A 72089-nucleotide genomic window follows, 5' to 3' on the forward strand; every position below is an offset into this window, starting at 1 on the left:
GGTAGCATGCCGCGACAGCGTGGACGTGAACCGTATGTGCAGTTGACGGACTTTGAGCGAGGGCGTATAGTGGGCATGCGGGAGGCAGGGCGGACGTACCGCCGAATTGCTCAACACGTGGGGCGTGAGGTCTCCACAGTACATCGATGTTGTCACCAGTGGTCGGCGGAAGGTGCACGTGCCCGTCGACCTGGGACCGGACCGCAGCGACGCACGGATGCACGCCAAGACCGTAGGATCCTACGCAGTGCCGTAGGGGACCGCACCGCCACTTCCCAGCAAATTAGGGACACTGTTGCTCCTGGGGTATCGGCGAGGACCATTCGCAACCGTCTCCATGAAGCTGGGCTACGGTCCCGCACACCGTTAGGCCGTCTTCCGCTCACGCCCCAACATCGTGCAGCCCGCCTCCAGGGGTGTCGCGACAGGCGTGAATGGAGGGACGAATGGAGACGTGTCGTCTTCAGCGATGAGAGTCGCTTCTGCCTTGGTGCCAATGATGGTCGTATGCGTGTTTGGCGCCGTGCAGGTGAGCGCCACAATCAGGACTGCATACGACCGAGGCACACAGGGCCAACACCCAGCATCATGGTGTGGGGAGCGATCTCCTACACTGGCCGTACACCACTGGTGATCGTCGAGGGGACACTGAATAGTGCACGGTACATCCAAACCGTCATCGAACCCATCGTTCTACCATTCCTAGACCGGCAAGGGAACTTGCTGTTCCAACAGGACAATGCACATCCGCATGTATCCCGTGCCACCCAACGTGCTCTAGAAGGTGTAAGTCAACTACCCTGGCCAGCAAGATCTCCAGATCTGTACCCCATTGAGCATGTTTGGGACTGGATGAAGCGTCGTCTCACGCGGTCTGCACGTCCAGCACGAACGCTGGTCCAACTGAGGCGCCAGGTGGAAATGGCATGGCAAGCCGTTCCACAGGACTACATCCAGCATCTCTACGATCGTCTCCATGGGAGAATAGCAGCCTGCATTGCTGCGAAAGTTGGATATACACTGTACTAGTGCCGACATTGTGCATGCTCTGTTGCCTGTGTCTATGTGCCTGTGGTTCTGTCAGTGTGATCATGTGATGTATCTGACCCCAGGAATGTGTCAATAAAATTTCCTCTTCCTGGGACAATGAATTCACGGTGTTCTTATTTCAATTTCCAGGAGTGTACAAGAAGATAGAATCTTCTACGAGTTTGTGCTTTGAGCAGCTGCTGGGAGACCAGTATTAGATTCCGATGCACCAGTACAGGTTTATTGAATTCCTTGGACCTCCAAATTGAACATGAAACACAGAAATTGCGTCGGGATTGAAAACAAAAGGCACAATGCCGACTTAAGTACAAGGAGAGTGAATCTTCTAAGAGTTTGTGCTTTGAGCATCTCCTTTGGTCCAGTATTAGATTCCGATGCACCAGTGCAGGTTTAGTGAATCCCTTGGACCCTAACATTGACCATGAAACACTGCAAATGCATCGGGCTTGAATACAAATGTCACAATGACGACTTAAATACAAGTATAGTGAATCTTCTAAGAGTTTGTGCTTTGAGCGGCTCCTTGGTGACCAGTATTAGATTCCTATGCACCAGTGCTGGTTTACTGTATCCCTTCGACTCTCGCGTTTACCATGAAACACAGAAATTGCATCGGGATTGAATACATAAGGCACAATGCCGACTTAAGTACAAGAAGTGTGAATCTTCCAAGTGTATGTGCTTTGAGTGGCTCCTGGGAGACCAGTTTTAGATTCCCACGCACCGTTGCAGGGTTACTGAATCCCTTGGACCTTCACATTGACCATGATGCACAGAAGATGCATCGGGATTGAATACAAAACGCTCAATGATTTAAGTAGGAGAAGAGTGAATCTTCTAAGAGTCTCTGCCATGTACGGCTGCTGGGAGACCAGTATTAGATTCCGATGCACCAATGCAGGCTTACTGTCTCCCCTGGACCTTCACATTGACCATGAAACACAGAAATTGCACCGCGATTGAATACAAAAGACACAATGCCGCATTAATTACAATAACAGTTAATCTTCTAAGAGTATGTGATTTGAGCGGCTCCTGGGAGACCAGTATTAGATTCCGATGCACCAGTGCAGGTTTACTGAATCCGTTGGACCCTCACATTGACGTTGAGACACATAAATTACATCAGGATTGAACACAAAACGCACAATGCCGACTTAAGTACAAGAAGAGTGAATCTTCTAAGAGTTTGTGCTTTGAGCTTCTCCTGGGAGACCAGTATTAAATTCCAGTGCACCAATCGAGGTTTACTGTATCCCTTGGAACTTCACATTAATCATGAAACACAGAAATTGCATCGAGATTGAATTCCAAAGGCAAAATGCCGACTTAAGTGCAAGAAGAGTGAATGTTTCAAGAGTTTGTGCTTTGTGCGGCTCCTGGGAGACCAGTATTAGTTTCCGATGCATCAGTGCTGGTTTACTTTATCCCTTGGACTTTCACATTGACCATGAAACATAGAATTTGCTTCGGGATTGAATACAAATGGCACAATGCCGACTTAAGTACAAGAAGAGTGAATCTTCTAAGAGTTTGTGCTTTGAGCCGCTCCTTGGTGACCAGTGTTAGATGCCGATGCACCAGTGCTGGTTTACTGTATCCCTTCGACTTTCGCGTTTACCATGAAACACAGAAATTGCATCGGGATTGAATACATAAGGCACAATGCCGACTTAAGTACAAGAAGTGTGAATCTTCCAAGTGTATGTGCTTTGAGTGGCTCCTGGGAGACCAGTTTTAGATTCCCATGCACCGTTGCAGAATTACTGAATCCCTTGGACCTTCACATTGACCATGATGCACAGAAGATGCATCGGGATTGAATACAGAAGGCTCAATGCCGACTTAAGTACAAGAATAGTGAATCTTCTAAGAGTTTCTGCCATGTTCAGCTACTGGGAGACCAGTATTAGATTCCGATGCACCAATGCAGGCTTACTGTATCCCTTGGACTTTCACATTGACCATGAAACACAGAAATTGCACCACGATTGAATACAAAAGACACAATGCCACATTAATTACAATAAGAGTGAATCTTCTAAGAGTTAGTGATTTGAGCGGCTCCTGGGAGACCAGTATTAGATTCCGATGCACCAGTGCAGGTTTACTGAATCCCTGGGACCTTGACATTGACCTTGAGAGACATAAATTACATCGGGATTGAAAACAAATGGCACAATGCCGACTCAAGTACAAGAGGTGTGAAGCTTCTAAGAGTTTCTGCTTTGTGCGGCTCCTGGGAGACCAATATTACATTCCGATGCACAGTGTAGGTTTACTGTATCCTTTGGACCTTCACAATGACCATGAAACACAGAAAATGAATCGGGATTGCATACAAAGGCACAATGCCGACTTAAGTACAAGAAGAGTGAATCTGCTATGAGTTTGTGCTTTGAGCATCTCCTGGGAGACCAGGATTAGATTCCGATGCACCAGTGCAGGTTTACTGAATCCCTTGGACCTTCACATTGACCATGAAACACAGAAAATGCATCCGGATTGAATACAAAAGGCACAATGCCGACTTAAGTACAAGAGGAATGAATCTTCTAAGAGTTTGTGGTTTGAGCGGCTCCTGGGGCACCAGTATTAGATTCTGATGCACCAGTGCAGGTTTACAGTAACCCTTGGACATTCACATTGACCATGAAGCACAGAAATTGCATCGGGATTGAATACAAAAGGCACAATGCCAACATAACTACAAGAAGAGTGAATCTTCTAAGATTTTGCGCTTTTAGCAACTCCTGGGAGACCAGTATTAGATTCCGATGCACCAGTTCAGGTTTACGGTATACTTTGGACCTACCTATTGACCATGAAACACAGAGATTGCATCGCAATTAAATTGAAAAGGCACAATGCCGACGTAAGTACATGAAGATTGAATCTTCTAAGAGTTTGTGGTTTGAGCGGCTCCTGGGAGACCAGTTTTTGATTCCGATGCACCAATGCAGGTTTACTGTATCCCTCGGACCTTCACATTGTGCATGAAACACAGAAATTGCATCGCGATTGAATACCAAAGGCACAATGCCGACTTTAGTACAATTAGAGATAATCTTCTAAGAGTTTGTGCTTTGAGCGGACCCTGGGGGTCAGGTATAAGATTCCGATGCACTAGTGCAGGTTACTGTAACTCTTTGACCTTCACATTGACCATGAGACACAGAAACTACATCGGGATTGAATACAAAATGCACAATGCCGACTTATGTACAAGAAGAGTGAATCTTGAAAGAGTTTCTACTTTAAGCGACTCCTGGGAGACCAGTATTAAATTCCGATGCACCAGTGCAGGTTTACTGTATCCCTTTGACTTTCACATTGACCATGAAACACAGAAATTTCATCGGGATTAAATACAATAGGCTCTATGCCGCCTTATGTACAAGATGAGTGAATCTTCTAAGAATTTGTGCTTTGAGCGATTCCTGATGGGTAAAGTATTAGATTCCGATGCACCTGTGCAGCTGTACAGTACACCTTTGACCTTCACATTGACCATGAAACACAGAAAATGCATCAGGATTGAATACAAAAGGCACCATGCCGCCTTAAATACATGAAGAGTGAATTGTCTAAGAGTTTGTGTTTTGAGTTTGTCCTGGTAGACCAGTATTAGATTCCGATGCACCAGTGCAGGATTACTGAATGTCTTGGACCTTCACATTGGGCATGAAACACAGAAATTGCATCGCGATTGAATACCAATGGCACAATGTCGACTTATCTACAATTGTAGTTAATGTTCTAAGTGTTTGTGCTTTGAGCGGCCCCTGGGGGGCAAGTATTAGATTCCAATTCACCAGTGCATGTTACTGTATACCTTGGAACTTCACATTAACCATGAAGCACTGAAAATGCATTGGGATTGAATACAAAAGGCACAATGCCAACTTAAGTACAAGAAGAGTGAATCTTCTCAGAGTTTGTGGTTTGAGCTGCTACTGGGAGACCCGATCTAAATTCCGAAGCACAAGTGCTGCTTTAAAGCATTCGTTGGACATTCACATTGACCATTAAACACAGAAATTGAATCGGGATTGAATACAATATGCACAATGCCGACTTAAGTACAAGAAGTGTGAATCTTCTAAGAGTTTGTGCTTTGAGCGGCTCCTTGGAGACCATTATTAGATTCCAATGCACCAGTGCAGATTTACTGTATCCCTTGGACCTTCACAGTGCCCATGAAACACAGAAAATGCATTGGGATTGAAAACAAAAGGCACAAAGCCGATTTAAGTACAAGAAGAGTGAAACTTCTAAAAGTTTCTGCTTTGAGCGGCTCCTGGCAGACCAGTATTAGATTTCGATGCACCAGTGCTGGTTTACTGTATCCATTCGACTTTCGCGTTGACCATGAAACACAGAAATTGCATCGGGATTGAATACATAAGGCACAATGCCGACTTAAGTCCAAGTAGTGTGAATCTTCCAAGTGTTTCTTCTTTGAGACACTTCTGGGAGACCTGTATTTGATTCCCATGCACCAGTGCAGGTTTACTGAATCCCTTGGACCTTCACATTGCCCATGATGTACCGAAATTGCATCAGGATTGAATACAAAAGGCTCAATGCCGACTTAAGTACAAGAAGAGTGAATCTTCTAAGAGTTTGCGCTTTGAGCGGCTCGTGGGAGACCAGTATTAGATTCTGATGCACCAGTGTGGGTTAACTGTATCCCTTGGACTTTCACATTGACCACGAAACACAGATAGTGCATCGGGATTGAATACAAAAAGCTGAATGCCGACCTAAATACAAGAAGAGTGAATCTTCTACGAGTTTGTGCTTTGAGCGGCTGCTGGGAGACCAGTATTAGATTCCGATGCACCAGTGCAGGGTTACTGTAACCCTCGGACCTTCACATTGTGCATGAAACACAGAAATTGCATCGCGATTGAATACCAAAGGCACAATGCCTACATAACTGCAATTAGAGTTAATCTTCTAAGAGTTTGTGCTTTGAGCGGCCCCTGTGGGTCAAGTATTAGATTCCGATGCACCAGTGCAGGTTACTGTATACCTTGGACCTTCACATTGACCATGAAGCACTGAAAATGCATCGGGATTGAATACAACATGCACAATGCCGACTTAAGTACAACAAGAGTGAATCTTCTAAGAATTTGTGTTTTGAGCGGCTCCTGGGAGACCAGTATTAGTTTCCAATGCACCAGTGCAGATTTACTGTATCGCTTGGACTTTCATATTGACTATGAAACACAGAAAATGCATCGGGATTGAATGTAAAAGGCACAATGCCGACTTAAGTACAAGAAGAGTGAATTTTATGAGTTTGTAATTTGAGCGGCTCCTGGGACACCAGTATTAGAGTCCGATGCAGCAGTGCAAGTTTACTGTATCCCATGGACCTTCACATTGACCATGAAACACAGAAATTGCATCGGGATTGGATACAAAAGGCACCAACCAATTAGCATACTGCCTGCTGTTTCCAAAGCACTCGAATATATTGTTCATGACCAAATCACTGAACACTTGCACGAATTCAGCCTATATCACAAATTTCAATCCGGTTTCCGTAAACATCACAGCACAAACACTGCTCTAATTAAAGTATTAGATGACCTGAAATGTGCCATTGACAATCTAAAGGCAGCAATATTGACGCTACTGGACTTCAGCAAAGCTTTTGACACTGGTAACTTTGACATATTGCTCAAAAAAATGCAACAGCTTAATTTCTCTGTTAGTGCAGTGAGATGGTTTGAAAGCTACTTAAAAGACAGACAGCAATGTGTTGGCTGCGTAAATGAAAAATCTTCCTGGAAACATCTTTCCTCGGGACTGCCACAAGGATCAGTCTTAGGACCACTTTTGTTTTCTTTATATGTCAACTATATTTCGTCGGTTCTGTCCTGTAAATATCATTTCTATTCCGACGACCTCCAGCTCTACCTAAGCGTCAGACCTGAAAACGTAAACACTGCAAACGCTCAGATGAATGATGATCTGTCTTCGGTAGTGACATGGGCGAAAAGCCTGGGGCTTAAACTAAATGCAAAGAAGACGCAAGTAATCTTAATAGCCCATCAGAAATTAATAAGTTCAGATCTCCGCGAATGGCTACCTTCTATTCTGCTCGATGGTACTCCAATACCATATCAGAAAACAGTGAAAAATTGGGTGTAACTTTGGATGAGCATCTCAACTGGGCGGAGAATACAGTCGCAGTGTGCCGAAAGACGTCTGCTTGTCTCTATGCTCTCAAAAAGTTTCAGAACATATTTCCACTGGACTTGAAACGCCAGCTCGTGCAAGCACTCTTTCTACCGAACCTCCACTATTGTGATGTGATTCAACAAGGCACGGGTAGTGAAAAGAAAATACGGCTAGAGATAACCATGAATGCCTGTGTGCATTACACCTGCAACATTCGCCGATATGATCACGTTAGTGCTTCATACTCCGAGCTAAAGTGGCTGCGGCCGGACAAATTGCGTGACTACCACACTCTATGCCTACTTCACAAACTCTTCGTCGCGCAAGCACCCCAGTACCTTGCTTCAGAGATGAAAAACCTGTCGTGCCATCATAATCGAAACACGAGGTCACTCTTATTTGGTATCCTAACTGTGCCCACTCACAAAACAAAAACTTTTGCAAACTCCTTCTCAGTTGCCGCTGTCGGCATCCGGAACAAACTGCCCCTTACCTTGCGCAAAAATCAATCTCCTGCTGCTTTTAAGAAGAAGTTGAAGCATTTCGTACTATCATCCTCATAAAGTTCTCCACAAAATTAATGTACCAGGCCAATCCTCTCATCTGTCAAATAGCAAAGCTAGCGTCTCCGATCTTGCTCCTGAGATGCCTTCCCATTCATCTATCTCTATTAGCCAGGCAATCTTCTTTTCCTTTATATTTCCTTAATTATGTTTCATCATGTGTATTCTTCTCCTCCGTTCACAATGAGTGTCCCTCATACTCCCTGCTGCCAGCACTCCTATCTAAAATTTGTCTCTTCAATAATGTCTAATTATAACAGTACTTATGATCTTCGAATATAAACTCTATATGTATATATTTTTCCAGGTGTACCTTTCTAATTGTTTATTTCACTTTTTGTAGAAATGTAGTTTAACATGCCTACTTAAACATATGAATGTAAAATAAGTAGGATGCCTGGATAGATGTAAGAGAGGGCCTGATGGCCCTAATCTTGCCAGGTTAAATAAATCAATAAATAAATAAATAAATAAATTAAGTACCAGAAGAACGAATCTTCTAAGAGTTTCTGATTTCAGCGGCACCTGGGAGACCAGTATTAGATATCGATGCACCAGTGCAGGTTTACTGTATCCCATGGACTTTCACATTGACCATGAAACACAGAAAAAGCATTGGGATTGAATACAACAGGCACAATGCCGACTTAAGTACAAGAAGAGTCAATCATCTAAGAGTTTGTGCTTTGAGCGGCTCCTGGGAGACCAGTATTAAATTCCAGTGCACCAATCGCGGTTTACTGTATCCCTTGGAACTTCACATTAATCATGAAACACAGAAATTGCATCGAGATTGAATTCCAAAGGCAAAATGCCGACTTAAGTGCAAGAAGAGTGAATGTTTCAAGAGTTTGTGCTTTGTGCGGCTCCTGGGAGACCAGTATTAGTTTCCGATGCATCAGTGCTGGTTTACTTTATCCCTTGGACTTTCACATTGACCATGAAACATAGAATTTGCTTCGGGATTGAATACAAATGGCACAATGCCGACTTAAGTACAAGAAGAGTGAATCTTCTAAGAGTTTGTGCTTTGAGCCGCTCCTTGGTGACCAGTGTTAGATGCCGATGCACCAGTGCTGGTTTACTGTATCCCTTCGACTTTCGCGTTTACCATGAAACACAGAAATTGCATCGGGATTGAATACATAAGGCACAATGCCGACTTAAGTACAAGAAGTGTGAATCTTCCAAGTGTATGTGCTTTGAGTGGCTCCTGGGAGACCAGTTTTAGATTCCCATGCACCGTTGCAGAATTACTGAATCCCTTGGACCTTCACATTGACCATGATGCACAGAAGATGCATCGGGATTGAATACAGAAGGCTCAATGCCGACTTAAGTACAAGAATAGTGAATCTTCTAAGAGTTTCTGCCATGTTCAGCTACTGGGAGACCAGTATTAGATTCCGATGCACCAATGCAGGCTTACTGTATCCCTTGGACTTTCACATTGACCATGAAACACAGAAATTGCACCACGATTGAATACAAAAGACACAATGCCGCATTAATTACAATAAGAGTGAATCTTCTAAGAGTTTGTGATTTGAGCGGCTCCTGGGAGACCAGTATTACATTCCGATGCACAGTGTAGGTTTACTGTATCCTTTGGACCTTCACAATGACCATGAAACACAGAAAATGAATCGGGATTGCATACAAAGGCACAATGCCGACTTAAGTACAAGAAGAGTGAATCTGCTATGAGTTTGTGCTTTGAGCATCTCCTGGGAGACCAGGATTAGATTCCGATGCACCAGTGCAGGTTTACTGAATCCCTTGGACCTTCACATTGACCATGAAACACAGAAAATGCATCCGGATTGAATACAAAAGGCACAATGCCGACTTAAGTACAAGAGGAATGAATCTTCTAAGAGTTTGTGGTTTGAGCGGCTCCTGGGGCACCAGTATTAGATTCTGATGCACCAGTGCAGGTTTACAGTAACCCTTGGACATTCACATTGACCATGAAGCACAGAAATTGCATCGGGATTGAATACAAAAGGCACAATGCCAACATAACTACAAGAAGAGTGAATCTTCTAAGATTTTGCGCTTTTAGCAACTCCTGGGAGACCAGTATTAGATTCCGATGCACCAGTTCTGGTTTACGGTATACTTTGGACCTACCTATTGACCATGAAACACAGAGATTGCATCGCAATTAAATTGAAAAGGCACAATGCCGACGTAAGTACATGAAGATTGAATCTTCTAAGAGTTTGTGGTTTGAGCGGCTCCTGGGAGACCAGTTTTTGATTCCGATGCACCAATGCAGGTTTACTGTATCCCTCGGACCTTCACATTGTGCATGAAACACAGAAATTGCATCGCGATTGAATACCAAAGGCACAATGCCGACTTTAGTACAATTAGAGATAATCTTCTAAGAGTTTGTGCTTTGAGCGGACCCTGGGGGTCAGGTATAAGATTCCGATGCACTAGTGCAGGTTACTGTAACTCTTTGACCTTCACATTGACCATGAGACACAGAAACTACATCGGGATTGAATACAAAATGCACAATGCCGACTTATGTACAAGAAGAGTGAATCTTGAAAGAGTTTCTACTTTAAGCGACTCCTGGGAGACCAGTATTAAATTCCGATGCACCAGTGCAGGTTTACTGTATCCCTTTGACTTTCACATTGACCATGAAACACAGAAATTTCATCGGGATTAAATACAATAGGCTCTATGCCGCCTTATGTACAAGATGAGTGAATCTTCTAAGAATTTGTGCTTTGAGCGATTCCTGATGGGTAAAGTATTAGATTCCGATGCACCTGTGCAGCTGTACAGTACACCTTTGACCTTCACATTGACCATGAAACACAGAAAATGCATCAGGATTGAATACAAAAGGCACAATGCCGCCTTAAATACATGAAGAGTGAATTGTCTAAGAGTTTGTGTTTTGAGTTTGTCCTGGTAGACCAGTATCAGATTCCGATGCACCAGTGCAGGATTACTGAATGTCTTGGACCTTCACATTGGGCATGAAACACAGAAATTGCATCGCGATTGAATACCAATGGCACAATGCCGACTTATCTACAATTGTAGTTAATGTTCTAAGTGTTTGTGCTTTGAGCGGCCCCTGGGGGGCAAGTATTAGATTCCAATTCACCAGTGCATGTTACTGTATACCTTGGAACTTCACATTAACCATGAAGCACTGAAAATGCATTGGGATTGAATACAAAAGGCACAATGCCAACTTAAGTACAAGAAGAGTGAATCTTCTCAGAGTTTGTGGTTTGAGCTGCTACTGGGAGACCCGATCTAAATTCCGAAGCACAAGTGCTGCTTTAAAGCATTCGTTGGACATTCACATTGACCATTAAACACAGAAATTGAATCGGGATTGAATACAATATGCACAATGCCGACTTAAGTACAAGAAGTGTGAATCTTCTAAGAGTTTGTGCTTTGAGCGGCTCCTTGGAGACCATTATTAGATTCCAATGCACCAGTGCAGATTTACTGTATCCCTTGGACCTTCACAGTGCCCATGAAACACAGAAAATGCATTGGGATTGAAAACAAAAGGCACAAAGCCGATTTAAGTACAAGAAGAGTGAAACTTCTAAAAGTTTCTGCTTTGAGCGGCTCCTGGCAGACCAGTATTAGATTTCGATGCACCAGTGCTGGTTTACTGTATCCATTCGACTTTCGCGTTGACCATGAAACACAGAAATTGCATCGGGATTGAATACATAAGGCACAATGCCGACTTAAGTCCAAGTAGTGTGAATCTTCCAAGTGTTTCTTCTTTGAGACACTTCTGGGAGACCTGTATTTGATTCCCATGCACCAGTGCAGGTTTACTGAATCCCTTGGACCTTCACATTGCCCATGATGTACCGAAATTGCATCAGGATTGAATACAAAAGGCTCAATGCCGACTTAAGTACAAGAAGAGTGAATCTTCTAAGAGTTTGCGCTTTGAGCGGCTCGTGGGAGACCAGTATTAGATTCTGATGCACCAGTGTGGGTTAACTGTATCCCTTGGACTTTCACATTGACCACGAAACACAGATAGTGCATCGGGATTGAATACAAAAAGCTGAATGCCGACCTAAATACAAGAAGAGTGAATCTTCTACGAGTTTGTGCTTTGAGCGGCTGCTGGGAGACCAGTATTAGATTCCGATGCACCAGTGCAGGGTTACTGTAACCCTCGGACCTTCACATTGTGCATGAAACACAGAAATTGCATCGCGATTGAATACCAAAGGCACAATGCCTACATAACTGCAATTAGAGTTAATCTTCTAAGAGTTTGTGCTTTGAGCGGCCCCTGTGGGTCAAGTATTAGATTCCGATGCACCAGTGCAGGTTACTGTATACCTTGGACCTTCACATTGACCATGAAGCACTGAAAATGCATCGGGATTGAATACAACATGCACAATGCCGACTTAAGTACAACAAGAGTGAATCTTCTAAGAATTTGTGTTTTGAGCGGCTCCTGGGAGACCAGTATTAGTTTCCAATGCACCAGTGCAGATTTACTGTATCGCTTGGACTTTCATATTGACTATGAAACACAGAAAATGCATCGGGATTGAATGTAAAAGGCACAATGCCGACTTAAGTACAAGAAGAGTGAATTTTATGAGTTTGTAATTTGAGCGGCTCCTGGGACACCAGTATTAGAGTCCGATGCAGCAGTGCAAGTTTACTGTATCCCATGGACCTTCACATTGACCATGAAACACAGAAATTGCATCGGGATTGGATACAAAAGGCACCAACCAATTAGCATACTGCCTGCTGTTTCCAAAGCACTCGAATATATTGTTCATGACCAAATCACTGAACACTTGCACGAATTCAGCCTATATCACAAATTTCAATCCGGTTTCCGTAAACATCACAGCACAAACACTGCTCTAATTAAAGTATTAGATGACCTGAAATGTGCCATTGACAATCTAAAGGCAGCAATATTGACGCTACTGGACTTCAGCAAAGCTTTTGACACTGGTAACTTTGACATATTGCTCAAAAAAATGCAACAGCTTAATTTCTCTGTTAGTGCAGTGAGATGGTTTGAAAGCTACTTAAAAGACAGACAGCAATGTGTTGGCTGCGTAAATGAAAAATCTTCCTGGAAACATCTTTCCTCGGGACTGCCACAAGGATCAGTCTTAGGACCACTTTTGTTTTCTTTATATGTCAACTATATTTCGTCGGTTCTGTCCTGTAAATATCATTTCTATTCCGACGACCTCCAGCTCTACCTAAGCGTCAGACCTGAAAACGTAAACACTGCAAACGCTCAGATGAATGATGATCTGTCTTCGGTAGTGACATGGGCGAAAAGCCTGGGGCTTAAACTAAATGCAAAGAAGACGCAAGTAATCTTAATAGCCCATCAGAAATTAATAAGTTCAGATCTCCGCGAATGGCTACCTTCTATTCTGCTCGATGGTACTCCAATACCATATCAGAAAACAGTGAAAAATTGGGTGTAACTTTGGATGAGCATCTCAACTGGGCGGAGAATACAGTCGCAGTGTGCCGAAAGACGTCTGCTTGTCTCTATGCTCTCAAAAAGTTTCAGAACATATTTCCACTGGACTTGAAACGCCAGCTCGTGCAAGCACTCTTTCTACCGAACCTCCACTATTGTGATGTGATTCAACAAGGCACGGGTAGTGAAAAGAAAATACGGCTAGAGATAACCATGAATGCCTGTGTGCATTACACCTGCAACATTCGCCGATATGATCATGTTAGTGCTTCATACTCCGAGCTAAAGTGGCTGCGGCCGGACAAATTGCGTGACTACCACACTCTATGTCTACTTCACAAACTCTTCGTCGCGCAAGCACCCCAGTACCTTGCTTCAGAGATGAAAAACCTGTCGTGCCATCATAATCGAAACACGAGGTCACTCTTATTTGGTATCCTAACTGTGCCCACTCACAAAACAAAAACTTTTGCAAACTCCTTCTCAGTTGCCGCTGTCAGCATCCGGAACAAACTGCCCCTTACCTTGCGCAAAAATCAATCTCCTGCTGCTTTTAAGAAGAAGTTGAAGCATTTCGTACTATCATCCTCATAAAGTTCTCCACAAAATTAATGTACCAGGCCAATCCTCTCATCTGTCAAATAGCAAAGCTAGCGTCTCCGATCTTGCTCCTGAGATGCCTTCCCATTCATCTATCTCTATTAGCCAGGCAATCTTCTTTTCCTTTATATTTCCTTAATTATGTTTCATCATGTGTATTCTTCTCCTCCGTTCACAATGAGTGTCCCTCATACTCCCTGCTGCCAGCACTCCTATCTAAAATTTGTCTCTTCAATAATGTCTAATTATAACAGTACTTATGATCTTCGAATATAAACTCTATATGTATATATTTTTCCAGGTGTACCTTTCTAATTGTTTATTTCACTTTTTGTAGAAATGTAGTTTAACATGCCTACTTAAACATATGAATGTAAAATAAGTAGGATGCCTGGATAGATGTAAGAGAGGGCCTGATGGCCCTAATCTTGCCAGGTTAAATAAATCAATAAATAAATAAATAAATAAATTAAGTACAAGAAGAACGAATCTTCTAAGAGTTTCTGATTTCAGCGGCACCTGGGAGACCAGTATTAGATATCGATGCACCAGTGCAGGTTTACTGTATCCCATGGACTTTCACATTGACCATGAAACACAGAAAAAGCATTGGGATTGAATACAACAGGCACAATGCCGACTTAAGTACAAGAAGAGTCAATCATCTAAGAGTTTGTGCTTTGAGCGGCTCCTGGGAGACCAGTATTTATTTCCGATGCACCAGTGCAGGTTTACTGTATACCATGGACCTTCACATTAACCATGAAACACAGAAATTGTATGGCGATTGAATACAAAAGGCACAATGCCGACTTAAGTACAAGAAGAGTGAATCTTCTAAAACTTTGTGATTTGAGCGGCTCCTAAGAGACCAGCATTCGATTCAGATGCACCAGTGCAGGTTCAGTGAATCCCTTGGACCTTCACATTGACCATGAAACACAGAAATTGCATTGTGATTGAATACAAAAGGCACAATGCCGACTTAAGTACAAGAAGAAAGAATCATCTAGGAGTTTCTGCTTTGGGCGGCTCCTGTGAAACCAGTATTAGATTCCGATGCACCAGTACAGGTTTACTGTATCCCTTGGACCTTCACATTGACCATGAAACACAGAAATTCCATCGGGATTGAATACAAAAGGGACAATGCCAACTTAAGTACAAGAAGAGTGAATCTTCTAAGAGCTTGTGCTTTGACCGGCTCCTGGGAGACCAGTATTAGATTCCGATGCACCAGTACAGGTTTAGTAAATCCCTTGGACACTCACATTGACCATGAGACACAGAAATTGCATCGGGATTGAATACAAAAGGCACAATGCCGCCTTAAGTACAAGAAGAGTGAATCTTCGAAGAATTTGTGCTTACAGCGGCTACTGGGAGTCCAGTATTAGATTCCAATACACCAGTGCAGGTTTCCTGTATCTCTTGGACCTTCACAATTACCATTAAATTCAAAAACTGCATCGGGATTGAATACCAAAGGCACAATGCTAACTTTAGTACTAGAAGAAAGAATATGCTAAGAATTTGTGCTTTGTGCGGCTCCTGGGAGACCAATATTAGATTCCGATGCACCAGGCAGGTTTAATGTATCCCTTGGATCTTCGCATTGACCATGAAACACAGAAATCGCATTGGGATTGAATGCAAAAGGCACAATGCCGACTTAAGGACAAGAAGAGTTAAACTTCTAAGAGTTTGTCCATTGAGCTGCTCCTGGTAGACCACTATTAGATTCCGATGCACCAGTGAGGGTTTACTGTATTCCTTCGACCTTCATATTGACCATGAAACACAGAAATTGCATCGGGATTGAATTCAAAAATCACAATGCCGACTTAAGTACAAGAGGACTGACTCTTCTTGCATTCCATGAATTGAACCATTCCTGTGAGATCAGTTTTAGATTCCGATGCTTCAATTCAGGCTCACTGTATCCCTTGGGCCTGCATATTGACAATGATACACAGAAATTGCATCGGAATTAAATACAAGACGCACAATGCCGACATAGGTACAAGAAGACTGCCTCCTCTTACTGTCTATATTTTGAACCTTTCCTGTGAGACCAATTTTTGATTCCTATGCTTCATTTCAGGTTTACTGTATCCCTTGGAACTTCTTATTGACGATGAAACACAGAAATTTTATTGGAAATTAATGTAAAAGTCACAATGCCGACCTAAGTACAAGACGACTGACTCGTCTTACTCTCTATGTTTTGAACCATTCCTGTGGGACCAGTTTTGATTACGATGCTTCACAACAAGTTTACTGTATCTCTTGGACCTTCTTATTGACGATGAGCCACCGATATTACATCGGAATTAAATACAAAAGGCACAATGCCGACTTAAGAACCAGAGGACTGACTCTTCTTACATTCTAAGATTTGAACTTTTCCTGTGAGACCAGTTTTAGATTCCGATACATCACTTCAGGTTTACTGTATCCCTTGGACCTTCTTATTGACGAAGAAACGCAGAAATTGAATTGGAATTAAATACAAAAGGCACAATGCCGATTTAAGTACAAGAAGACTGACTCTTCTTTTTGTCTATGATTTGAACCTTTGCTGTGAGACCAGTTTCGATTCGGATGCTTCACTTCAGGTTTACTGTATCCCTTGGACCTTCTTATTGTCGATGAAACACAGAAATTGCATAGGAACTAAATACAAAAGGTAGAATGCCGACTTAAGTACAAGAAGGCTGTCTCTTCTTACTGACTATGATTTGAACCTTTCCTGTGAGACCAGTTTTGATTCTGATGCTTCACTTCAGGTTTACTGTATCCCTCAGACTTTCTTGTTGACGATGAAACACAGAAATTGCATCGGAAGTAAATACAAAAGGCACAATGCCGACTTAAAAACAAGTAGACCGACTGTTCTTATTGTCTATGTTTTGAAAGTTTCCTGTGAGACCAGTTTTGATTCCGATTCTTCACTTCAGGTTTACTGTATCCCTTGGACCTTCTTATTGACGAAGAAACACAGAAATTGCATCGGCATTAAATACAAAATGAACAATGCCGATTTAAGTCAAGAAGACTGACTCTTCTTACTGTCTATGATTTGAACCTTTCCTGTGAGACCTGTTTAAGATTACGGTGCTTCACTTCAGGTTTACTGTATCCCTTGAACCTTCTTATTGACGATGAAACACAGAAACTGAATTGGTATTAAATACAAGAGGCACAGTGCCGACTTAAGTACAAGAAGACTGACTCTTCATGATGTCTATGATTTTGAACCTTTACTGTGAGACCAGTTTTAGATTCCGATGCTTCACTTCAGTGTTAATGTATCCCTTGGACCTTCTTATTGACTACGAAACACAGAAATTGCATCGGAATTAAATACAAAAGCCAAAATGCCGACCTAACTACAAGAAGACTTACTCTTCTTACAGTCTATGCTTTGAACCTTTCCTGTGAGACCAGTTTTAGATTCCGATGCTTCACTTTGGTTTACTGTATCCATTGCACCTTCATATTGATGATGAAACACAGAAATTGCATCGGAAATAAATACAAAAGGAACATTGCCGACCTAAGTACAAGAAGACTGAGTCTTCTTACTGTCTATGATTTAAACCTTTCCTGTGAAACCAGTTTTAGATTCCTATGCTTCATTTCAGGTTACTGTATCCCTTGGACCTTCTTATTGACGATGGAACACAGAAATTGCATCGGAATTAAATACAAAAGGCACAATGCCGACTTAAGTACAAGAGGTTTGACTCTTCTTACATTCCATGATTTGAACTTTTCCTGTGAGATCAGTTTTAGATTCCGATGCCTCACTTCAGGTTTACTGTATCCCTTGGACCTGCTTATTGACGATGATACACAGAAATTGCATCGGAATTAAATACAAAAGTTACAATGCCGACTTAAGTACAAGAAGACTGACTCTTCTTACTGACTATACTTTGATCCTTTCCTGTGAGACCAATTTTAGATTCCGATGATTCATTTCAGGTTTACTGTATCCCTTGGAACTTCTTATTGACGATGAAACACAGAAATTTTATTGGAATTAAATACAAAAGTCACAATGCCGACCTAAGTACAAGACGACTGACTCTTCTTTCTCTCGATGTTTTGGACCTTTCCTGTGAGCCCAGTTTTGATTCCGATGCTTCACAACAGATTTACTGTATCCCTTGGACCTTCTTATTGACGATGAACCACCGAAATTAGGTCGGAATTAAAAACAAAAGGCAAAATGCCGACTTAAATTCAAGAAGACTGACTCTTCTCACTGCCTATGATTTGAACCTTTTCTGTGAGACCAGTTTTACATTCCGATGCGTTACTTCAGGTTTCCTGCAGCCCTTGGATCTTCGTATCGACGATGAAACACAGAAATTGTTTCGGAATTAATTAAAAAGGCACAATGCCGACTTAAGAACCAGAGGACTGACTCTTCTTACATTCTATGATTTGAAACTTTCCTGTAAGGCCAGTTTTAGATTCCGAAGCTTCACTTCAGGTTTACTGTATCCCTTGGACCTTCTTATTGACGAAGAAACACAGAAATTGCATCGGGAATAAATACATAAGGCACAATGCCAATTTGAGTACAAGAAGACTGACTCTTCTTACTGTCTATGATTTGAACCTTTCCTGTGAGACCTGTTTTAGATTACGGTGCTTCACTTCAGGTTTACTGTATCCCTTGGACCATCTTATTGACGATGAAACACAGAAATTGCATCGGAGTTAAATACAAAAGGCACAATGCCGACTTAAGTACAAGAAGACTGACTCTTCTTACTGTCTATGTTTTGAACCTTTCCTGCGAGACCTGTTTTAGATTACGATGATGCACTCCAGGTTTGCTGTATCCCTTGGACCTTCTGACTGACGATGAACCAGAGAAGTTGCATTGGAATTAAATACAAAGGCACAATGCCGACTTAAGTACAAGAAGACTGACTCTTATTACGTTCTATGTTTTGAATCTTTACTGTGAGACCAGTTTTAGATTCCGATGCTTCACTTCAGGTTTACTGTATCCCTTGGACCTTCTTATTGACGATGAAACACAGATATTGCATCGGAATTAAATAGAAAAGTCAAAATGGCGACTTAAGTACAAGAAGGCTGGCTCATCTTACTGTCTTTATTTTGAACCTTTCCTGTGAGACCCGTTTTATAATCTGATGCTTCACTTTGGTTTACTGTATCCCTTGGACCTTCATATTGACGATGAAACACAGAAATTGCATCGGAATTAAATACAAAAGGCAAAATGCCGACTTAAGTACAAGAAGACATAGTCTCCTTACTGTCTATGATTTGGACTTACCTGTGAGACCAGTTTTAGATTCCTATGCTTCATTTCAGGTTTACTGTATCCCTGGTACCTTCTTATTGACGATGAAACACAGAAATTGCATCGGAGTTAAATACAAAAGGCACAATGCTGACTTAAGTACAAGAGACTCTTCTTACGTTCTACGATTTGAATCTTTCCAGTGAGACCAGTTTTGATTCCGATGTTTCACTTCAGGTTTACTGTATCCCTTGGATCTTCATATTGACGATGAATCACAGAAATTGCATCGGATTTAAATACAAAAGGCCCAACGCCGACTTAAGTACAACAGGACTGACTCTTCTTATATTCTATGATTTGAACCTCTCCTGTGAGACCAGTTTTAGATTCCGATGCTTCACTTCAGGTTTACTGTATCCCTTGGACCATCTTATTGACGATGAAACACAGAAATCGCATCGGAATTAAATACAAAAGGCACAATGCCGACTTAAGTACAAAAAGACTGACTCCTCTTACTGTCTAGGTTTTGAACCTTTCCTGTGTGACCAGTTTTGATTCCGATGCTTCATTTCAGGTTTACTGTATCCCTTGGACCTTGGCCAGCCAAAGTGGCCGTGCGGTTATAGGCGCTGCAGTCTGGACCGCTAGACCGCTACGGTCGCAGGTTCGAATCCTGCCTCAGGCATGGATGTTTGTGATGTCCTTAGGTTAGTTAGGTTTAACTAGTTCTAAGTTCTAGGGGACTAATGACCTCAGCAGTTGAGTCCCATAGTGCTCAGAGCAATTTGAACCATTTGAACCTTGGACCTTCTTAATGACGATCAAACACAGAAATTGCATCGGAATTAAATACAAAAGGCACAATGCCGACTTAAGTACAAGAGACTCTTCTTACGTTCTACGATTTGAACCTTTCCTGTGAGACCAGTTTTGATTCCGATGTTTCACTTCAGGTTTACTGTATCAATTGGATCTTCTTATTGACGATGAATCACAGAAATTGCATCGGAATTAAATTCAATAGGCACAACGCCGACTTAAGTACAAGAGGACTGACTCTTCTGACATTCTATGATTTGAACCTTTCCTGTGAGACCAGTTTTAGATTCCGATGCTTCACTTCAGGTTTACTGTATCAGTTGGTCCTTTTTATTGATGATGAAACACAGAAATTGCATCGGAATTAAACACAAAAGGCACAATTCCGACTTAAGTACAAGAAGACTGACTCTTCTTACTGTCTATGTTTTGAACCATTCCTGTGAGACCAGTTTTAGTTTCCGATGCTTCACTTCAGGTTTACTGTATCCCTTGGACCTTCTTATTGACGATGAAAGACAGAAATTGCATCGGAATTAAATACAAAATGCACAATGCCGACTTAAGTACAAGAAGACTGACTCTTCTTACTGTCTATGTTTTGAACCTTTCCTGCGAGACCTGTTTTAGATTACGATGCTTCACTTCAGGTTTACTGTATCCCTTGGACCTTTTGACTGACGAGGAACCACAGAAGTTGCATTGGAATTAAAAACAAAAGGCACAATGTCGCCTTAAGTACAAGAAGACTGACTCTTCTTACTGTCTATGTTTTGAACCATTCCTGTGAGACCAGTTTTGATTCCGATGCTTCACTTCAGGTTTAGTGTTTCCCTTGGACTTTCTTATTGACGATGAAACACAGAAATCGCATCGGAATTATATACAAAAGGCGCAATGCCGACTTAAGTACAAGAAGACTGACTCCTCTTACTGTCTATGTTTTGAACCTTTCCTGTGAGACCAGTTTTGATTCCGATGCTTCACTTCAGGTTTACTGTATCCCTTGGACCTTCTTATTGACGATGAAACACAGAAATTGCATCGGAATTAAACACAAAAGGCACAATTCCGACTTAAGTACAAGAAGACTGACTCTTCTTACTGTCTATGTTTTGAACCTTTCCTACGAGACCTGTTTTAGATTACGATGCTTCACTTCAGGTTTACAGTATTCCTTGGACCTTCTGACTGACGATGAACCACAGAAGTGGCATTGGAATTAAATACAAAAGGAACAATGCCGACTTAAGAACAAGAAAACTAACACCTCTTACTGTCTATCTTTTGAACCATTCCTGTGAGACCAGTTTTGATTCCGATGCTTCACTTCAGGTTTACTGTTTCCGTTGGACTCTTTTATTGCCGATGAAACACATATATTGCGTCGGAATTAAATACAAAAGCCACAATGCCCCCTTAAAAACAAGAAGACTGACTCTTCTTACTGTCTATGTTTTGAACCTATCCTGTGAGACCAGTTTTAGATGCCAATGCTTTACTTCAGGTTTACTGTATCCCTTGGACCTTCTTATTGACGATGGAACATAGCAATTGCATCGGAACTAAATACAAAAGGCACAATGCCGACTTAAGTACAAGAGGACTGACTCTTCTTACATTCTATGAATTGAACCTCTTCTGTGAGACCAGTTTTAGTTTCCGATGCTTCACTTCAGGGTTAATGTATCCCTTGGACCTTCTTATTGACGATGAAACACAGAAATTGCATCGGAATTAAATACAAAAGGCACAATGCCGACTTAAGTACAAGAAGACTGACTCTTCTTGCTGTCTATGTTTTTGACCTTTACTGTGAGACCAGTTTTAGATTCCGATGCTTCACTTCATGGTTAATGTATCCCTCTGACCTTCTTATTGACGATGAAACAGAGAAATTGCATCGGAATTAAATACAAAAGTCAAAATGCTGACTTACGTACAAGAAGACTGACTCTTCTTACTGTCTATGTTTTGAAAATTTCCTGTGAGACCAATTTTAGGTTCCGATGCTTCACTTTGGTATTGCTGTATCTCAAGGACGTTCATATTGACGATGAACACAGTAATTGCATCGGAAATCAATCCAAAAGCACATTGCCGACCTAAGTACAAGAAGACTGAGTCTTCTAACTGTCTATGATTTAAACCTTTCCTGTGAGACCAGTTTTAGATTCCTATTCTTAATTTCAGGTTACTGTATCCCTTGTACCTTCTTATTGCCGATGAAACACAGAAATTGCATCGGAATTAAATGCAAAAGGCACAATGCCGACTTAACTACAAGAAGACTGAGTCTCCTTACTGTCTATGATTTGAACTTTCCCGTGAGACCAGTTTTAGATTCCTATGCTTCACTTCAGGTTTACTGTATCCCTGGTACCTTCTTATTGACGATGAAACACAGAAATTGCATCGGAAACAAATATAAAAGGCACAATGCCGACTTACGTACAAGAAGACGGACTCCTCTTACTGTCTATGTTTTGAACCATTCCTGTGAGACCAGGTTTAGTTTCCGATGCTTCACTTCAGGTTTACTGTATCCCTTGGACCTTCTTATTGCCGGTGAAAGACAGAAATTGCATCGGAATTAAATACAAAATGCACAGTGCCGACTTAAGTACAAGAAGACTGACTCTTCTTACTGTCTATGTTTTGAACCTTTCCTGCGAGACCTGTTTTAGATTACGATGTTTCACTTCAGGTTTACTGTATCCCTTGGACCTTCTGACTGACGAGGAACCACAGAAGTTGCATTGGAATTAAAAACAAAAGGCACAATGCCGCCTTAAGTACAAGAAGACTGACTCTTCTTACTGTCTATGTTTTGAATCTTTACTGTGCGACCAGTTTTAGATTCCGATGCTTCACTTCAGGTTTACTGTATCCCTTGGACCTTCTTATTGACGATGAAACACAGAAATCGCATCGGAATTAAATACAAAAGGCACAATGCCGACTTAAGTACAAGAAGACTGACTCCTCTTACTGTCTATGTTTTGAACCTTTGCTGTGAGACCAGTTTTGATACCGATGCTTCACTTCAGGTTTACTGTATCCTTTGGACCTTGGCCAGCCGAAGTGGCCGTGCGGTTATAGGCGCTGCAGTCTGGAACCGCTAGACCGCTATGGTCGCAGGTTCGAATCCTGCCTCAGGCATGGATGTTTGTGATGTCCTTAGGTTAGTTAGGTTTAACTAGTTCTAAGTTCTAGGGGACTAATGACCTCAGCAGTTGAGTCCCATAGTGCACAGAGCAATTTGAACCATTTGAACCTTGGACCTTCTTAATGACGATCAAACACAGAAATTGCATCGGAATTAAATACAAAAGGCACAATGCCGACTTAAGTACAAGAGACTCTTCTTACGTTCCACGATTTGAACCTTTCCTGTGAGACCAGTTTTGATTCCGATGTTTCACTTCAGGTTTACTGTATCAATTGGATCTTCATATTGACGATGAATCACAGAAATTGCATCGGAATTAAATACAATAGGGACAACGCCGACTTAAGTACAAGAGGACTGACTCTTCTGACATTCTATGATTTGAACCTTTCCTGTGAGACCAGTTTTAGATTCCGATGCTTCACTTCAGGTTTACTGTATCAGTTGGTCCTTTTTATTGATGATGAAACACAGAAATTGCATCGGAATTAAACACAAAAGGCACAATTCCGACTTAAGTACAAGAAGACTGACTCTTCTTACTGTCTATGTTTTGAACCATTCCTGTGAGACCAGTTTTAGTTTCCGATGCTTCACTTCAGGTTTACTCTATCCCTTGGACCTTCTTATTGACGATGAAAGACAGAAATTGCATCGGAATTAAATACAAAATGCACAATGCCGACTTAAGTTCAAAAAGACTGACTCTTCTTACTGTCTATGTTTTGAACCTTTCCTACGAGACCTGTTTTAGATTACGATGCTTCACTTCAGGTTTACAGTATTCCTTGGACCGTCTGACTGACGATGAACCACAGAAGTGGCATTGGAATTAAATACAAAAGGAACAATGCCGACTTAAGAACAAGAAAACTAACTCCTCTTACTGTCTATGTTTTGAACCATTCCTGTGAGACCAGTTTTGATTCCGATGCTTCACTTCAGGTTTACTGTTTCCCTTGGACTCTTTTATTGCCGATGAAACTCATATATTGCGTCGGAATTAAATACAAAAGCCACAATGCCCCCTTAAAAACAAGAAGACTGACTCTTCTTACTGTCTATGTTTTGAACCTATCCTGTGAGACCAGTTTTAGATGCCGATGCTTTACTTCAGGTTTACTGTATCCCTTGGACCTACTTATTGACGATGGAACATAGCAATTGCATCGGAACTAAATACAAAAAGCGCAATGCCGACTTAAGTACAAGAGGACTGACTTTTCTTACATTCTATGAATTGAACCTCTTCTGTGAGACCAGTTTTAGTTTCCGATGCTTCACTTCAGGGTTAATGTATCCCTTGGACCTTCTTATTGACGATGAAACACAGAAATTGCATCGGAATTAAATACAAAAGGCACAATGCCGACTTAAGTACAAGAAGACTGACTCTTCTTGCTGTCTATGTTTTTGACCGTTACTGTGAGACCAGTTTTAGATTCCGATGCTTCACTTCATGGTTAATGTTTCCCTCCGACCTTCTTATTGACGATGAAACAGAGAAATTGCATCGGAATTAAATACAAAAGTCAAAATGCTGACTTACGTACAAGAAGACTGACTCTTCTTACTGTCTATGTTATGAAAATTTCCTGTGAGACCAATTTTAGGTTCCGATGCTTCACTTTGGTATTGCTGTATCTCAAGGACCTTCATATTGACGATGAACACAGTAATTGCATCGGAAATCAATACAAAAGGCACATTGCCGACCTAAGTACAAGAAGACTGAGTCTTCTTACTGTCTAAGATTTAAACCTTTCCTGTGAGACCAGTTTTAGATTCCTATGCTTCATTTCAGGGTACTGTGTCCCTTGTACCTTCTTATTGCCGATGAAACACAGAAATTGCATCGGAATTAAATGCAAAAGGCACAATGCCAACATAAGTACAAGAAGAGTGAGTCTCCTTACTGTCTATGATTTGAACTTTCCTGTGAGACCAGTTTTAGATTCCTATGCTTCACTTCAGGTTTACTGTATCCCTGGTACCTTCTTATTGACGATGAAACACAGAAATTGCATCGGAAATAAATATAAAAGGCACAATGCCGACTTAAGTACAAGAAGACGGACTCCTCTTACTGTCTATGTTTTGAACCATTCCTGTGAGACCAGGTTTAGTTTCCGATGTTTCACTTCAGGTTTACTGTATCCCTTGGACCTTCTTATTGCCGATGAAAGACAGAAATTGCATCGAAATTAAATACAAAATGCACAGTGCAGACTTAAGTACAAGAAGACTGACTCTTCTTACTGTCTATGTTTTGAACCTTTCCTGCGAGACCTGTTTTAGATTACGATGTTTCACTTCAGGTTTACTGTATCCCTTGGACCTTCTGACTGACGAGGAACCACAGAAGTTGCATTGGAATTAAAAACAAAAGGCACAATGCCGCCTTAAGTACAAGAGGACTGACTCTTCTTACTGTCTATGTTCTGAATCTTTACTGTGAAACCAGTTTTAGATTCCGATGCTTCACTTCAGGTTTACTGTATCCCTCAGACTTTCTTAATGACGGTGAAACACAGAAACTGCATTGGAATTAAATACAAAAGGCACAATGCCGACTTAAGTACAAGAGGACTGACTCTTCATACTTTCTACGATTTGAACCTTTCCTGTGAGACCAGTTTTGATTCCGATGCTTCACTTTAGGTTTACTGCATCCCTTGGATCTTCATATAGACGATGAAACACAGAAATTGCATCGGAATTAAATACAAAAGGCACAATGCCGACTTAAGAACAAGAAGTCTGTTCTTCTTACTGTCTATGTTTGAACCATTCCTGTGAGACCAGTTTAGATACCGATGCTTAACTTCAGGCTTACTGTATCCCTTGGACCTTTTTATTGACGATGAAACACAGAAATTGCGTCGGTATTAAATACAAAAGGCACAATGTCGACTTAAAAACATGAAGACTGACACCTCTTACTCTCTATGTTTTGAACCTTTCCTGTGTGATCATTTTTAGATTCCGATGCTTTAGTTCAGGTTTACTGTATCCCTTGGACCTTCTTATTGACGATGAAACAAGAAATTGCATCGGATTTAAATACATAAGGCACAATGCCGACTTAAGTACAAGAGGACTGCCTCTTCTTACATTCTATGATTTAAACCTTCCTGTGAGACCAGTTTTAGTTTCCGATGCTTCACTTCAGGTTTACTGTATCCCTTGGACCTTCTGACTGACGATGAACCACAGAAGTTGCATTGGAATTAAATACAAAAGGAACAATGCCGACTTGAGTACAAGAAGACTGACTCTTCTTAATGTCTATATTTGAATCTTTACTGTGAGACCAGTTTTAGATTCCGAAGCTTCACTTCAGGTTTACTGTATTCCTTGGACCTTCTTATTGACGATGAAACACGGAAATTGCAACGGAATTACATACAAAAATCAAAATGCCGACTTAAGTACAAGAAGAGTGACTGATCTTACTGTCTATATTTTGAACCTTTCCTGTGAGACCAGTTTTAGATTCCGATGCGTCACTTTGGTTAACTGTATCCCTTGGACCTTTATATTGTCAATGAAACACAGAAACATCATCGGAATAAAATACAAAAGGCTCAATGCCGACTTAAGTACAAGAAGACTGACTCTTTTTACTGTCTATGTTTTGAACCTTTCCTGTGAGACCAGTTTTAGATTCCTATGCTTCATTTCAGGTTTACTGTATCCCTTGTACCTTCTTATTGACGATGAAACACAGAAATTGCATCGGAATTAAATACAAAAGGCACAATGCCGAGTTTAGTACAAGAAGACTGACTCCTCTTACTGTCTATGTTTTGACCTTTCCTGTGAGACCAGTTTTTATTCCGATGCTTCACTTCAGGTTTACTGTATTCCTTTGACCTTCTTATTGACGATGAAACACATAAATTGCATCGGAATTAAATACAATAGGCACAATGCCGACTCAAGTACATAAAAATTGACTCTTCTTACTGTCTATGTTTTGAACCCTTCCTGTGAGACCAGTTTTGATTCCTATGCTTCACTTCAGGTTTACTGTATCAATCAGACATTCTTATTGACGATGAAACACAGAAATTGCATCGGAATTAAATACAAAAGGCACAGTGCCGACTCAAAAACTAGAAGACCGACTCTTCTTACTGTCTATGTTTTGAACCTCTCCCGTGAGACCAGTTTTAGATTCCGATGCTTTAGTTCAAGTTTACTGTATCAATTGGACCTTCTTCTTGACGATGAATCACAGAAATTGCATCGGAATTAAATACAAAAGGTACAACGCCGACTTAAGTACAAGAGGACTGACTCTTCTTACATTCTATGATTTGAACCCTTCCTGTGAGACCAGTTTTAGATTCCGATGCTTCACGTCAAGTTTACTGTATCCCTTGGACCTTCTGACTGACGAAGAACCACAGAAGTTGCATTGGAATTAAATACAAAAGGTACAATTCCGACTTAAGTGCAAGAAGCCTGCCTCTTCTAACTGTCTATGTTTTGAATCTTTACTGTGAAACCAGTTTCAGATTCAGATGCTTCACTTCAGGTTTACTGTATCCCTTGGACCTTCTTATTAACGAGGAAACACAGAAATTGCAAAGGAATTAAATACAAAAATCAAAATGCCGACTTAAGTACAAGAAGACTGACTCATCTTACTGTCTATATTTTGAACCTCTCCCGTGAGACCAGTTTTAGATTCCAATGCTTCACTTTGGTTTACTGTATCCCTTGGACCCTCATATTGACGATGAAACACAGAAATTGCATCGGAATTACATACAAAAGGCACAATGCCGACTTAAGTACAAGAAGACTGACTCGTGTTACTATGTATGTTATGAACCATTCCTGTGGGACCAGTTTTGATTCCGATGGTTCACTTAGGTTTACTGTATCAATTGGCCTTTCTTGTTGAGGATGAAACACAGAAATTGCGTCGGAATTAAATACATAAGGCACAATGCCCACTTAAAAACAAGAAGACTGACTCTTCTTACTCTCTATGCTTTGAACCTTTCCAGTGTGACCAGTTTTAGATTCAGATGCTTCACTTCAGGTTTACTGTATCCCTTGGACCTTTTTATTGACGATGAAACACAGAAACTGCGTCGGTATTAAATGCAAAAGGCACAATGTCGACTTAAAAACATGAAGACTGACTCCTCTTACTCTCTATGTTCTGAACCTTTCCTGTGTGATCATTTTTAGATTCCGATGCTTTAGTTCAGGTTTACTGTATCCCTTGGACCTTCTTATTGACGATGAAACAAGAAATTGCATCGGGTTTAAATACATAAGGCACAATGCCGACTTAAGTACAAGAGGACTGCCTCTTCTTACATTCTATGATTTGAACCTTCCTGTGAGACCAGTTTTAGTTTCCGATGCTTCACATCAGGTTTTCTGTATTCCTTGGACCTTCTGACTGACGATGAACCACAGAAGTTGCATTGGAATTAAATACAAAAGGAACAATGCCGACTTGAGTACAAGAAGACTGACTCTTTTTAATGTTTATATTTGAATCTTTACTGTGAGACCAGTTTTAGATTCCGATGCTTCACTTCAGGTTTACTGTATCCCTTGGACCTTCTTATTGACGATGAAACACGGAAATTGCAACGGAATTACATACAAAAATCAAAATGTCGACTTAAGTACAGGAAGAGTGACTCATCTTACTGTCTATATTTTGAACCTTTCCTGTGAGACCAGTTTTAGATTCCGATGCGTCACTTTGGTTTACTGCATCCCTTGGACCTTTATATTGTCAATGAAACACAGAAACATCATCGGAATAAAATACAAAAGGCACAATGCCGACTTAAGTACAAGAAGACAGATTCCTCTTACTGTCTATGTTTTGAACCTTTCCTGTGAGACCAGTTTTGATTCCGATTCTTCACTTCAGGTTTACTGTATCCCTTGGACCTTCTTATAGACGATGAAACATAGAAATTGCATCGGAATTAAACACAATATGCACAATGCCGACGAAAGTACAAGAAGACTGACTCAGTTTACTGTCTTTGTTTTGAACCCTTCCTGTGAGACCTGATTTGATTCCGATGCTTCACTTCAGGTTTACTGTATCCATCAGACTTTCTTATTGACGGTGAAACACAGAAATTGCATCGGAATTAAATACAAAAGGCACAGTGCCCACTTAAAAACAAGAAGACCGACTCTTCTTACTGTCTATGTTTTGATCCTCGCCCGTGAGACCAGTTTTAGATGCCAATGCTTTACTTCAGGTTTACTGTATCCCTTGGACCTTCTTATTGACGATGAAACACAGAAATTACATCGGAATTAAATTCAAAAGTCACAATGCCGACTTAAGTACAAGAGGACTGACTCTTCTTATTTTCTACGATTTGAACCTTTCCTGTGAGACCAATTTTGATTCCGATGCTTCACTTCAGGTTTACTGTATCCCTTGGATCTTCATATTGACGATAAACACAGATATTGCGTCGGTATTAAATACAAAAGGCACAATGTCGACTTAAAAACATGAAGACTGACTCCTCTTACTGTCTATGTTTGAATCTTTCCTGTGTGATCAGTTTTAGAGTCCGATGCTTTAGTTCAGGTTTACTGTATCCTTTGGACATTCTTATTGACGATGAAACACAGAAATTGCATCGGAATTAAATACAAAAGCCAAAATGGCAACTTAAGTACAAGAAGACTGACCGATCCTACTGTCTTTATTTTGATCCTTTCCTGTGAGACCCGTTTTAGATTCCGATGCTTCACTTTGGTTTACTGTATCCCTTGGACCTTCATATTGTCGATGAAACACAGAAATTGCATCGGAATTGCATACAAAAGGCACAATGCCGACTTATGTACAAGGAGACTAAGTCTTCTTACTGTCTATGATTTAAACCTTTCCTGTGAGCCCAGTTTTGATTCCGATGCTTCACAACAGATTTACTGTATCCCTTGTACCTTCTTATTGACGATGAAACACAGAAATTGCAGCGGAATTAAATACAAAAGGCAGAATGCCGACTTAAGTACAAGAACACTGACTCTTCTTACTGTGTATGTTTTAAACCTTTCGTGTGTGACCAGTTTTAGAATCCGATGTTTCATTTCAGGTTTACTGTATCCCTTGTACCTTCTTATTGACGATGAAACAGAGAAATTGCATCGGAAAGAAATACAAAAGGCACATTGCCGACCTAAGTACAAGAAGACTGAGTCTTCTTACTGTCTATGATTTAAACCTTTCCTGTGAGACCAGTTTTAGATTCCTTTGCTTAATTTCAGGTTAACTGTATCTCTTGGACCTCCATATTGACGATGAAACACAGAAATTGCATCGGAAATAAATATAAAAGGCACAATGCCGACTTAAGTACAAGAGACTCTTCTTACGTTTTACGATTTGAACCTTTCCTGTGAGACCAGTTTTGATTCCGATGTTTCACTTCAGGTTTACTGTATCCCTTGGATCTTCATATTGACGATGAATCACAGAAATTGCATCGGAATTAAATACAAAAGGTACAACGACGACTTAAGTACAAGAGGACTGACTCTTCTTACATTCTATGATTTGAACCCTTCCTGTGAGACCAGTTTTAGATTCCGATGCTTCACGTCAGGTTTACTGTATCCCTTGGACCTTCTGACTGACGAAGAACCACAGAAGTTGCATTGGAATTAAAAACAAAAGGCACAATGCCGCCTTAAGTACAAGAAGACTGACTCTTCTTACTGTCTATGATTTGAACCTTTTCTGCGAGACCTGTTTTAGATTACGATGCTTCACTTCATGTTTACTGTATCCCTTGGACCTTCTGACTGACGATGAACCACAGATGTCGCATTGGAATTAAATACAAAAGGACCAAAGCCGTCTTAAGTACAAGAAAACTAACTCCTCTTACTGTCTATGATTTGAACCATTCCTGTGAGACCAGTTTTCATTCCGATGCTTCACTTCAGGTTTACTGTTTCCCTTGGACTTTCTTATTGACGATGAAACACAGAAAATGCGTCGGAATTAAATACAAATGCCATAATGTCCACTTAAAGACAAGAAGTCTGACTCTTCTTACTGTCTATGTTTTGAACCTATCCTGTGAGACCAGTTTTAGATGCCGATGCTTTACTTCAAATTTACTGTATCCCTTGGACCTTCTTATTGACGATGGAACATAGAAATTGCATCGGAACTAAATACAAAAGGCACAATGCCGACTTAAGTACAAGAGGACTGACTCTTCTTACATTCTATGAATTGAACCTTTACTGTGAGACCAGTTTTAGATTCCGATGCTTCACTTCAGTGTTAATGTATCCCTTGGACTTTCTTATTGACGATGAAACACAGAAATTGCGTCGGAATTAAATACAAATTTCGTAATGCCCACTTAGAAACAAGAAGACTGACTCTTCTCACTGTCTATGATTGGTTGGTTTGGGGGATTAAAGGGACCAGACTGCCATTGTCATCGGTCCCTTCACTGTCTATGATTTGAACCTTTCCTATGAGACCAGTTTTAGATGCCGATGCTTTACTTCAGGTTTAGTGTATCCCTTGGACCTTCTTGTTGACGATGAAACACAGAAATTGCGTCGGAATTAAATACAAAAGGCACGATGCCGACATAAAAACAAGAAGACCGACTCTTCTTACTGACTATGTTTTGAACCTCTCCTGTGAGACCAGTTATTGATTCCGATGCTTTACGTCAGGTTTACTGTATCCCTTGGACCTTCTTATTGACGATGAAACACAGAAATTGCATCGAAGTAAAATACAAAAGGCACAATGCCGACTTAGGTACCAGAAGACTGACTCTTCTTACATTCTACGATTTGAACCTTTCCTGTAAGACCAGTTTTGATTCCGATGCTTCACTTCAGGTTTACTGTATCCCTTTGATCTTCATATTGACGATGAAGCACAGAAACTGTATCGGAAGTAAATACAAAAGGCACAATGCCGACTTAAGTACAAGAGGACTGACTCTTCTTACAATCTATCATTTGAACCTTTCCTGTGAGACCAGTTTTAGATTCCGATGCTTCACTTCAGGTTTACTGTATCCCTTGGACCTTTTTATTGACGATGAAACACAGAAATTGCATCGGAATTAAATACAAAAGGCACAATGCCGACTTAAGTAAAAGAAGACTGACTCTTCTTACTGTCTATGTTTTGAACCTTTCCCGTTTGATCATTTTTATATTCCGATGCTTTAGTTTAGTTTTACTGTATCCCTTGGACCTTCTTATTGACGATGAAACAAGAAATTGCATCGGATTTAAATACATAAGGCACAATGCCGACTTAAGTACAAGAGGACTGCCTTTTCTTACATTCTATGATTTGAACGTACCTGTGAGACCAGTTTTAGTTTCCGATGCTTCACATCAGGTTTACTGTATCCCTTGGACCTTCTGACTGACGATGAACCACAGAAGTTGCATTGGAATTAAATACAAAAGGAACAATGCCGACTTGAGTACAAGAAGACTGACTCTTCTTAATGTCTATATTTGAATCTTTACTGTGAGACCAGTTTTAGATTCCGATGCTTCACTTCAGGTTTACTGTATCCCTTGGACCTTCTTATTGACGATGAAACACGGAAATTGCAACGGAATTACATACAAAAATCAAAATGCCGACTTAAGTACAGGAAGAGTGACTCATCTTACTGTCTATATTTTGAACCTTTCCTGTGAGACCAGTTTTAGATTCCGATGCGTCACTTTGGTTTACTGCATCCCTTGGACCTTTATATTGTCAATGAAACACAGAAACATCATCGGAATAAAATACAAAAGGCACAATGCCGACTTAAGTACAAGAAGACTGACTCTTTTTACTGTCTATGTTTTGAACCTTTCCTGTGAGACCAGTTTTGATTCCGATGCTTCACTTCAGGTTTACTGTATCCCTTGGATCTTCATATTGACGATGAAACACAGATATTGCGTCGGTATTAAATACAAAAGGCACAATGTCGACTTAAAAACATGAAGACTGACTCCTCTTACTGTCTATGTTTGAATCTTTCCTGTGTGATCAGTTTTAGATTCCGATGCTTTAGTTCAGGTTTACTGTATCCCTTGGACATTCTTATTGACGATGAAAAACAGAAATTGCATCGGATCCAAATACAAAATGCACAATGCCGACTTAAGTACAAGAGGACTGGCTCTTCTTACATTCTATGACTTGAAGTTTCCTGTGAGACCAGTTTTAGTTTCCGATGCCTCACTTAAGGTTTACTGTATCCCTTGGCCCTTCTTATTGACGATGAAACACAGAAATTGCATCGGAATTAAATACAAAAGCCAAAATGGCAACTTAAGTACAAGAAGACTGACCGATCCTACTGTCTTTATTTTGATCCTTTCCTGTGAGACCCGTTTTAGATTCCGATGCTTCACTTTGGTTTACTGTATCCCTTGGACCTTCATACTGTCGATGAAACACAGAAATTGCATCGTAATTACATAGAAAAACACAATGCCGACTTATGTACAAGGAGACTAAGTCTTCTTACTGTCTATGATTTAAACCTTTCCTGTGAGCCCAGTTTTGATTCCGATGCTTCACAACAGATTTACTGTATCCCTTGTACCTTCTTATTGACGATGAAACACAGAAATTGCATCGGAATTAAATACAAAAGGCAGAATGCCGACTTAAGTACAAGAACACTGACTCTTCTTACTGTGTATGTTTTAAACCTTTCGTGTGTGACCAGTTTTAGAATCCGATGTTTCATTTCAGGTTTACTGTATCCCTTGTACCTTCTTATTGACGATGAAACAGAGAAATTGCATCGGAAAGAAATACAAAAGGCACATTGCCGACCTAAGTACAAGAAGACTGAGTCTTCTTACTGTCTATGATTTAAACCTTTCCTGTGAGACCAGTTTTAGATTCCTATGCTTAATTTCAGGTTTACTGTATCCCTTGGACCTCCATATTGACGATGAAACACAGAAATTGCGTCGGAAATAAATATAAAAGGCACAATGCCGACTTAAGTACAAGAGACTCTTCTTACGTTTTACGATTTGAACCTTTCCTGTGAGACCAGTTTTGATTCCGATGTTTCACTTCAGGTTTACTGTATCCCTTGGATATTATTATTGACGATGAATCACAGAAATTGCATCGGAATTAAATACAAAAGGCACAATGCCGACTTAAGTACAAGAAGACTGACTCTATTTACTGTCTATGTTTTTAACCTTTCCTGTGAGACCAGTTTTAGATTCCTATGCTTCATTTCAGGTTTACTGTATCCCTTGTACCTTCTTATTGACGATGAGACACAGAAATTGCATCGGAATTAAATACAAGAGGCACAATGCCGAGTTTAGTACAAGAAGACTGACTCCTCTTACTGTCTATGTTTTGACCTTTCCTGTGAGACCAGTTTTTATTCCGATGCTTCACTTCAGGTTTACTGCATTCCTTGGACCTTCTTATTGACGATGAAACACATAAATTGCATCGGAATTAAATACAATAGGCACAATGCCGACTTAAGTACATAAAAATTGACTCTTCTTACTGTCTATGTTCTGAACCCCTCCTGTGAGACCAGTTTTAGATTCAGATGCTTCACTTCAGGTTAACTGTATCCCTTGGACCTTCTTATTACCGAGGAAACACAGAAATTGCAACGGAATTAAATACAAAAATTCAAAATGCCGACTTAAGTACAAGAAGACTGACTCATCTTACTGTCTATATTTTGAACCTCTCCCGTGAGACCAGTTTTAGATTCCGATGCTTCACTTTTGTTTACTGTATCCCCTGGACCCTCATATTGACGACGAAACACAGAAATTGCATCGGAATTAAATACAAAAGGCACAATGCCGACTCAAGTACAAGAACACTGACTCGTGTTACTATGTATGTTATGAACCATTCCTGTGGGACCAGTTTTGATTCCGATGCTTCACTTAGGTTTACTGTATCAATTGGCCTTTCTTGTTGAGGATGAAACACAGAAATTGCGTCGGAATTAAATACAAAAGGCACAATGCCCACATAAAAACAAGAAGACTGACTCTTCTTACTCTCTATGCTTTGAACCTTTCCAGTGTGACCAGTTTTAGTTTCCGATGCTTCACATCAGGTTTACTGTATCCCTTGGACCTTCTGACTGACGATGAACCACAGAAGTTGCATTGGAATTAAATACAAAAGGAACAATGCCGACTTGAGTACAAGAAGACTGACTCTTCTTAATATCTATATTTGAATCTTTACTGTGAGACCAGTTTTAGATTCCGATGCTTCACTTCAGGTTTACTGTATCCCTTGGATCTTCATATTGACGATGAAACACAGATATTGCGTCGGTATTAAATACAAAAGGCACAATGTCGACGTAAAAACATGAAGACTGACTCCTCTTACTGTCTATGTTTGAATCTTTCCCGTGTGATCAGTTTTAGATTCCGATGCTTTAGTTCAGGTTTACTGTATCCCTTGGACATTCTTATTGACGATGAAAAACAGAAATTGCATCGGATCTAAATACAAAATGCACAATGCCGTCTTAAGTACAAGAGGACTGGCTCTTCTTACACTCTATGACTTGAAGTTTCCTGTGAGACCAGTTTTAGCTTCCGATGCCTCACTTCAGGTTTACTGTATCTCTTAGATCTTCATATTGACGGTGAAGCACAGAAACTGTATCGGAAGTAAATACAAAAGGCACAATGCCGACTTAAGTACAAGAGGACTGACTCTTCTTACAATCTATCATTTGAACCTTTCGTGTGAGACCAGTTTTAAATTCCGATGCTTCACTTCAGGTTTACTGTATCCCTTGTACCTTCTTATTGACGATGAAACACAGAAATTGCATCGGAATGATACACAAAACGCACAATGCCAACTTAAGTACAAGTAAACTGACTCTTCTTACTGTCTATGATTTGAGCCATTCCGGTGACACTAGTTATAGATTCCGATGCTTCACTTCAGGTTTACTGTATCCCTCTGACATTCTTATTGACGATGAAACACAGAAATTGCAACGGAATTAAATACAAAAGGCACAATGCCAACTTAAGTACGAGAAAACTGACTCTTCTTACTGTCTATGTTTTGAACCATTCCTGTGACACTAGTTATAGATTCCGATACTTCACTTCAGGTTTACTGTATCATTCTGACCTTCTTAATGACGATGAAACACAGAAATTGCGACGGAATTAAATACAAAAGGCACAATGCCGACTTAAGTACAAGTAATCTGACTCTTCTTACTGTCTATGTTTTGAACCATTCCTGTGTCACTAGTTATAGATTCCGATGCTTCACTTCAGGTTTACTGTATCCCTCTGACATTCTTATTGACGATGAAAGACAGAAATTGCAACGGAATTAAATACAAAAGGCACAATGCCAACTTAAGTACGAGAAAACTGACTCTTCTTACTGTCTATGTTTTGAACCATTCCTGTGACACTAGTTATAGATTCCGATACTTCACTTCAGGTTTACTGTATCCCTCTGACCGTCTTATTGACGTTGAAACACAGAAATTGCATCGATATTAAATACAAAAGGCACAATGCCGACTTAAGTACAAGAAAACTGACTCTTGTTACTCTCTATGTTTTTAACCATTCCTCTGTCACTAGTTATAGATTCCGATGCTTCACTTCAGGTTTACTGTATTCCTCTGACCTTCTTATTGACGATGAAACACAGAAATTGCAACGGAATTAAATTCAAAAGGCACAAGGCCAACTTAAGTACAAGAAAACTGACTCTTCTTACTGTCTATTTTTGAACCATTCCTGTGACACTAGTTATAGATTCCGATCCTTCACTTCAGGTTTACTGTATCCCTCTGACCGTCTTATTGACGTTGAAACACAGAAATTGCATCGATATTAAATACAAAAGGCACAATGCCGACTTAAGTACAAGAAAACTGACTCTTCTTACTGTCTATGTTTTGAACCATTCCTGTGACACTAGTTATGGATTCCGATGTTTCACTTCAGGTTTACTGTATCCCTTGGCCCTTCATATTGACGAGGAAACACAGAAAGTGCATCGGAATGAAATAGAAAAGGCACAATGCCGACTTAAGTACAAGAAAACTGACTCTTCTTACTGTCTATGCTTTGAACCATTCCTGTGACACTAGTTATAGATTCGGATGCCTCACGTCAGGTTTACTGTATCCCTCTGACCTTCTTATTGACGATGAAACACAGAAATTGCATCGCAATGAAACACAAAACGCACAATGCCAACTTAAGTACAAGTAAACTTACTCTTCTTCCTGTCTATAGTTTGAGTTATTCCTGTGACACTAGTTATAGATTCCGATGTTTCACTTCAGGTTTACTGTATCCCTCTGACCTTCTTATTGACGATGAAACACAGAGATTGCAACGGAATTAAATACAAAGGGCACAATGCCAAATTAAGTACAAGAAAACTGACTCTTCTTACTGTCTATGTTTTGAACCGTTAGTGTGACACTAGTTATAGATTCCGATACTTCACTTCAGGTTTACTGTATCCCTCTGACCGTCTTATTGACGATGAAACACAGAAATTGCATCAGAATTAAATACAAAAGGCACAATGCCGAATTAAGTACAAGTAAACTGACTCTTCTTACTGTCTATGTTTTGAACCATTCCTGTGACACTACTTATAGATTCCGATGCTTCACTTCAGGTTTACTGTATCCCTCTGAAATTCTTCTTGACGATGAAACACAGAAATTGCATCGGAATTAAATACAAAAGGCACAATGCCGACTCAAGTACAAGAAGACTGGCTCTTCTTACTGACTATGTTTTGAACCTTGATTGTGAGACTAGATTTAGATTCCGATGCTTCACTTCAGGGATACTGTATCCCTTGGCCCTTGTTATTAACGACGAAACACAGAAACTACATCGAAATTATATACAATAGGCACAATGCCGAATTAAATACAAGTAAACTGACTCTACTTAATGTCTATGTTTTGAACTATTCCTGTGACACAAGTTATAGATACCGATGCTTCACTTCAGGTTTACTGTATCCGTCTGACCTTCTTATTGACGAGGAAACATAGATATTGCATCGGAATTAAATACAAAAGGCACAATGCCGACTTAAGTACAAGAAAACTGACACTTCTTACTGTCTATGTTTTGAACCATTCCTGTGACACTAGTTATAGATTCCGATGCTTCACTTCAGGTTTACTGTATGCCTCTGACCTTCTTATTGACGATGAAACACAGAAATTGCAACGGAATTAAATACAAAGGGCACAATGCCAAATTAAGTACAAGAAAACTGACTCTTCTTACTGTCTATGTTTTGAACCGTTAGTGTGACACTAGTTATAGATTCCGATACTTCACTTCAGGTTTACTGTATCCCTCTGACCGTCTTATTGACGATGAAACACAGAAATTGCATCGGAATTAAATACAAAAGGCACAATGAGGACGTAAGTACAAGAAAACTGACTCTTCTTACTGTCTATGTTCTGAACCTTTCCTGTGACACTAGTTATATATTCCGAAGCTTCACTTTAGGTTTACTGCATCCCTCAGACCTTTCGTATTGACGATGAAACACAGAAATTGCATCGGAATTGAATACAAAAGGCACAATGCCGACTTAAGTACAAGAAAACTGACTCTTCTTACTGTCTATGTTTTGAACCGTTAGTGTGACACTAGTTATAGATTCCGATGCTTCATTTCAGGTTTACTGTATCCCTGTGACCTTCTTATTGACGATGAAACACATAAATAGCATCTTAATTAAATACAAAATGCACAATGCCGACTTAAGTACAAGAAAACTGACACTTCTTGCTGTCTATGTTTTGAACCATTCCTGTGACACTAGTTACAGATTCCGATGCTTCACTTCAGGTTTACTGTATCCCTCTGACCTTCTTATTGACGATGAAACACAGAAATTGCATCAGAATTAAATACAAAAGGCACAATGCCGACTCAAGTACAAGAAGACTGGCACTTCTTACTGTCTATGATTTTAACCTTTCCGGTGAGACCGGTTTTAGATTCCGATGCTTCCCTTCAGGTTTACTGTATCCCTTGGACCTTCTTATTGACGACGAAACACAGAAATTGCATGGGAATTAAATAGAAAAGGCACATGGCCGGGTTAAGTACAAGAAAACTGACTTTTCGTATTGTCTATGTTTTGAACCATTCCTGTGACACTAGTTATATATTCCGATGCATCACTTCAGTGTTACTGTATCCCTCTGACCTTCTTATTGACGATGAAACACAGAAGTTGCATCGGAATTAAATACAAAAGGCACAATGCCGACTTAAGTACAAGTAAACTGGCTCTTCTTACTGTCTATGTTTTAAAGCTGTCCTGTGACACTAGTTATACATTCCGTAGCTTCACTTCAGGTTTACTGTATCCCTGTGACCGTCTTATTGACGATGAAACACAGAAATTGCACCGGAATTAAATACAAAATACACAATGCCGACTCAAGTACAAGACGTCTGGCTCTACTTACTGTCTATGATTTGAACATTTCCTGTGAGACCGGTATTAGATTCCGATGACTCACTTCAGGTTTACTGTATCCCATGGACCTTCTTATTGACGACGAAACACAGAAATTGCAACGTAATTAAATAGAAAAGGCACAATGCCGACTTAAGTACCAGAAAACTGACTCTTTTTACTGCCTATGTTTTCAACCATTCCTGTAACACTAGTTGTAGATTCCGATGATTCACTTTAGGTTTACTGTATCCCTCTCACCTTCTTATTGTCGATGAAACACAGAAATTAAATCGGAATTAAATACAAAAGGCACAACGCCGACTTAATTATAAGAAAACTGACACTTCTTACTGTCTATGCTTTGAACCATTCCTGTGACACTAGTTATAGATACCTATGCATCACTTCAGGTTTACTGTATCCCCCTGCCGTTCTTATTGACGATGAAACACAGAAATTGCATCGGAAATAAAAAAACAAATGGCACAATAACGACCCAAGTACAAGAAGACTGGCTCTTCTTACTGTCTAAGTTTTGAACCTCTCCTGTGAGACCAGTTTTAGATTCCGATGTTTGACTTCAGGTTTACTGTACCCCTTGGACCTTCTTATTGACGATGGAACACATAAATTGCATCGGAATTAAATACAAAAGGCGCAATGCCGACTTGAGTACAAGAAAACTGACTCTTCTTACTGCCTATGTTTTGAACCATTCCTGTGACACAAGTTATAGATTCCGATACTTCACTTCATTTTTACTGTATCCCTCCGACCTTCTTATTGACGATGGAACACAGAAATTGCATCGGAACTAAATAGAAAAGGCACAATGCCGACTGAAGTTCAAGAAAACTGACTCTTATTACTGTCTTTGGTTTTATCCATTCCTCTGACACTAGTTGTAGATTCCGATGCTTCACTTCAGGTTTACTGTATCCGTCTGACCTTCCTATTGACGATTAAGCACAGGAATTGCATCGGAATTAATTACAAAAGGCACACTGCCGACTTAAGTACAAGAAAACCGTCTCTTCTTACTGTATATGTTTTGAACCATTCCTGTGACATTTGTTATAGATTCCGATGCTTCACTTCAGGTTTACTGTATCCCTCTGACCTTCGTATTGCCGATGAAACACAGAAATTGCATCGGAATTAAAAACAAAAGGCAGAATGCCGACTTAAGTACAAGAAAACTAATTCTTCTTACTGTCTATTTTTTGACCTGTCCTGTGACACTAGTTATTGATTCCGATGCTTCACTTCAGGTTTACTGTATCCCTCTGACCTTCTTATTGACGATGAAACACAGAAATTGCATCGGAATTAAATACAAAACGCACAATGCTGACTCATGTACCAGAAGACTGGCTCTTCTTACTGTCTATTTTTTTACCTTTCCTGTGAGACCGGTTTTAGATTCCGATGCTACACTTCAGGTTTACTGTATCCCTTGGCCCTTCTTATTGACGACGAAACACAGAAATTGCATCGGAATTATATAGAAAAGGCACAATGCCGACTTAAGCACAAGAAATCTGACTTTTCATATTGTCTATGTCTTATCCATTCTTGTGACACTAGTTATAGAGTCCGATGCTTCACTTCAGGTTTGCTGTATCACTCTGACCGCCTTATTGACGATGAAACACAGAAATTGCATCGGAATTAAATACAAAAGGCGCAATAATGACTTAAGTACAAGAAGACTGACTCTTCTTACTGTCGATTTTTTGAACCATTCCTGTGACACTAGTTATAGATTCCGATGCTTCACTTCAGGTTCACTGTAACCCTCTGACGTTCTTATTGACGATGAAACACAGAAATTGCAACGGATTTGAATACAAAAGGCACACTGCAGACTTAAGTACAAGAAGACTGACTCTTATTACTGTCGACGTTTTGAACCATTCCTGTGACACTAGTTTAAGATACCGATGCTTCACTTCAGGTTTACTGTATCCCTCTGACCTTCTTATTGACGATGAAACACAGAAACTGCTTCGGAATTAAATACAAAAAAGCCCAATGCCGACTTAAGTACAAGAAAATTGACTCTCCTTCCTGTGTATGCTTTGAACCATTCCTGTCACACTAGTTTTAGATTCCGATGCGTCAATTCATGTTTACAGTATCCCTCTGACCTTCTTACTGACGATGAAACACAGAAATTGCATCGGAATGATACACAAAACGCACAATGCCAACTTAAGTACAAGTAAACTGACTCTACTTACTGTCTATGCTTTGAACTATTCCTGTGACACTAGTTATAGATTCCGATACTTCACTTCAGGTTTACTGTATCCCTCTGACCATCTTATTGACGATGAAACACAGAAATTGCATCGGAATTAAATACAAAAGGCACAATGCCGACTTAAGTACAAGAAAACTGACTCTTCTTACTCTCTATGTTTTTACCCATTCCTGTGTCACTAGTTATAGATTCCGATGCTTCACTTCAGGTTTACTGTATCCCTCTGACCTTCTTATTGACGAAGAAACACAGAAATTGCAACGGAATTAAATACAAAAGGCACAATGCCAACTTAAGTACAAGAAAACTAACTCTTCTTACTGTCTATGTTTTGAACCATTCCTGTGACACTAGTTATAGATTCCGATACTTCACTTCAGGTTTACTGTATCCCTTGGACCGTCTTATTGACGATGAAACACAGAAATTGCAACGGAATTGAATACAAAAGGCACAATGCCGACTTATGTACAAGAAGACTGACTCTTCTTACTGTCTATGTTTGAACCCTTCCTGTGACACTAGTTATAGATTCCAATGCTTCACTTCAGGTTTACTGTATCCCTCTGACCTTGTTAATGACGATGAAACACAGAAATTGCATCGTAATACAAACAAAAGGCACAATGACGACTTATGTACAAGAAGACTAACTCTTCTTACTGTCTATGTTTAGAACCATTACTGTGACACTAGTTAAAGATTCCGATGCTTCACTTCAGGTTAACTGTAACCCCCTGACCTTCTTATTGACGATGAAACACAGAAATTGCATCGAAATTAAATACAAAAGGCACAATGCCGACTTATGTACAAGAAAACTGACATTTCTTACTGTCTATGTTTTGAACCATTCCTGTGACACTAGTTATGAATTCCGATGTTTCACTTCCGGTTTACTGTATCCCTCTGACCTTTCGTATTGGCGATTAAACACAGAAAAAGCATCGGAATTGAATACAAAATTCACAATGCCGACTTAAGTACAATAAAACTGACGCTTCTTACTGTTTATGTTTTGAACCACTCCTGTGACACTAGTTATAGATTCCGATGCATCACTTCAGGTTTACTGTTTCCCTGTGACCTTCTTATTGACGATGAAACACAGATATTGCATCGGAATTAAATACAAAATGCACAATGCCGACTTAAGTACAAGAAAATTGACTCTTCTTACTATCTATGTTTTCAACCATTCCTGGAACACTAGTTATAGATTCCGATGCTTCACTTCAGGTTTACTGTATCCCTTGGACCGTCTTATTGACGATGAATCACAGATATTGCATCGAAATTAAATACAAAATTCACAATGCCGACTTATGTACAAGAAAACTGACTCTTCTTACTGTCTATGTTTTGAACCATTCCTGTGACACTAGTTATGACTTCTGATGCTCCACATCAGGTTTACTGTATCTCTCTGACCTTTCGTATTGACGATGAAACACAGAAATAGCATCGGAATTGAATACAAAAGGCACAATGCCGACTTAAGTAGAAGAAAACTGACGCTTCTTACTGTTTATGTTTTTAAACCACTCCTGTGACACTAGTTATAGATTCCGATGCTTCACGTCAGGTTTACTGTATCCCTTAGCCCTTCTTATTGACGATGAAACACAGACATTGCATCGAAATTAAATACAAAAGGCACAATGCCGACTTATGCACAAGAAAACTGACTCTTCTTACTGTCTATGTTTTGAACCATCCTGTGACACTAGTTATGAATTCCGATGCTTCACTTCAGGTTTGCTGTATCCCTCTGTCCGTCTTATTGACGATGAAACACAGAAATTGCATCGGAATTAAAAACAAAAGGCACAATGCCGACTCAAGTACAAGAAGACTGGCTCTTCTTACTGTCTATGTTTTAAACCTTTCCTGTGAGACCGGTTTTAGAATACGATGCTTCACTTCAGATTTACTGTATCCCTTGGACCTTTCTATTGACGACGAAACACAGAAATTGCATCAGAAATAAATACAAAAGGCACAATGCCGACTTAAGTACAAGAAAACTGACGCTTCTTACTGTTTATGTTTTGAACCACTCCGGTGACACTAGTTATAGATTCCGATGCTTACCTTCAGGTTTACTGTATCTCTGTGACCTTCCTATTGACGATGAAACACAGAAATTGCATCGGAATTAAATACAAAAGGCACAATGCCGACTTAAGTACAAGAAAACTGACTCATCTTACAGTCTATGCTTTGAACCATTCCTGTGACACTAGTTATAGATCCCGATGGTTCACCTCAGGTTTACTGTATCCCTCTGACCTTCTTATTGGCGATGAAATACAGAAATTGCATCGGAATACAAACAAAAGGCACAATGACGACTTATGTACAAGAAGACTGATTCTTCTTACTGTCTATGTTTAGAACCATTACTGTGACACTAGTTACAGATTCCGATGCTTCACTTCAGGTTACCTGTATCCCCCTGACCTTCTTATTGACGATGAAACACAGAAATTGCATCGGAATAAAATACAAAAGGCACAATGCCGATTCAAGTACAAGAAGACAGGCTCTTCTTACTGTCTATGTTATGATCCTTTCCTGTGAAACCGGTTTTAGATTCCGATTCTTCACTTTAGGTTTACTATATCCCTTGACCCTTCTTATTGACGACGAAACACAGAAAGTGCATCGGAATTAAATAGAAAAGACACAATGCCGACATCAGTGCAAGAAAACTGACTCTTCATACTGTCTGTGTTTTGAACCATTCCTGTGAGACTAGTTATAGTTTCCGATGCTTCACTTCAGGTTTGCTGTATCCCTCTGATCGTCTTATTGACGATGATACACAGAAATTGCATCGGAATTAAAAACAAAAGGCACAATGCCGACTCAAGTACAAGAAGACTGGCTCTTCTTACTGTCGATGTTTTGAACCATTCCTGTGACACTAGTTATGAATTCCGATGCTTCACTTCAGGTTTGCTGTATCCCTCTGACCTTTCGTATTGACGATGAAACACAGAAATAGCATCGGAATTGAATACAAAAGGCACAATGCCGACTTAAGTACAAATAAACTGACGCTTCTTACTGTTTATGTTTTGAATTACTCCTGTGACACTAGTTATAGATTCCGATGCTTCACTTCAGGTTTACTGTTTCCCTGTGACCTTCTTATTGACGATGAAACACAGAAATTGCATCGGAATTAAATACAAAATGCACAATGCCGTCTTAAGTACAAGAAAATTGACTCTTCTTACTATCTACGTTTTGAACCATTCCTGGGACACTAGTTATAGATTCCGATGCGTCACTTCAGGTTTACTGTATCCCTCTGACCGTCTTATTGACGATGAATCACATAAATTGCATCGGTATACAAACAAAAGGCACAATGCCGACTTAAGTACAAGAAGACTGACTCTTCTTACTGTCTATGGTTTGAACCGTTCCTGTGACACTAGTTATAGATTCCGATGCTTCACTTCAGTTTTACTGTATCTCTTGGACCTTCTTATTGACGATGAAACACAGAAATATCATCGGAATTAAATACAACGGGCACAATGCCGACTTAAGTACAAAAAAACTGACGCTTCTTACTGTTTATGTTTTGAACCACTCCTGTGACACTAGTTATGGATTGCGATGCTTCACGTCATGTTTACTGTATCCCTGTGACCTTCTTATTGACGATGAAACACAGAAATTGCATCGGAATTAAATACAAAATGCACAATGCCGACTTAAGTACAATAAAACAGACTCAACTTACAGTCTATGCTTTGAACCATTCCTGTGACACTAGTTATAGATCCCGATGGTTCACTTTTGGTTTACTGTATCCCTCTGACCTTCTTATTGACGACGAAACACAGAAATTGCATCGGAATACAAACAAAAGGGACAATGCCGACTTATGTACAAGAAGACTGACTCTTCTTACTGTCTATGTTTTGAACCATTACTGTGACACTACTTATAGATTCCGATGTATCACTTCAGGTTTACTGTATCCCTCTGACCTTCTTATTGACGATGAAACACAGAAATTGCATCGGAATTAAACACAAAAGGCACAATGCCGATTCAAATACAAGAAGACTGGCTCTTCTTACTGTCTATGATTTGAACCTATCCTGTGAAACCGGCTTTAGATTCCATTTCTTCACTTCAGGTTTACTGTATCCCTTGGCCCTTCTTATTGACAACGAAACACAGAAAGTGCATCGGAATTAAATAGAAAAGGCACAATGCCGACTTAAGTACAAGAAAACTGACCCTTCTTACTGTGTATGTTTTGAACCATTCCTGTGATAGTAGTTATAGATTCCGATGCATCACTTCAGGGTTACTGTATCCCTCTGACCTTATTGACGATGAAACACTAAAATTGCATCGGAACGAAATACAAAACGCCCAATGCCAACTTAAGTACAAGTAAACTGACTCTTCTTACTGTCTATGTTTTGAAACATTCGTGTCACACTAGTTATAGATCCCGATGCTTCACTTCAGGTTTACTGTATCCCTCTGACCTTATTGACGATGAAACACTAAAATTGCATCGGAACGAAATACAAAACGCACAATGCCAACTTAAGTACAAGTAAACTGACTCTTCTTAATGTCTATGATTTGAAAAATTCCTGTCACATTAGCTATGGATTCCGATGCCTCACTTCAGGTTTACTGTATCCCTCTGACCTTCTTATTGAAGTTGAAACACAGAAACTGCATCGGAATTAAATACTAAAGGCACACTGCCCAATTAAGTACAAGTAAACTGACTCTTCTTACTGTCTATGTTTTTAACCATTCCTGTGACACTAGTTGTAGACTCCGGTGCTTCACTTCAGGTTTGCTGTATCCCTCTGACCTTCTTATTGACGATGAAACACAGAAATTGCATCAGAATTAAATACAAGTGGCACAGTGCCGACTTAAGTACAAGAAAACTGACTCTTCTTACTGTCTATGTTTTGAACAATTCCTGTGACACTAGTTATAGATTCCGATACTACACTTGAGGTTTACTGTATCCCTCTGACCTTCTCATTGACGATGAAACACAGAAATTGCATGGGAGTTAAATACAAAAGGCACAATGCCGACTTAAGTACAAGAAAACTGACGCTTCTTACTGTTTGTGCTTTGAACCATTCCTGTGACTCTAGTTATAGATTCCGATGCTTCACTTCAGGTTTGCTGTATCCCTCTGACCTTCTTATTGACGATGAAACACAGATATTGCATCGGTATTAAATACAAAAGGCACAATGCCGACTTAAGTACTAAAAAAATGAATCTTCCTACTGTCTATGTTTTGAACCATTCCTGTGAATCTAGTAATAGATTCCGATGCTTCACTTCAGGTTTACTGTATCCCTCTTACCTTCTTATTGACGACGAAACACAGAAATTGCATCGGAATTAAATAGAAAAGGCTCAATGCCGACTCAAGTACAAGAAGACTGGCTCTTCTTACTGTCTATGTTTAAACCATTCCTGTGATACTAGTTATAGATTCCGATGCTTCACTTCAGGTTTACTGTATCCCTCTGATCTTCTTACTGACGATGAAACACAGATATTGCATCGGAATTAAATACAAAAGGCCCAATGCCGACTTAAGTACAAGAGGACTGACCTTTCTTACTGTCTATGTTTTGAACCATTCCTGTGACACTAGTTACAGATTCCGATGCTTCACTTCAGGTTAACTGTATCCCTCTGACCTTCATATTGACGATGAAACACAGATATTACATCGGAATTAAATACAAAAGGCACAATGCCGACTTAAGTACAAAACGACTGACTCTTCTTACTCTCTATGTTTTGATCCAATCCTGTGACACTAGTTATAGATTACGATGCTTCACTTCAGGTATACTGTAACCCTCTGACCTTCTCATTGACGATGAAGCACAGAAATTGCATAGGGATTAAATACAAAAAGCACAATGCCGACTTAAGTACAAGAAAACTGACTCTTCTTACTGTATATGTTCTGAACCATTCCTGTGACACTGGTTATAGATTCCGATGCTTCACTTCAGGTTTACTGTATCCCTCTGACCTTCATATTGACGATGACACACAGAAATTGCATCGGAATTAAATACAAAAGGCACAATGCCGACTTCTGTACTAGAAGACTGACTCTTCCTACTGTCTATGTTTTGAACCATTCCTGTGACACTAGTTATAGATTCCGATGCTTCACTTCTGGTTTACTGTAACCCACTGACCATCTTACTGACGATGAAGCACAGAAATTGCATCGGAATTAAATACAAAATGCACAATGCCGACTTAAGTACAAGAAAACTGACTCTTCTTACTGTCTATGTTTTGAACTATTCCTGTGACACTAGTTATAGATTCCGATGCTTCACTTCATGTTTACTGTATCTCTCCGACCGTCTTATTGACGATGTATCACCGAAATTGAATCGGAATTAAATACGAAAGGCACAATGCCCACATCAGTAAAAGAAATCTGACTCTTCTTACTGTCTATGTTTTGAAACATTCCTGTGACACTAGTTAAAGATTCCAATGTTTCACTTCAGGTTTACTGTATCCTTCTGACCTTCTTATTGCCGACGAATCACAGAAATTCCATCGGCATGAAATACTAAAGGCACAATGCCGGCTTAAGTACAAGAAAACTGACTCTTCTTACTGTCTATGTATTGAACCATTCCTGTGACACTAGTTACAGACCGTGATGCTTCACTTCAGGTTTACTGTATTCCTCTGACCTTCATATTGACGATGAAACACAGAAATTGCATCCGAATTAAATGCAAAAGGCACAATGCCGACTTAAGTACAAAAAACTGACTCTACTTACTGTCTATGTTTTGAACCATTCCTGTGACACTAGTTATAGATACCGATGCTTCACTTCAGGTTTACTGTATCCCTCTGACCTTCTTATTGACGATGAAACACAGAAATTGCATCAGAAATAAATACAAAAGGCACAATGCCGACTTAAGTACAAGAAAACAGACCCTTCTTACCTTTTACGATTTTATCCATTCCTGTAACACTAGTTATAGATTCCGATGCTTCACTTCAGGTTTACTGTATCCCTCTGACCTTCTTATTGACGATGAATTACAGAGTTTTCATCGGAATTAAATACAAAAGGTTCAATGCCGACTCAAGCACAAGAGGACTGGCTCTTCTTACTGTCTATGTTTAAACCATTCCTGTGACAATAGTTATGGATTCCGATGCTTCACCTTCAGGTTTACTGTGTCCCTCTGATCTACATATTGACGATGCAACACAGATATTGCATCGGAATTTAATACAAAAGGCACATTGCCGACTTAAGTACAAGAAGACTGACCTTTCTTACTGTCTATGTTTCGAAATATTCCTGTGACACTAGTTATAGATTCCGATGCTTCACTTCAGGTTTACTGTATCCCTCTGACCTTCTTATTGACGATGAAACACAGATATTGCATCGGAATTAAATACAAAAGGCACAATGCCGACTTATGTACAAGAAAACTGACTCTTCTTACTGTCTATGATTTGAACCATTCCTGTGCCACTAGTTATAGATTCCGATGGTTCACTTCAGGTTTACTGTATCCCTCTGACCTTCATATTGACGATGAAACACAGAAATTGCATCGGAATTTAATACAAAAGGCACAATGCCGACTTCAGTACTAGGAGAATGACTCATCCTACTGTCTATGTTTTAAACCATTCCTGTGACACAAGTTATAGGTTCCGATGCTTCACCTCAGGTTTACTGTAACCCTCTGACCTTCGTATTGCCGATGAAGCACAGAAATTGCATCGGAATTAAATACAAAAGGCACAATGCCGACTTAAGTACAGGAAAACTGACTCTTCCTACTATCAATGTTTTGAACCATTCCTGTGACACTAGTTATAGATTCCGATGCTTCACTTCAGGTTTACTGTATCCCTCTGACCTTCTTATTGACGATGAAACACAGAAATTGCATCGGAATTAAATACAAAAGGCTCAATGCCGACTCAAGTAATAGAAGACTGGCTCTTCTTACCGTCTATGATTTGAACCATTCCTGTGACACTAGTTATGGATTCAGATGCTTCACTTCAGGTTTACTGTATCCGTCTGACCTTCTTATTGACATTGAAACACAGAAATTGCATCGGAATTAAATAGAAAAGGCACCATGACGACTCAAGTAAGGCAAACTGGCTCTTCTTACTGTCTATGTTTTGAACCATTCCTGTGACACTAGTTATAGATTCCGATGCCTCACTTCAGGTTTACTGTATCCCTCTGACCTTCATATTGACGATGAAACACAGAAATTACATCGGAATTATATACAAGTGGCACAATGCCGACTTAAGTACAAGAAGACAGACCCTTCTTATTGTCTATGTTTTGAACCTTTCCTGTGACACTAGTCATAGATTCCGATACTTCACTTCAGGTTTACTGTATCCCTCTGACCTTCTTATTGACGATGAAACACAGAAATTGCATCTTAGTTAAATACAAAAAACTCAATGCCGACTTAAGTACAGGAAGAAAAAAATGGTTCAAATGGTTCTGAGCACTATGGGACTCAACTGCTGTGGTCATAAGTCCCCTAGAACTTAGAACTACTTAAACCTAACTAACCTAAGGACAGCACACAACACCCAGCCATCACGAGGCAGAGAAAATCCCTGACCCCGCCGGGAATCAAACCCGGGAACCCGGGCGTGGGAAGCGAGTACGCTACCGCATAAGTACAGGAAGACTGACTCTTCTTACCGTCTATGTTTTGAACCATTCCTGTGACACTACTTATAGATTCCGATGCTTCACTTCAGGTTTACTGTATCCCTCTGACCTTCATATTGACGATGAAACACAGAAATAGCATCGGAATTAAATACAAATGGCACAATGCCGGTTTAAGTACAAAAAAACTGACTCTTCTTACTGTCTATGTCTTGAACCATTACCGTGACACTAGTTATAGATTCCGATACTTCACTAGAGGTTTACTGTATCCCTCTGACCTTCTTATTGACGATGAAACACAGAAATTGCATCGGAATTAAATACAAAAGGCACAATGCCGACTTAAGTACAAGAAAACTGACTCTTCTTACTGACTATGTTTTGAACCATTCCTGTGACACTAGTTATAGATTGCGATGCTTCACTTTAGGTTTACTGTATCCCTCTGACCTTCATACTGACGATGAAACACAGAAATTGCATCCGAATTAAATACAAAAGGCACAATGCCGACTTAAGTACAAGAAAACTGACTTATCTTACTGTCTATGTTTTGAACCATTCCTGTGACACTACTTATGGATTCCGATGCTAAACTTCAGGTTTACTGTATCCCTCTGACCTTCTTATTGACGATGAAGCACAGAAATTCCATCGGAATTAAATACAAAAATCACAATGCCGACTTAAGTAGTAGAAAACTGACTCTTCCTACTGTCTATGTTTTGAACCATTCCTGTAACACTAGTTACAGATTCCGATGCTTCACTTCAGGTTTACTGTAGCCCTCTGACCTTCTTATTGACGTTGAAACACAGAATTTTCATCGGAATTAAATACAAAAGGCTCAATGCCGACTCAAGTACAAGAAGACTGGCTCTTCTTACTGTCTGTGTTTGAACCATTCCTGTGACAATAGTTAAGGATTCCGATGCTTCACCTTCAGGTTTACTGTGTCCCTCTGATCTTCTTATTGACGATGCAACACAGATATTGCATCGGAATTAAATACAAAAGGCACATTGCCGTCTTAAGTATAGGAAGACTGACCTTTCTTACTGTCTATGTTTTGAACCATTCCTGTAACACTAGTTATAGAATCCGATGCTTCACTTCAGGTTTACTGTATCCCTCTGACCTTCTTATTGACGATGAAACACAGATATTGCATCGGAATTAAATACAAAATGCACAATGCCGACTTAAGTACAAAAAGACTGACTCTTCTTACTCTCTATGTTTTGAACCATTCCTGTGACACTAGTTATTGATTCCGATGCTTCACTTCAGGTCTACTGTATCCCGCTGACCTTCATATTGACGATGAAACACAGAAATTGCATCGGAATTAAATACAAAAGGCACAATGCCGACCTCAGTACTGGAAGACTTACACTTCCTACTGTCTATGTTTTGAACCATTCCTGTGACACAAGTTATAGATTCCGATTCATCACTTCAGGTTTTCTGTAACCCCCTGACCTTCTTATTGACGATGAAGCACAGAAATTGCATCGGAATTCAATACAAAAGGCACAATGCCGACTTAAGTACAAGAAAACTGACTCTTCTTACTGTCTATGTTTTGAACCATTCCTGTGACACTAGTTATAGATTCAGATGCTTCACTTCAGGTTTACTGTATCCCTCTGTCCGCCTTATTGACGATGAAACACAGAATTTGCATCGAAATTAAATACAAGAGGCACAATGCCGACTCAAGTAGAAGAAGACGGGCTCTTCTTATTGTCTATGTATTGAACCATTCCTGTGACACTAGTTATAGATTCCGATGCTTCACTTCAGGATAACTGTATCCCTCTGACCTTCTTATTGACGATGAAACACAGAAATTGCATCGGAATTAAATACAAAAGGCACAATGCCGACTTAAGTACTAGAAGACTGACTCTTCCTACTGTCAGTGCTTTGAACCATTCCTGTGACACTAGTTATAGATTCCGATGCTTCACTTCAGGTTTACTGTATCCCTCTGACCTTCTTATTGACGATGAAACTCAGAAATTGCATCGGAATTAAATGCAAAAGGCTCAGTGCCGACTCAAGTACAAGAAGACTGGCTCTTCTTACCGTCTATGTTTTGAACCATTCCTGTGACGCTAGTTATAGATTCAGATGCTTCACTTCAGGTTTACTGTATCCGTCTGACCTTCTTATTGACGTTGAAACACAGAAATTGCATCGGAATTAAATACAAAAGGCACAATGCCGACTCAAGTACATGCAGACTGGCTCTTGTTACTGCCTATATTTTGAACCATTCCTGTGACACTAGTTATAGATTCCGATGCTTCACCTCAGGTTTACTGTATCCGTCTGACCGTCTTATTGACGAGGAAACACGGAAATTGCATCGGAATTAAATACAAGAGGCACAATGCCGACTCAAGTACAAGAAGACAGACCCTTCTTATTGTCTATATTTTGAACCTTTCCTGTGACACTAGTCATAGATTCCGATACTTCACTTCAGGTTTACTGTATCCCTCTGACCTTCTTATTGACGATGAAACACAGAAATTGCATCTTAGTTAAATATAAAAGGCTCAATGCCGACTTAAGTACAGGAAGACTGACTCTTCCTACTGTCTATGTTTTTAACCATTCCTGTGACACTAGTTATAGATTCCGATGCTTCACTTCAGGTTTGCTGTATCCCTCTGACCTTCTTATTGACGATGAAACACAGAAATTGCATCGGAATTAAATACAAATGGCACAATGCCGGCTTAAGTACAAGAAAACTGACTCTTCTTACTGTCTATGTTTTGAACCATTCCTGTGACACTAGTTATAGATTCCGATACTTCACTTGAGGTTTACTGTATCCCTCTGACCTTGTTATTGACGATGAAACACAGAAAATGCATCGAAATTAAATACAAAAGGCACAATGCCGACTTAAGTACAAGAAAACTGACACTTCTTACTGACTATGTTTTGAACCATTCCTGTGACACTAGTTAAAGATTGCGATGCTTCACTTCAGGTTTACTGTATCCCTCTGACCTTCATATTGACGATGAAACACAGAAATTGCATCGGAATTAAATACAAAAGGCACAATGCCCACTTAAGTACAAGAAAACTGACTTTACTTACTGTCTATGTTTTGAACCTTTCCTGTGACACTAGTTATAGATTCCGATGCTTTACTTCAGGTTTACTGTATCCCTCTGACCTTCTTATTGACGATGAAACCCAGAAATTGCATCGGAATTAAATACAAAAGGCACAATCCCGACTTAAGTACAAGAAAACTGACCCTTCGTACTGTCTATGATTTGAAACATTCCTGTGACACTAGTTATAGATTCCGATGCGTCAAATCAGGTTTACTGTATCCCTCTGACCTTCTTATTGACGACGAAACACAGAAATTGTATCGGAATTATATACAAAAGGCACAATGCCGACTTAAGTACAAGAAAACTGACTCTTCTTACTGTCTATGTTTTGAACCATTCCTGTGACACTAGTTATAGTCTGCGATGCTTCACTTCAGGTTTACTGTATCCCTCTGACCTCCATATTGACGATGAAACACAGAAGATGCATCCGAATTAAATACAAAAGGCACAATGCCGACTTAAGTACAAAAAACTGACTCTACTTACTGTCTATGATTTGAACCATTCCTGTGACACTAGTTATAGATTCAGATACTTCACTTCAGGTTTACTGTATCCCTCTGACCTTCTTATTGACGATGAAACACAGGAATTGCATCTTAGTTAAATACAAAAGGCTCAATGCCGACTTAAGTACAGGAAGACTGACTCTTCTTACCGTCTATGCTTTGAACGATTCCTGTGACACTAGTTCTAGATACCGATGCTTCACTTCAGGTTTACTGTATCCCTCAGAATTTCTTATTGACGATCAAACACAGAAATTGCATTGGAATTAAATACAAAAGGCACAATGCCGACTCTAGTACAAGAAGACTGGCCCTTCTTACTGTCTATGTTTTGAACCTTTCCTGTGAGACCGGATTTAGATTCCGATGCTTCACTTCAGGTTTACTGTGTCCCTTGGACCTTCTTATAGACGACGAAACACAGAAATTGCATCGGAATTAAATAGAAAAGCACAGTGCCGACTTAAGTACAAGAAAACTGACTCTTACTACTGCCTTTGTTTTGAATCATTCCTGTGACACTAGTTATAGATACCGATGCTTCACTTTAGGTTTACTGTATCCCTCTGACCCTCTTATTAAAGATGAAACACAGGAATTGCATCGGAATTAAATACAAAAGGCACAATGCCGACTTAAGTACACGAAAACTGACGCTTCTTACTGTTTATGTTTTGAACCATTCCTGTGACACACGTTATAGATTCCGATGCTTCACTTCAGGTTTACTGTATCCCTGTGACCTTCTTATTGACGATGAAACACAGAAATAGCATCGGAATAAAATAAAATAGGCACAATGCCGTCTTAAGTACAAGAAAACTGACTCTTATTGCTGTCTATGTTTTGAACCATTTCTGTGACACTAGTTATAGATTCAGATGCTTCACTTCAGGTTTACTGTATCCCTCCGTCCGCCTTATTGACGATGAAACACAGAAATTGCATCGGAATTAAATACAAGAGGCACAATGCCGACTCAAGTACAAGAAGACTGACTCTTCTTACTGCCTATGTTTTGAACCATTCCTGTGACACTAGTTATAGATTCCGATGCTTCACTTCAGGTTTACTGTATCCCGCTGACCTTCATATTGACGATGAAACACAGAAATTGCATCGGAATTAAATACAAAAGACACAATGCCGACTTCAGTACTGGAAGACTTACTCTTCCTACTGTCTATGTTTTGAACCATTCCGGTGACACAAGTTATAGATTCCGATGCTTCACTTCAGGTTTACTGTAACCCTCTGACCTTCTTATTGACGATGAAGCACAGAAATTCATCGGAATTCAATACAAAAGGCACAATGCCGACTTAAGTACAAGAAAACTGACTCTTCTTACTGTCTATATTTTGAACCATTCCTGTGACACTAGTTATAGATTCAGATGCTTCACTTCAGGTTTACTGTATCCCTCTGTCCGCCTTATTGACGATGAAACACAGAATTTGCATCGGAATTAAATACAAGAGGCACAATGCCGACTCAAGTAGAAGGAGACGGGCTCTTCTTATTGTCTATGTATTGAACCATTCCTGTGACACTAGTTATAGATTCCGATGCTTCACTTCAGGATAACTGTATCCCTCTGACCTTCTTATTGACGATGAAACACAGAAATTGCATCGGAATTAAATACAAAAGGCACAATGCCGACTTAAGTACAAGAAAACTGACTTTACTTACTGTCTATGTTTTGAACCATTCCTGTGACACTAGTTAGAGATTCCGATGCTTTACTTCAGGTTTACTGTATCCCTCTGACCTACTTATGGCGATGAAACCCAGAAATTGCATCGGAATTAAATACAAAAGGCACAATGCCGACTCAAGTACAAGAGGACTGGCCCTTCTTACTGTCTATGTTTTGAACCTTTCCCGTGAGACCGGATTTAGATTCCGATGCTTCACTTCAGGTTTACTGTGTCCCTTGGACCTTCTTATAGACGACGAAACACAGAAATTGCGTCGGAATTAAATAGAAAAGCACAGTGCCGACTTAAGTACAAGAAAACTGACTCTTCTTACTGTCTATGTTTTGAACCATTCCTGTGACACTAGTTATAGATTCCGATGCTTCACTTCAGGTTTGCTGTATCTCTGTGACCTTCTTATTGACGATGAAACACTGAAAATAGCATCGGAATAAAATAAAATAGGCACAATGCCGTCTTAAGTACAAGAAAACTGACTCTTCTTGCTGTCTATGTTTTGAACCATTTCTGTGACACTAGTTATAGATTCAGATGCTTCACTTCAGGTTTACTGTATCCCTCCGTCCGCCTTATTGACGATGAAACACAGAAATTGCATCGGAATTAAATACAAGAGGCACAATGCCGACTCAAGTACAAGCAGACTGGCTCTTCTTACTGTCTATGTTTTGAACCATTCCTGTGACACTAGTTATAGATTCCGATGCTTCACTTCAGGTTTACTGTATCCCTCTGACCTTCATATCGGCGATGAAACACAGAAATTACATCGGAATAATATACAAGTGGCACAATGCCGACTTAAGTACAAGAAGACTGACCCTTCTTATTGTCTATGTTTTGAACCCTTCCTGTGACACTAGTTATAGATTCCGATACTTCACTTCAGGTTTATTGTATCCCTCTGACCTTCATATCGGCGATGAAACACAGAAATTGCATCCGAATTAAATACAAAAGGCACAATGCCGACTTAAGTACAAGAAAACTGACTTTACTTACTGTCTATGTTTTGAACCATTCCTGTGACACTAGTTAGAGATTCCGATGCTTTACTTCAGGTTTACTGTATCCCTCTGACCTACTTATTGACGATGAAACCCAGAAATTGCATCGGAATTAAATACAAAAGGCACAATGCCGACTCAAGTACAAGAGGACTGGCCCTTCTTACTGTCTATGTTTTGAACCTTTCCTGTGAGACCGGATTTAGATTCCGATGCTTCACTTCAGGTTTACTGTGTCCCTTGGACCTTCTTATAGACGACGAAACACAGAAATTGCGTCGGAATTAAATAGAAAAGCACAGTGCCGACTTAAGTACAAGAAAACTGACTCTTCTTACTGCCTTTGTTTTGAACCATTCCTGTGACACTAGTTATAGATACCGATGCTTTACTTTAGGTTTACTGTATCCCTCTGACCTTCTTATTAACGATGAAACACAGAAATAGCATCCGAATTAGATACAATAGGCACAATGCCGTCTTAAGTACACGAAAACTGACGCTTCTTACTGTTTATGTTTTGAACCATTCCTGTGACACTAGTTATAGATTCCGATGCTTCACTTCAGGTTTACTGTATCCCTGTGACCTTCTTATTGACGATGAAACACAGAAATAGCATCGGAATAAAATAAAATAGGCACAATGCCGTCTTAAGTACAAGAAAACTGACTCTTCTTGCTGTCTATGTTTTGAACCATTTCTGTGACACTAGTGATAGATTCAGATGCTTCACTTCAGGTTTACTGTATCCCTCCGTCCGCCTTATTGACGATGAAACACAGAAATTGCATCGGAATTAAATACAAGAGGCACAATGCCGACCCAAGTACGAGAAGACTGGCTCGTCTTATTGTCTATGTTTTGTACCATTCCTGTGACACTAGTTATAGATTCCGATGCTTCACTTCAGGATTACTGTATCGCTCTGACCTTCTTTTTGACAATGAAACACAGAAATTGTATCAGAATCAAATACAAAAGGCACAATGCCGACTTAAGTACTAGAAGACTGACCCTTCCTACTGTCAATGTTTTGAACCATTCCTGTGACACTAGTTATAGATTCCGATGCTTCACTTCAGGTTAACTGTATTCCTCTGACCTTCTTATTGACGTTGAAACACAGAAATTGCATCGGAATCAAATGCAAAAGGCTCAATGCCGACTCTAGTACAAGAATACTGGCTCTTCTTACCGTCTATGTTTTGAACCATTCCTGTGACACTAGTTATAGATTCAGATGCTTCACTTTAGGTTTACTGAGTCCCTCTGACCTTCTTATTGACGATCAAACACAGAAATTGCATCGGAATTAAATACAAAAGGCACAAAGCCGACTCACGTACAAGAGGACTGGCCCTTCTTACTGTCTATTTTTTGAACCTTTCCTGTGTGACCGGATTTAGATTCCGATGCTTCAATTCAGGTTTACTGTATCCCTTGGACCTTCTTATAGACGACGAAACACTGAAATTGCATCGGAATCAAATAGAAAAGCACAATGCCGACTTAAGTAAAAGAAAACTGACTCTTCTTACTGCCTTTGTTTTGAACCATTCCTGTGACATTAGTTATAGATACCGATGCTTCACTTCAGGTTTACTGTATCCCTCTGACCGTCTTATTGACGATGAAAGTCAGAAATTGCAACGGAATTAAATACAAAAGGCACAATGCCGACTTAAGTACAAGAAAACTGACTCTTCTTACTGTCTATGCTTTTAGCCATTCCTGTGACACTAGTTATAGATTCCGGTGCTTCACTTCAGGTTTGCTGTATCCCTCTGACCTTCTTATTGACGATGAAACACAGAAATTGCATCGGAATTAAATACAAATGGCACAATGCCGACTTAAGTACAAGAAAACTGACTCTTCTTACTGTCTATGCTTTTAGCCTTTCCTGTGACACTAGTTATAGATTCCGATACTTCACTTCAGGTTTGCTGTATCCCTCTGACCTTCTTATTGACGATGAAACACAGAAATTGCATCGGATTTAAATACAAAAGGCACAATGCCGACTTAAGTACAAAATGACTGACTCTTCTTACCCTGTATGTTTTGAACCATTCCTGTGACACTAGTTATAGATTCCGATGCTTCACTTCAGGTTTACTGTAATCCTCTGACCTTCGTATTGACGATGAAGCACAGAAATTGCATCGGAATTAAATACAAAAGGCACAATGCCGACTTAAGTACAATAAAACTGACTCTTCTTAGTGGCTATGTTTTGAACCTTCCCTGTGTCACTAGTTATAGATTCCGATGCTTCAATTCAGGTGTACTGTATCCCTCTGACCTTCTTATTGACGATGAAACACAGAAATTGCATCGGAATTAAATACAAAAGGCACAATGCCGACTTCAGTACTAGAAGACTGACTCTTCCTACTGTCTATGTTGTGAACCATTCCTGTGACACTAGTTATAGATTCCGATGCTTCACTTCAGGTTTCCTGTAACCCTCTGACCTTCTTATTGACGATGAAACACAGAAATTGCATCGGAATTAAATACAAAAGGCACAATGCCGACTTAAGTACAAGAAAACTGACGCTTGTTACTGTTTATGTTTTGAACCATTCCTGTGACACTAGTTATAGATTCCGATGCTTCACTTTATGTTTACTGTATCCCTGTGACCTTCTTATTGACGATGAAACACATAAATTACATCGGAATTAAATACAAGAGGCACAATGCCGACGCAAGTACAAGAAGTCTGGCTCTTCTTATTGTCCATGATTTGAACCATTCCTGTGACACTAGTTATGGATTCCGATGCTTCACTTTTTGATTACTGTATCCCTCTGACCTTCCTATTGACGATGAAACACAGAAATTGCATCGGAATTAAATACAAAAGGCTCAATGCCGACTCAAGTACAAGAAGACTGGCTCTTCTTACCGTCTATGTTTTGAACCATTCCTGTGACACTAGTTATAGGTTCAGATTCTTCACTTCAGGTTTACTGTATCCATCCGACCTCCTTATTGACGATGAAACACCGATATTGCATCGTAATTAAATACAAAAGGCACAATGCCGGCTCAAGTACAAGCAGACTGGTTCTTCTTACTGCATATGTTTTGAAATATTCCTGTGACACTAATTATAAATTCCGATGCTTCACTTCAGGTTTACTGTATCCCTCTGACCTTCATATTGACGATGAAACACAGAAATTGCATCTTAATTAAACAAAAGGCACAATGCCGACTTAAGTACAAGAAAACTGACGCTTCTTACTGTTTATGTTTTGAACCATTCCTGTCACACTAGTTATAGATTCCGATGCTTCACTTCAGGTTTACTGTATCCCTGTGAACTTCTTATTGATATTGAAACACAGAAATTGCATCGGAATTAAATACAAAAGGCACAATGCTGACTTCAGTACTAGAAGACTGACTCTACCTAATGTCTATGTTTTGAACCATTCCTGTGACACTAGTTATAGATTCCGATGCTTCACTTCAGGTTTACTGTATCCCTCTAAAATTCTTATTGACGATGAAACACAGAAATTGCATCGGAACTAATTACAAAAGGCACAATGCCGACTCGAGTACAAGCAGACTGGCTCTTCTTACTGTCTATGCTTTGAACCATTCCTGTGACACTAGTTATGGATTCCGATGCTCACTTCAGATTTACTGTATCCCTCTCACCTTCATGTTGACGATGAAACACAGAAATTGCATCGGAATTACATACAAGTGGCACAATGCCTACTTAAGTACAAGGAGACTGACTCTTCTTACCGTCTATGTTTTAACGAGTCCTGTGACACTAGTTATAGATTTAGATGCTTCACTTCAGGTTTACTGTATCTCACTGACCTCCTTATTGACGATGAAACACAGAAATTGCATCGGAACTAAATACAAAAGGCACATTGCTGACTTAAGTACAAGTAAACTGACTCTCCTTACTATCTATGATTTGAACAATTCCTGTGAAACTAGTTATAGATTCCGATGCTTCACTTCAGGTTTACTGTATCCCTCTGACGTTCGTACTGACGATGACACACAGATATTGCATCGGATTTAAATACAAAAGGCACAATGCCGACCTAAGTACAAAAAGACTGACTCTTCTTACCCTGTATGTTTTGAACCATTCCTGTGACACTAGTTATAGATTGCGATGCTTCACTTCAGGTTTACTGTAACCCTCTGACCTTCGTATTGACGATGAAGCACAGAAATTGCATCGGAATTATATACAAAAGGCACAATGCCGACTTAAGTACAAGAAAACTGACTCTTCTTACTGTCTATGCTTTGAACCATTCCTGTGACACTAGTTATAGATTCCTATGCTTCACTTCAGGTTTACTGTATCCCTCTGACCTTCTTATTGACGACGAAACACAGAAATTGCATCGGAATTAAATACAAAAGCACATTGCCGACTTCAGTACTAGAAGACTGACTCTTCCTAGTGTCTATGTTTTAAACCATTCCTGTGACACTAGTTATAGATTCCGATGCTTCACTTCAGGTTTCCTGTAACCCTCTGACCTTCTTATTGACTATGAAGCACAGAAATTGCATCGGAATTAAATACAAAAGGCACAATGCCGTTTTAAGTACTAGAAGGCTGACTCTTCCTACTGTCTATGTTTTGATCCATTCCTGTGACACTAGTTATAGATTCCGATGCTTCACTTCAGGTTTACTGTATCCCTCTGACCTTCTTATTAACGATGAAACACAGATATTGCATCGGAATTTAATTCCAAATGCACAATGCCGACTCAAGTACAAGCAGACTGGCTCTTCTTACTGTCTATACTTTGAACCATTCTTGTGACACTAATTTTAGATTCCGATGCTTCACTTCAGGTTTACTGTATCCCTCTGACCTTCATATTGACGATGAAACACAGAAATTGCATCGGAATTAAATACAAAAGGCACAATGCCGACTTAAGTACGAGAAAACTGACGCTTCTTACTGTTTATGTTTTGAACCATTCCTGTGACACTAGTTATAGATTCCGATGCTTCACTTCAGGTTTACTGTATCCCTGTGACCTTCTTATTGATATTGAAACACAGAAATTGCATTGGAATTAAATACAAAAGGCACAATGCCGAATTCAGTACTAGAAGACTGACTCTTCCTACTGTCTATGTTCTGAACCATTCCTGTGACACTAGTTATAGATTCCGATGCTTCACTTCAGGTTTACTGTAACCCTCTGACCTTCTTATTGACGATGAAGCACAGAAATTGCATCGTAATTAAATAGAAAAGGCACAATGCCGACTTAAGCACAAGAAAACTGACTCTTCTTACTGTCTATGTTTTGAACAATTCCTGTGACACTAGGTATAGATTCCGATGCTTCACTTCAGGGTTACTGTATCCCTCTGACCTTCTTGTTGACGATGAAACACAGAAATTGCATCCTAATTAAATACAAAAGGCACAATGCCGACTTAAGTACAAGAAGACTGGCTCTTCTTACCGTCTATGTTTTGAACCATTCCAGTGACACTAGTTATAGATTCAGATGCTTTACTTCAGGTTTACTGTATCCCTCCGACCTTCTTATTGACGATGAAACACAGAAATTGAATCGGAATTAAATACAAATGGCACAATGCCGACTCAAGTACAAGCAGACTGGCTCTTCTTACTGTCTATGTTTTGAACCATTCCTGTGGTACTAGTTATAGATTCCGATGCTTCACTTCAGGCATACTGTATCCCTCTGACCTTCATATTGACGATGAAACACAGATATTGCATCGGAATTAAATACAACAGGCACAATGCCGACTTAAGTACAAGAAAACTCACGCTTCTTACTGTTTATGTTTTGAACCATTCCTGTGACACTCGTTATAGATTCCGATGCTTCACTACAGGTTTACTGTATCCCTGTGACCTACTTATTGACGATGAAACGCAGAAATTGCATCGGAATTAAATACCAAAGGCACAATGCCGACTTCAGTACTTGAAGACTGACTCTTCCTACTGTCTATGTTTTGAACCAATCCTGTGACACTAAGTTATAGATTCCGATGCTTCGCTTCAGGTTTACAGTAACCCTCTGACCTTCTTATTGACGATGAAGCGCAGAAATTGCATCTGAATTAAATACAAAAGGCACAATGCCGACTTAAGTACAAGAAGACTGACTCTTCTTACTGTCTGTGTTTTGAAACATTCCTGTTACACTAGTTATAGATTTCGATGCTTCACTTCAGGTTTACTGTATCCCTCTCACCTTCATGTTGACGATGAAACACAGAAATTGCATCGGAATTATATACAAGTGGCACAATGCCTACTTAAGTACAAGGAGACTGACCCTTCTTACCGTCTATGTTTTAACGAGTCCTGTGACACTAGTTATAGATTTAGATGCTTCACTTCAGGTTTACTGTATCCCTCTGACCTCCTTATTGACGATGAAACACAGAAATTGCATCGGAACTAAATACAAAAGGCACAATGCCGACTTAAGTACAAGTAAACTGACTCTCCTTACTATCTATGATTTGAACCATTCCTGTGAAACTAGTTATAGATTCCGATGCTTCACTTCAGGTTTACTGTATCCCTCTGACGTTCGTATTGACGATGACACACAGATATTGCATCGGATTTAAATACAAAAGGCACAATGCCGACCTAAGTACAAATAGGCTGACTCTTCTTACCCTGTATGTTTTGAACCATTCCTGTGACACTAGTTATAGATTCCGATGCTTCACTTCAGGTTTACTGTAACCCTCTGACCTTCGTATTGACGATGAAGCACAGAAATTGCATCTGAATTAAATACAAAAGGCACAATGCCGACTTCAGTACTAGAAGACTGACTCTTCCTACTGTCTATGTTTTGAACCATTCCTTTGACACTAGTTATAGATTCCGAAGCTTCACTTCAGGTTTCCTGTAACCCTCTGACCTTCTTATTGACTATGAAGCACAGAAATTGCATCGGAATTAAATACAAAAGGCACAATGCCGACATAAGCACAAGAAAACTGACTCTTCTTACTGTCTATGTTTTGAACCATTCCTGTGACACTAGTTACAGATTCAGATGCTTCACTTCAGGTTTACTGTATCCCTCTGTCCCCATTACTGACGATGAAACACAGAAATTGCATCGGAATTAAATACAAGAGGCACAATGCCGACTCAAGTACAAGAAGACTGGCTCTTCTTATTGTCCATGATTGGAACCATTCCTGTGACACTAGATATAGATTCCGATGCTTCACTTCAGGATTACAGTGTCCCTGTGACCTTCTTATTGACGATGAAACACAGAAATTGCATCGGAATTAAATACAAAATGCACAATGCCGACATAAGTACTAGAAGGCTGACTCTTCCTACTGTCTATGTTTTGAACCATTCCTGTGACACTAGTTATAGTTTCCAATGCTTCACTTCAGGTTTACTGTATCCCTCTGACCTTCTTACTGACGATGAAACACAGAAATTGCATCGGAATTAAATACAAAAGGCTCAATGCCGACTCAAGTACAAACAGACTGGCTCTTCTTACCGTCTATGTTTTGAACCATTCCTGTGACACTAGTTATAGATTCAGATGCTTCACTTTAGGTTTACTGTATCCCTCTGACCTTATTGACGATGAAACACAGAAATTGCATCGGAATTAAATACAAAAGGCACAATGCCGACTTAAGTACAAGAAGACTGACACTTCTTACTGTCTGTGTTTTGAAACATTCCTGTTACACTAGTTATAGATTTCGATGCTTCACTTCAGGTTTACTGTATCCCTCTGACCTTCTTATTGACGATGAAACACAGATTTTGCATCGGGATTAAATACAAAAGGCACAATGCCGACTTAAGTACAAGTAAACTGACTCTCCTTACTATCTATGATTTGAACCATTCCTGTGAAACTAGTTATAGATTCCGATGCTTCACTTCAGGTTTACTGTATCCCTGTGACCTTCTTATTGATATTGAAACACAGAAATTGCATCGGAATTAAATACAAAAGGCACAATTCCGACTTCAGTACTAGAAGACTGACTCTACCTACTGTCTATGTTTTGAACCATTCCTGTGACACTAGTTATAGATTCCGATGCTTCACTTCAGGTTTACTGTATCCCTCTAACCTTCTTATTGACGATGAAACACAGAAATTGCATCGGAACTAAATACAAAAGGCACAATGCCGACTCAAGTACAAGCAGACTGGCTCTTCTTACTGTCTATGCTTTGAATCATTCCTGTGACACTAGTTATGGATTCCGATGCTTCACTTCAGATTTACTGTATCCCTCTCACCTTCATGTTGACGATGAAACACAGAAATTGCATCGGAATTATATACAAGTGGCACAATGCCTACTTAAGTACAAGGAGACTGACCCTTCTTACCGTCTATGTTTTAACGAGTCCTGTGACACTAGTTATAGATTTAGATGCTGCACTTCAGGTTTACTGTATCCCTCTGACCTCCTTATTGACGATGAAACACAGAAATTGCATCGGAACTAAATACAAAAGGCACAATGCCGACTTAAGTACAAGTAAACTGACTCTCCTTACTATCTATGATTTGAACCATTCCTGTGAAACTAGTTATAGATTCCGATGCTTCACTTCAGGTTTACTGTATCCCTCTGACGTTCGTATTGACGATGACACACAGATATTGCATCGGATTTAAATACAAAAGGCACAATGCCGACCTAAGTACAAATAGGCTGACTCTTCTTACCCTGTATGTTTTGAACCATTCCTGTGACACTAGTTATAGATTCCGATGCTTCACTTCAGGTTTACTGTAACCCTCTGACCTTCATATTGACGATGAAGCACAGAAATTGCATCTGAATTAAATACAAAAGGCACAATGCCGACTTCAGTACAAGAAGACTGACTCTTCCTACTGTCTATGTTTTGAACCATTCCTTTGACACTAGTTATAGATTCCGAAGCTTCACTTCAGGTTTCCTGTAACCCTCTGACCTTCTTATTGACTATGAAGCACAGAAATTGCATCGGAATTAAATACAAAAGGCACAATGCCGACATAAGCACAAGAAAACTGACTCTTCTTACTGTCTATGTTATGAACCATTCCTGTGACACTAGTTACAGATTCAGATGCTTCACTTCAGGTTTACTGTATCCCTCTGTCCCCATTACTGACGATGAAACACAGAAATTGCATCGGAATTAAATACAAGAGGCACAATGCCGACTCAAGTACAAGAAGACTGGCTCTTCTTATTGTCCATGATTGGAACCATTCCTGTGACACTAGTTATAGTTTCCGATGCTTCACTTCAGGATAACAGTGTCCCTGTGACCTTCTTATTGACGATGAAACACAGAAATTGCATCGGAATTAAATACAAAATGCACAATGCCGACATAAGTACTAGAAGGCTGACTCTTCCTACTGTCTATGTTTTGAACCATTCCTGTGACACTAGTTATAGTTTCCAATGCTTCACTTTAGGTTTACTGTATCCCTCTGACCTTCTTACTGACGATGAAACACAGAAATTGCATCGGAATTAAATACAAAAGGCTCAATGCCGACTCAAGTACAAACAGACTGGCTCTTCTTACCGTCTATGTTTTGAACCATTCCTGTGACACTAGTTATAGATTCAGATGCTTCACTTTAGGTTTACTGTATCCCTCTGACCTTATTGACGATGAAACACAGAAATTGCATCGGAATTAAATACAAAAGGCACAATGCCGACTTAAGTACAAGAAGACTGACACTTCTTACTGTCTGTGTTTTGAAACATTCCTGTTACACTAGTTATAGATTTCGATGCTTCACTTCAGGTTTACTGTATCCCTCTGACCTTCTTATTGACGATGAAACACAGATTTTGCATCGGGATTAAATACAAAAGGCACAATGCCGACTTAAGTACAAGTAAACTGACTCTCCTTACTATCTATGATTTGAACCATTCCTGTGAAACTAGTTATAGATTCCGATGCTTCACTTCAGGTTTACTGTATCCCTGTGACCTTCTTATTGATATTGAAACACAGAAATTGCATCGGAATTAAATACAAAAGGCACAATTCCGACTTCAGTACTAGAAGACTGACTCTACCTACTGTCTATGTTTTGAACCATTCCTGTGACACTAGTTATAGATTCCGATGCTTCACTTCAGGTTTACTGTATCCCTCTAACCTTCTTATTGACGATGAAACACAGAAATTGCATCGGAACTAAATACAAAAGGCACAATGCCGACTCAAGTACAAGCAGACTGGCTCTTCTTACTGTCTATGCTTTGAACCATTCCTGTGACACTAGTTATTGATTCCGATGCTTCACTTCAGATTTACTGTATCCCTCTCACCTTCATGTTGACGATTAAACACAGAAATTGCATCGGAATTATATACAAGTGGCACAATGCCTACTTAAGTACAAGGAGACTGACCCTTCTTACCGTCTATGTTTTAACGAGTCCTGTGACACTAGTTATAGATTTAGATGCTTCACTTCAGGTTTACTGTATCCCTCTGACCTCCTTATTGACGATGAAACACAGAAATTGCATCGGAACTAAAAAAAAAAGGCACAATGCCGACTTAAGTACAAGTAAACTGACTCTCCTTACTATCTATGATTTGAACCATTCCTGTGAAACTAGTTATAGATTCCGATGCTTCACTTCAGGTTTACTGTATCCCTCTGACGTTTGTATTGACGATGACACACAGATATTGCATCGGATTTAAATACAAAAGGCACAATGCCGACCTAAGTACAAAAAGACTGACTCTTCTTACCCTGTATGTTTTGAACCATTCCTGTGACACTAGTTATAGATTCCGATGCCCATGAACCATGGACCTTTCCGTTGGTGGGGAGGCTTGCGTGCCTCAGCGATACAGATAGCCGTACCGTAGGTGCAACCATAACGGAGGGGTATCTGTTGAGAGGCCAGACAAACGTGTGGTTCCTGAAGAGGGGCAGCAGCCTTTTCAGTAGTTGCAAGGGCAACAGTCTGGATGATTGACTGATCTGGCCTTGTAACAATAACCAAAACGGCCTTGCTGTGCTGGTACTGCGAACGGCTGAAAGCAAGGGGAAACTACAGCCGTAATTTTTCCCGAGGGCATGCAGCTTTACTGTATGATTACATGATGATGGCGTCCTCTTGGGTAAAATATTCCGGAGGTAAAATAGTCCCCCATTCGGATCTCCGGGCGGGGACTACTCAAGAGGATGTCGTTATCAGGAGAAAGAAAACTGGCGTTCTACGGATCGGAGCGTGGAATGTCAGATCCCTTAATCGGGCAGGTAGGTTAGAAAATTTAAAAAGGGAAATGGATAGGTTGAAGTTAGATATAGTGGGAATTAGTGAAGTTCGGTGGCAGGAGGAACAAGACTTCTGGTCAGGTGACTACAGGGTTATAAACACAAAATCAAATAGGGGTAATGCAGGAGTAGGTTTAATAATGAATAGGAAAATAGGAATGCGGGTAAGCTACTACAAACAGCATAGTGAACGCATTATTGTGGCCAAGATAGATACGAAGCCCACGCCTACTACAGTAGTACAAGTTTATATGCCAACTAGCTCTGCAGATGACGAAGAAATTGAAGAAATGTATGATGAAATAAAAGAAATTATTCAGATTGTGAAGGGAGACGAAAATTTAATAGTCATGGGGGACTGGAATTCGAGTGTAGGAAAAGGGAGAGAAGGAAACATAGTAGGTGAATATGGATTGGGGGACAGAAATGAAAGAGGAAGCCGCCTGGTCGAATTTTGCACAGAGCACAACATAATCATAACTAACACTTGGTTTAAGAATCATGAAAGAAGGTTGTATACATGGAAGAACCCTGGCGATACTAAAAGGTATCAGATAGATTATATAATGGTAAGACAGAGATTTAGGAACCAGGTTTTAAATTGTAAGACATTTCCAGGGGCAGATGTGGACTCTGACCACAATCTATTGGTTATGACCTGTAGATTAAAACTGAAGAAACTGCAAAAAGGTGGGAATTTAAGGAGATGGGACCTGGATAAACTAAAAGAACCAGAGGTTGTACAGAGATTCAGGGAGAGCAGAAGGGAGCGATTGACAGGAATGGGGGAAATAAATACAGTAGAAGAAGAATGGGTAGCTTTGAGGGATGAAGTAGTGAAGGCAGCAGAGGATCAAGTAGGTAAAAAGACGAGGGCTAGTAGAAATCCTTGGGTAACAGAAGAAATATTGAATTTAATTGATGAAAGGAGAAAATATAAAAATGCAGTAAGTGAAACAGGCAAAAAGGAATACAAACGTCTCAAAAATGAGATCGACAGGAAGTGCAAAATGGCTAAGCAGGGATGGCTAGAGGACAAATGTAAGGATGTAGAGGCATATCTCACTAGGGGTAAGATAGATACCGCCTACAGGAAAATTAAAGAGACCCTTGGAGATAAGAGAACGACCTGTATGAATATCAAGAGCTCAGATGGAAACCCAGTTCTAAGCAAAGAAGGGAAAGCAGAAAGGTGGAAGGAGTATATAGAGGGTCTATACAAGGGCGATGTACTTGAGGACAATATTATGGAAATGGAAGAGGATGTAGATGAAGATGAAATGGGAGATATGATACTGCGTGAAGAGTTTGACAGAGCACTGAAAGACCTGAGTCGAAGCAAGGCCCCCGGAGTAGACAATATTCCATTGGAACTACTGACGGCCGTGGGAGAGCCAGTCCTGACAAAACTCTACCATCTGGTGAGCAAGATGTATGAAACAGGCGAAATACCCTCAGACTTCAAGAAGAATATAATAATTCCAATCCCAAAGAAAGCAGGTGTTGACAGATGTGAAAATTACCGAACTATCAGCTTAATAAGTCACAGCTGCAAAATACTAACACGAATTCTTTACAGACGAATGGAAAAACTAGTAGAAGCCAACCTTGGGGAAGATCAGTTTGGATTCCGTAGAAACACTGGAACACGTGAGGCAATACTGACCTTACGACTTATCTTAGAAGAAAGATTAAGGAAAGGCAAACCTACGTTTCTAGCATTTGTAGACTTGGAGAAAGCTTTTGACAATGTTGACTGGAATACTCTCTTTCAAATTCTAAAGGTGGCAGGGGTAAAATACAGGGAGCGAAAGGCTGTTTACAATTTGTACAGAAACCAGATGGCAGTTATAAGAGTCGAGGGACATGAAAGGGAAGCAGTGGTTGGGAAGGGAGTAAGACAGGGTTGTAGTCTCTCCCCGATGTTGTTCAATCTGTATATTGAGCAAGCAGTAAAGGAAACAAAAGAAAAATTCGGAGTAGGTATTAATATTCATGGAGAAGAAATAAAAACTTTGAGGTTCGCCGATGACATTGTAATTCTGTCAGAGACAGCAAAGGACTTGGAAGAGCAGTTGAATGGAATGGACAGTGTCTTGAAAGGAGGATATAAGATGAACATCAACAAAAGCAAAACAAGGATAATGGAATGTAGTCTAATTAAGTCGGGTGATGCTGAGGGAATTAGATTAGGAAATGAGGCACTTAAAGTAGTAAAGGAGTTTTGCTATTTGGGGAGCAAAATAACTGATGATGGTCGAAGTAGAGAGGATATAAAATGTAGGCTGGCAATGGCAAGGAAAGCGTTTCTGAAGAAGAGAAATTTGTTAACATCGAGTATAGATTTAAGTGTCAGGAAGTCATTTCTGAAAGTATTCGTATGGAGTGTAGCCATGTATGGAAGTGAAACATGGACGATAAATAGTTTGGACAAGAAGAGAATAGAAGCTTTCGAAATGTGGTGCTACAGAAGAATGCTGAAGATTAGATGGGTAGATCACATAACTAATGAGGAAGTATTGAATAGGATTGGGGAGAAGAGATGTTTGTGGCACAACTTGATCAGAAGAAGGGATCGGTTGGTAGGACATGTTCTGAGGCATCAAGGGATCACCAATTTAGTATTGGAGGGCAGCGTGGAGGGTAAAAATCGTAGAGGGAGACCAAGAGATGAATACACTAAGCAGATTCAGAAGGATGTAGGTTGCAGTAGGTACTGGGAGATGAAAAAGCTTGCACAGGATAGAGTAGCATGGAGAGCTGCATCAAACCAGTCTCAGGACTGAAGACCACAACAACAACAACAACATGCTTCACTTCAGGTTTACTGTAACCCTCTGACCTTCGTATTGACGATGAAGCACAGAAATTGCATCGGAATTAAATACAAATGGCACAATGCCGACTTAAGTACAAGAAAACTGACTCTTCTTACTGTCTATGTTTTGAACCTTTCCTGTGACACTAGTTATAGATTCCGATGCTTCACTTCAGGTTTACTGCATCCCTATGACCTTCTTATTGACGACGAAACACAGAAATTGCATCGGAATTAAATACAAAAGGCACAATGCCGACTTCAGTACTAGCAGACTGACTCTTCCTACTGTCTATGTTTTGAACCATTCCTTTGACACTAGTTATAGATTCCGATGCTTCACTTCAGGTTTGCTGTAACCCTCTGACCTTCTTATTGACTATGAAGCACAGAAATTGCATCGGAATTAAATACAAAAGGCACAATGCCGACATAAGCACAAGAAAACTGACTCTTCTTACTGTCTATGTTTTGAACCATTCCTGTGACACTAGTTACAGATTCAGATGTTTCACTTCAGGTTTACTGTATCCCTCTGTCCCCATTATTGACGATGAAACACAGAAATTGCATCGGAATTAAATACAAGAGGCACAAAGCCGACTCAAGTACAAGAAGACTGGCTCTTCTTATTGTCCATGATTGGAACCATTCCTGTGACACTAGTTATAGATTCCGATGCTTCACTTCAGGATTACAGTGTCCCTGTGACATTCTTATTGACGATGAAACACAGAAATTGCATCGGAATTAAATACAAAATGCACAATGCCGACATAAGTACTAGAAGGCT

This window comes from Schistocerca americana, chromosome 4 (genome assembly GCF_021461395.2).
Source record: "Schistocerca americana isolate TAMUIC-IGC-003095 chromosome 4, iqSchAmer2.1, whole genome shotgun sequence".
In the NCBI taxonomy this organism is placed as follows: Eukaryota; Metazoa; Arthropoda; class Insecta; order Orthoptera; family Acrididae; genus Schistocerca; species Schistocerca americana.